This window comes from Mus musculus, chromosome 11 (genome assembly GCF_000001635.26).
Source record: "Mus musculus strain C57BL/6J chromosome 11, GRCm38.p6 C57BL/6J".
Classification (NCBI taxonomy): Eukaryota; Metazoa; Chordata; class Mammalia; order Rodentia; family Muridae; genus Mus; species Mus musculus.
Window position 1 is genome coordinate 117,514,637 of NC_000077.6, and position 63,730 is coordinate 117,578,366.

At 49.9% G+C, this 63,730-nt stretch overlaps 2 long non-coding RNA genes across 6 annotated transcripts; one reads left to right on the forward strand and one right to left on the reverse strand.

The window, feature by feature from the left end:
• The first annotated feature begins 8,543 nt into the window (after positions 1-8,543).
• Gm11734 (predicted gene 11734) lies at positions 8,544-19,786 on the forward strand. 5 transcript variants are annotated; one of them, NR_167774.1, is made up of 7 exons: positions 8,544-8,788; positions 9,319-9,412; positions 14,330-14,467; positions 17,004-17,197; positions 17,448-17,633; positions 17,876-18,099; positions 19,249-19,483. It is a non-coding gene; the product is annotated as a predicted gene 11734 (long non-coding RNA). The 5 variants fall into 5 exon arrangements; NR_167777.1 differs by lacking the exon at positions 8,544-8,788 and adding an exon at positions 12,533-12,707 and having other exon boundaries at positions 8,897-9,412; NR_167773.1 differs by lacking the exons at positions 8,544-8,788; positions 14,330-14,467; positions 19,249-19,483 and adding exons at positions 8,897-9,146; positions 19,534-19,786.
• Positions 19,787-33,594: 13,808 nt separating this feature from the next.
• Gm51933 lies at positions 33,595-54,011 on the reverse strand. The gene is made up of 3 exons (XR_003949817.1): positions 53,917-54,011; positions 34,571-34,838; positions 33,595-33,997 (listed from the first exon to the last, which is right to left on the reverse strand). It is a non-coding gene; the product is annotated as a predicted gene, 51933 (long non-coding RNA).
• Positions 54,012-63,730: the final 9,719 nt, after the last annotated feature.

Here is a 63,730-nt window from a genome sequence, read left to right on the forward strand (position 1 = left end):
AGTAAGCAGTTCCCCTCCATGGCCTCTGCTTTAGCTCCTGCCTCCAGATTCCTGCCTCGATTTCTCTTGATAACGGACTGTCCCTTGAAAGTGTAAGAATGAAAACCCATTCCTCCCCAAGTTGCTTTGAGTCAGTGTTCCACTGCAACAGAAACCAGAGTAGAAAACCCACTCATGTCTACTCAGTGGGGGCCGCTGTCTTTACCCCATTTCCCTATTGCAACTTCCCTGAGCCTTGGTCAAGTTGACACCTAGAATAATTCCAGCCAGGTACCCAAGAGCCAACAGCCGTGGATTCCATTCTCTGATGGTTCCAGAGGCAGAAGGTGAGAGCCCTATATGCATGGGGGGGGGGGGCTAGGATCCGCACCTATTTGCTCTTGGATAGGCAGGGGGGCTGTGTGGGGAGGGAGCAACCAGTGAGGGCTGTTTGTTCTGTCAGTGGTTAACCCTTGTTCAAATGTATATCCTGAATCTTTTATGCAACTATGTCAATGAAGAGTCAGCTCAGCTCTGTGCCGCTGGGGCTGGGGCACATGGTGCTCGTGTTTGGCCACAGGAGTCCTGAAGGATGCCGGAATATACTGAATCCACTCGCCAGCCAACGTGCTTGTTACCAATTAGCCTAGCCCGTCATGCTACCATCCCTTGCGTAACCAGTCAGCCTTGGGAACATTTGAGGGATTCAAGATGGAACGGATAAAGAAGCGACCGACTTCATGCATCCGGGCCTATGTTAGGGCTTACAGGGCACAGCATGAGATCAGGTCTCTGGACTTCTCTCCAAGCAAGCAAAGAGGAGAAGATATTTAGTGTGAGGTAGGCACCCTTCCCACCCTGGGACACCAGAGTGGGGCTTTTGATTCTTGAGGACGTTCTTCATTTTAAGGGAGCAGAGGGTCAGGACGAACCAGGCCACTCCAGCATGCAAAAACCTGTTTCTCATTTAAAATAAAAACCAGCCTGGGAACTCTGGCCCTTCTCCTTCTGTCTCAGGTTCACACTACCAGGAACTCTGGAAGACCCCAACTTTTAGGAAGGTTGGTCCAGGGACCCAGACTGGAGAAAACTCGGCAGAATCAGATTCCATAGCTGGCTGTGTTGCCTAGGGCTGCTGCCCGTCCACTGAGCGGGGCACACAGGCTCTGTGTGGGACCCTTGTTCTCTTCAGTGTATGCGTATTTATTTTTAAAGGGAGCTCTTGTGTTAGCCAAGAGTTGAGTCATCTCAAGCCAATGTAAAGACACCCACTGTGCCGACAGCCATGTGTGGCAGAGCAGGCTGCCCTGGGCATACTCTAGGCAACTGCATTCATCTCTCACTAAAAGGGAGTCACTATAGGACCCCGCAGTGTGACTGGTTGAGCAGACAGGTCTCTGGTGGGAGGAAAGCCTGCTTTGTAGTGCCTGCCCAGCACCGTGGCATAAATATTCCCACGGTGGCCGGTTTCCAGCTAACGACGTGAGGCCTGAAATCAGTGCAAGATGGCTAGCCAGCCCTCCTGCAACTTAACTTTCCACCTTAGCAACTGTTCTGCTGAGCTGTGGGCTGAAGAAACAGACAACCTGGGAGGGAAGGTCACCAGAAAGACAAGAGGCAACAGTAGACAGCTTTGTCCCTGGATGGGAAAGGGACTGGCCAGAAGCCATCTGCTAAGACAAGACTGGCTGGCTTTCCAAATGTCATACCCTAGGTGGCAGGGCTGAGAGTGCTGGGCAGAGCCCTGAGCCCTACACTGGTGTCAGTGCATGTATGTGCATATGCATACATGTGCACCCATGTGTGTTCCTGTGTGATCATGTTCCAGTGCAAGCGTACTCCATGCCTGTGTCGTGGTCCAGTGAGCACCTCAGTTGCTCCTCTAACTCTTCCCACTCTTGGCTTGATACAAGGTCTCTCTTTGGCCTGGAACACCAACAAATAGACCAGCCAGCCAGCCAGCCAGCAAGCACCTGGCATCTGTCTTCCTCTGTCTCCCATCTTGCTAAAGATGAAGTTGCCAGTCCATGCCACAACACTGCATTCATTCACTGTGTGTAGCGTCTGGGGCAAGAAGGACAGCAGCTGGCCTTGGAGGAGGCATAGAGGACCAATAGATCCTTCAGTCAGGCAAGGACTGGACTGGCTGGATTCATCACAGATGCTGGTACAGGAGATCCCAGTTGTCTACTTCTCGGTAAGATGTAGGGTGTAGGGCATCTGTAGATGTGGGGGTAGGGCATCAGCTCTTCCCACCCAGGGCTTTTCCGATCCACAGTGGCCTCTCCAGCTTGCTTCTAGTCTACAGCAAGCTCACTATAGGCCCCTTGTAGAGTCCAGAGCATACATCTTGCCTCAGACGCAGAGCCCAAGGGAGAAAGTACACGTTGTTTTCAATTAACCAAGGCCAAAGGACTAGCTCAAGCTCTCCTGTCCCTGTACACACAGCCTCCAGAGCTACTATCAGCTGGCCCAGTACTGTCCTGAGGCTGGCCTACAGCAGGATCAGAGTCTTCCCACCCCACCCTCATCTCGCTAACAGGATCCATCACTAGACAGTGTGATTAAATGGGCCTTTCTTCCACTCAGTTTGGAAGGAAGGTGTTCCAACAAGAAACTTGTTTTGCCTAAGACTGGGATGTTTAACCCTGGGGGAGGGAGGACCTTTACCTCCCCTGATTCATTTTCTTAGTGCCTGTGGACCAGCTAAGCTGGGAGCAATTGCAGGGGTGGCTGGAGAGAGGCAGACTTTGGAGCAGGACAGAGCATCATCACATGGCCACTGAAGAGAAAGACAACTCTGATAGAGGCAGGTGTGGTCCTCTCCTGTGGGGAAGAGTCTTCATCAGAGATGCCAACTCAAGCCGAAAGAGCAGCCTGCACGAGCCAAAGGCAGATATCCACCTGGCTCATCACCAAGCTATAGACTGAGAATTAATAGTGGCCCAGGCTAACCTCCTACCTCACAGATGTGCCCACGATGCCAGCGGTTCAGTGAGTACCATCCTTGGGGGTGGGGGGGGCGGTCCTGAGCAGCATCCAAAGAGAAGGTGGAGTTCCTATATTCATCGCTCTCTGTTCCCTTCCCTCCTCAGGTTACTTTTGTGAGACATTTGGTCCCAGCAATCACAAAAACAACTAAGATACAAGGTAGTTTGAAGCCCAGTGCACAAATCATGAACCAGAATAAACCCTTCCCTCCTCAGGTTACTTTTGAGGGGCATTTGGTCCCAGTGATGAGAAAAACAACTAAGAAACAATGTAGTTTGAAGCCCAGTGCGCAGGTCCAGTGAATGGCACCTCACGTGGCAAGGATTCGGGATGAGAGGCGCTGGGGAAAGGGGTGGGAGGGGACTCTCACTGCCTATGAGTTGCCATCTCTGTCCACCGTCCACAGCAAGGGAGTGACTTTCTCGTGTCCACAGAGATGGTTCCTTTCATACCTGTGACCCTAGCACTCAGGATCCTGAGGCTGGAGGCTTGCTGTGAGTTCCAGACTAGCCTGAGCAACAGAGTGAGCCCTTGAGAATGTTGGGTGTATCATGGTGTGTGTGAACATGCGCGCGTGTATGTGTGTGTGTGTGTGTGTGTGTGTGTGTGTGTGTGTGTGTGAGTGTGTTCAGAGTGTCTACTCACACTGTAGAGAAGGATGATCAGGTGTCTCACTCTGTCCCTCTCTCACTGAAACTGGAGTTATATAGATGGCCGGCACATAGCATAGCCCCAGCAGCCTTCTTGTCTCTGCCCACCAATGCTAGGATTACAGATACACACAACATACTCGCAAGGATGCTCAGATCTAACTCAAGTCCTTCTGTGCTTGCCCACTAAGCCATCCCTCCCTCCCTCCCAGTAACAGTTGCTTTAAAGCCTTTGGCTCAGAAATGGTTTCCTTCATGGAGACTCAGGAGTGTGTGGCAGCCACCTGTTGCTTGGGTAGGGTGTACAGAACAGCTCAGCCACTTTGGAAAACCATACCATAGTTTCTAAGACGTCTGTCCTGGATTTTTCACGCAACAAGCCTGCCTACTCCCCTCTCTTCACGCAAGAGAAAAAAAAGGAAGACTCTTGGAGAAGTGTTCATTGAAGCTTAAGTCAGAGTGGATAAAATTTGGAACTGACCCAATCCCCTAAAGGAGACAGGAAAGACAACTGTGCTTGTCCACACAATCGGATAATACCCAGCAATGCAAAAGACACAGACTTCTGAGTGACGGGGGGCTGCTCTCGGTGTGGTCCTGTTTATAGCTAGCAAAGCTATACACACAGTGATAGAAACTGCTGAGTCTGGGTCTGTGGGAGGCAGAGGGATTCCCCCACGGTGGGAAAAGGTAAGCCATCCATTTCATCTAAGTGCTGATCATAAGACAGTGTCACCTGGAATCTGTGTCCCTTGTCCAGCTCCAGGTCCTTGGGCTTCACTCCACCTGGAGACCCCAGCAGTCTAGATGGAGGATTCACTCATATGCCCCTTTCCTCTCTGTTCCAAGATACCCCAGTGGGAGGCGGTGGCTACTCCTGCCAGTCTCTGAAGTTGAAGCACCGGTGCTGGCTCCACATCTGAGCATACTGGGATCCCCCACCTGTGACCCAGATCACTTCCTGGCCAGTAAGGCTTATACTTGGAGACAGTCCTTGTCCCGGCCTCCATTCCCAAGGTGTCCTAGAGTCCCTCCATAGTGATTTTCAGGCATAACAGGTAGGTAATAGAGATGTGGCCTTCTCTGAGTCCTGCCCAGCAGCCACACCCGACTCTGCCTTCTTTCCAGAGAGGGGAGGAGTCCCACCATCTCCCCTTCCTTTGTTTTCTCATCTTTTGTTTGTTTGTTTTTGGAGACAGGGAGACAGTTGCAGGACAGCCCTGAATGTCCTCCAACTCTCTCTACAGATCTGGCTGACCTCAAACTCAGAGATCTTCCTGCCTCTGCCTCCCAAGTGCAGGGACTAAAGGTGTGCGCCACCACCACCCAGCCTTCCCTTGCCATCTCTTGCCAGGACCTCCTGGTCCCCTGCATAGCCTGGCATCTGGTTGTCCACAAGATGGCCCAGCATACAACTATCTCTTCAGTCAACCCTCTCCATCAAGCCTAGCCCCATGTCTGCCATCTTCTCCCTGACCTTGAAGGCCCTCCTGTGGCCATGCCCAACCAAGCTCATTCTCATTCTGTCTAGTGGCACTTTCTCCATCAGAGCCTGGGTAGAAGATTCTGAAATCAGACAGATGTATAGTGCTCAAAATCTGCCTGTGTCACCACTTGAGCAGCATGGGTGTCCTCCCTCTCAGAGTCTCAGTGACCAGCACCATGAGGCAGCATTATAATCCTTGTAGGATGTTGGAAACCTAACATGTCATGAAGCTAGGAGTGGGCTTCACACAAGCCTCTGATGTCAGTGATTTCAGTTACTTGAGGTCAACAGGCAGGTCTGATTACAGTACTATCTTAGTTACCTTTTAGTTGTTGTGATAAGACACCATGGTCAAGGCAACTTAGAAAACATTTAACTTGGGTACTCACAGCTGCAGAGGATTGGAGTCCATGACCATCATGGTAGAGAACATGGCAGGCAGCATGGCGCTGGAGCAGTAATTGAGAGCTCGCATACTGATCCACAAGTACAAGGCAGAGAGAGCTCACCAGGACTGTCATGGGCTTTTGAAATCTCAAACACAGCCCTCAGTGACATGCCTCCTCCAACTAGGACACGCCTCCTAATCCTTCCCAAACAGTTCCACCAACTGGGATCCAAGTATTTAAATATAAGAGCCTATAGGGGGCATTCTCCTTCAAACTACTACACAGCTATTTCCTGGGCTGGGGATATAGCTTAGATGGTGGAGTGGTTGCTAACATGCATGAGGCTCTATGTGGGTTCTCCAGCTACACTAGTTAATATTTTGTAAATTTGACACAGCTAGAGTCATCTGGAAGAGGGAACCTGAATTGAGAAAATGCCTCTGAGGTGGTTTGAATGAAAATGGCTCCCCATAGGCTCATAGGGAGTGGCATTATTAGGAGGTGTGGCCTTGTTGGAATTGGTGTGGTCTTGTTGAAGGATGTGTGTCACTGGGGGGTGGGCTCTGAAGTTCCAGATGCTCAAGCTAGGCCCAGTGTGTCTCTCTTTTGTTGCTGCTTGCTGACGATGTAGATGTAGAACTCTCCAACGCCATGTCTGCCTGTCTTCTGCCATGCTTTCTGACATGACAATAATGGACTGAACCTCTGAACTGTAAGCAAGCCCCAATTTAAAGCTTTCCATATAAGAATTGCCTTGGTCATGGTGTCTCCTCACAGCAATAAAAACCCTAACTAAGACAGCCTCCATGACCAGTAGGCAAGCCTGAGGTACATTCTCTTGATTGATGACTGCTGGGGGGGGGGGGGGGGATGACAGTTCCACTCCCAGGATAGTGGTCCTGGGGTAAGGAACCAAACAGTGAGACAGTGTCCCCGATGGTCTCTGCTTCCCTTCCTACGTTTCGGTCCCTGCCTTGAGCCCAAGCTTCCCTCACTGACAGACTGTGACTGGGCATGTAAGGCAGGAAAAGCCTCTCTCCATAGTTTCCCTTTGTTTACAGTCTTCATCACGGCTGCAGAGTGGCTTGGGACAGCAGTACTGCATAAAACCAGGTGTGGCAGTACTCGGCTGTCATCCCTGTGCCAGGGAGGGAGGTGAAGGCAGCCAGGATACAATTTCAAGGGCATCCTCAGCTACTCGTGAGTGTCCAGTCGAGACCACCTGATAACTATCTGAAAGAGTGACATCAAATAAAGATATGTACTGGCTGGGTTTGTGTGTCAACTTGACACAAGCTGGAGTTCTCACAGAGAAAGGAGCCTCCCTTGAGGAAATGCCTCCATGAGATCCAGTTGTAAGGTATTTTCTCAATTAGTGATAAGCGGGGAGGGCCCTGCCCACTATGGGTGGTGCCATCCCTGGGCTGGTAGTCCTGGGTTCTATAAGAAAGCAGGCTGAGCAAGCCAGTAAGCAGCATCCCTCCATGGCCTCTGCATTAGCTCCTGCTTCCTGACCTGCTTGAGTTCCAGTCCTGACTTCCCTTGGTGATGAACAGCGATGTGGAAGTGTAAGCTGAATAAACCCTTTCCTCCCCAACTTGCTTCTTCTTCATGATGTTTTGTGCAGGAATACAAACCCTGACTAAGACAAGGTTATTTGGAGAGGAAGTGATCGCAGCACATGGCTTCTGATATGGTTCATCAGTAAACACTTGTTTCATATTTTTGACTTGTGTTAACCTCTTATTGTGTCTAATTTAAAACGCTATTCTGGGTATGACTGGGTGAGACGCCAGATAGAGGTAGGGGCCTCATGCTCAAGCTAATTCTATCCTGACTCCCACCGCTTAGATGCAACCTGATATCCCAGCACACAAAGGCAGATCTGGTCTGGACCAGTTCCCCTGCCCCAACAGAAGCACAGCTGTCCATCATCACCTGCCTCCTGCCTGCCCTGGCACTCCATTCGGCAGTCATTTCAGCATCTGGCATCTCCATCCTTCTCATCAGTGGGAACAGCACATTTAGGCAACATGGATAGAGGAGGGGTGGGGAAGGACATGGGGTAAGGCGTGGCACAAGAGGACGTGGGCGTCAGTGGGTAGCTTAACTGTCAGCCCATCGGCTAAGAGCAAGTGTGCATGACTGCCTCTCTCTGGTGCTGCGGGCTGCCTGGTTAGCCCCCTCGCTTCCAGGAACCACACGCCAGTGATGGATGAGACTTTAATTAAAGTAATGAGACGTTCATAATGGTGGTTATCTCCAAAATTAGGCCCTTTAGCGATTATTCCTGGGGAGTGTTCCTGGGGTACATGGCGCTTCTTTTAGAACAATTATGGGGAGGGGTCTGGCTTCTCAGGGATTTTTCCCAGCATTCCCTAGGCACTAAAGCATCTATGATGAGACAGTTTCCCTGGAAAAACAAGAGCTGGCTTCTGCTCAAGGTTTCTCCCCAGGGATTGAAATTGTAATGACTGTTGGGGACTTGGTCAGCAGATGGGATGCTGGAAAACCCCAGAGGGAGGGAGAGAGAGAGAGACAGAGACAGAGACACAGAGAGAGACAGAGACAGAGACTGTGGACTCTGGGTTGAGGTCCTGCCTTGACAACACTGATCCATACTGGAAGTTCAGACAGAGTCCCCCCCTTGATGGGCCTCATCCACACCTGTTAGTGGGATGAAGCGCTCATAGCCTATAGGAACAGGTGACAGAGGTTTGCAAAAGCACTTGGTAAGTGCCCAGACACCTGACCCATGCCAAGTTCTTTGCCGAGTACTAAGTGTTCAGGAGCTGTACTGGGTACTGAGTATGGCCAAGTGCAGTGCCAAATGCTGCATATAGCAGGAGCTCTGCCTGGTGTGCCACGCTCTGTACCACAGGAGCATGAAGCTGTGAACATAGTAGGCAGGCCTGCCCTTAGGAGCTGACAGTCGCCAGCTCCAGCACAGCCTAGGACAAATGCTAGCACAGCAGCCACTGTACATTGCCATCTGGGAAGCGGGCCAGACGGCCCACTCTAGTTCAGTGAGACACACACTGGGGGAACAGTGAGACCTGGGCAGAGGAGAGGGAGCCAGGACCACAGGCAGAAGAGAGCCGGAGCAGGAGACGCCCACCCACCACAGGAACTGCTACCACGGCCTCCCTCTCTGCTCTGACCCCTCGAAGAGTGTGTGGGGTAGCTCTCCGCCTCGGGGCTGCCTTCACTGGGCGGCCTGGGTGATGATGGTTCCCGAGGGGCTGGCATTGCTCCCACTCTGCCAGGCAGAGGAACGCCGACCAATGGCAGAGGTGGGAGTGGATTTTTGCCCAGCAACAGCTGTGGAGAGACCGGAAGCTGCCCCTCCTCCACCACCACCTTCCCCCAAGGCCCTGGCTGAGCAGATACTGGGATTTGCCAGTTTTAAGACTGGAAGATCCTGAGGAAAGTCACTGCTCCCTGCCCTGGGTTCCCATCCAGGCCACTTTAGAGGCAAGGCTGTACTGCTGAGAAGAGATTCTAAATCCAGCTGGAAAATGTCCCTCAGCAGGACCCACAGAGGATAACATTGAAAAAGGCAGTTTGACCTCCAGGTGGAGAGGGACAAGGCCTACTGTGTGAAGAAGATGGTGGCCTCATTCCCCTGCAGCTACCAGCTCCACAAGACAGGTGGCCGTCGCAGGCCTCTACCCCAACCTGGCCCATCGGAGATCCTGGCTCTGTAGGCAGAGCAGAGGACCAAGCCTTGCTCTCTGGCCACTCCAGCTCCTTAGGGGAAGTAGGTGTGTGTCTCCTCGAGAGGGTCTAAGCCATATCTCACTTCTCCACTGTCTTTCTCCAGGACAGTGTCCCCAAGATGTACGTCTCAGCCAGGACCCCCAGAGCAGCCAGAAAAAGAGATTGAGAGAAGCACACAGCCCCTCCCCAAGATCCAGGTATGTTTGGGATGCTTGTTCTAGCCACAGGTACACTGAGAGACTGGGCATGGTCTCTGGGATGGCAGAGGTCCAGGATTCTCAGCCTTTCACCTGGATCGATGATATCATGGATGTGGGAGGCTCAGCCTGGGAGCCTGCCTGGTTCCAGCAAGTGGAAGGTTTGAAAGACAGCAAGAAAGCCACAGGACTGGAGTATGACTTGGTGGGCAAGTGCTTGCCCAGCATGGAAGAGCCTTGGGTTTCACCTTGGCACTTACTGACAAGAAAACAGAAGGAGAGAAAGAGGGAGGAGGGTGTCCATTCCTCTGGCCTGCAGGATAATCTAAGAGATGCCCTACTGTCACTTAGATACAGTTCCAGGAGCTGGAGACACGGTCAGCAGAGTGCTTGCTTCGTGCACGAACTGCTGGGTCTCATCCCCAGTGCAGAGTAAACTGCATGGTGGTACACATCTATGATCTCAGCGCTTGGGAGATAAAGGCAGAAGGATGGGAAATTCAAGGTCATTCTCAACTATATTGTAAGTCAGAGCTAACCTGGGCTACACGAGATTCTGTCTCAGAAAAGAGAAGAGGAGAAGAGGCACCTGGGCCAGAGATGACCACCTGAGAGCCCAGGCTGGGACTGGGAGGACAGGGGACTTTTGCCTGCAGGGCCCTGGAGCTCAGGCTAGGGATCGTCCTAACCCCACCCCCCACCCCCAACCCCTGTTGATTGTAGTCAGAGGGTTTGACCTGATGTGGGGGCATGAGGAAGACATTTTAGTTAATGGTCTCCAGTCATGTATGTACGGAAAGCTGTCAATACAATGGTAGCCACACAGCCTTGTTGCTGTAGCTTCTTGTAGTCCAAAATGTCCCGAGAGAGAGAAAGGACCCTACAACACCAATTGGATGGCCAGTAAGAGCTATCTGTAATCTCTAAACCCCACCTTCCTGACCTCATATGGCCCCTTCCTCTCATGTCCCCAGCACACACACACACACACACACACACAACCATGACAGTACATATGAGCATCACTCAAAAAGTCAGTAATTGCTGGGCGGTGGTGGTGCACACCTTTAATCCCAGTACTTGGGAGGCAGAGGCAGGAGGATTTCTGAGTTCGAGGCCAGCCTGGTCTACAGAGTGAGTTCCAGGACAGCCAAGGCTACACAGAGAAACCCTGTCTCGAAAAAACAAAAACAAAACAAAACAAAAAAATCAGTAATTACAACTGTCACGCCAGGGGAGGGCTTCGGTGGCCTTGATTTCATCAAGAGCTGAAGGCCTGCCATTCATGGCTTTGGGATCATCACCTGTGAGTCTCAGATCCCCAGGTGGTAACCTGGAAGATAACTTCCCCTTCTAGACTTGGACAGTGCTGGGACCATGAGCAGCCTTTAGACAGGCCAGTCTGGCAAGGACTTGGAGAAAGAGCTTCACTGTTACCCAAGTTATAATCTGTGGAAGGCGTGGTCCTAGCCTGGTGACAGGTGGAGCAAGGTCACACCTCTGAACAAAAAGATAAAAGAAGTCTTTGTCCAAGCAGACCGCACCTCTCCCTTCTCTTCCCTGCTTCCTTCCTTTCTCTTTTCTTGAGGAAGGGACTCAAGAGAACCCAGCCCCTTGCTCACAGTGACCCTGCTGTGCGAGGGTTCCTGTGAACCCCCAAGTCCAGCCATGTGGGGTTTAGGGGTGTGTTCCCTGACCCAGGACAGAGGGCAGGGATGAACCCTGTGTATGTGCAAGCCCAGGTCTAGATCTCTGGGACCACGCCAGAGAGCAGCATTCCTGCTCCTTTCTCGGCTTCCCCATGGGTCCAGAGGTATGCCCTACCCATCCCCCCGCCCACACCCCACCCATCCCCCGCCCACACCCCACCCACCCACAGCTTCTGCGGATCCAGCCCTGTTCTCTGCTTTCTTCTCTCACGGTGGGGCCGCACAAGAGTGAGAGCAAGCCCAGCTTCCTCCTTTCAGTCAGAATCGATGACAAAGACAGAGTTGGAAGGCAAGCCTAGCCGTGGGGAGGAAGAAGAAAGCACCTGGTGTCAGAATTGATGCAGGAGGCAGTTAAAGGAACCTATTAGGATTTCAGTCGCCTCGGGGAGTGCTGCTCACAGGCGGGGAGTGGGTGTGATGTCAGCGGAGCCCACTGGCAGGCAGGCAGCCTTCACACACCTGTCATTAGCGTGCAAGGCCCGACATCGGCGTAGCTGTTAGTCTTCAGTGGGGTGCAGAAGGTGGTGTGTGGCAGAGATGTCTCAGTCACACAAGACAGAGCTCTGTGAGGAGCCTGCTGGGGGTTCTGCTGAGACTCTGGGAGCCCTGGGTTGGTGGCTGGGTAGATTGGAAAGATAGGACTATGCACACACTTTGGGGTTGGAGAGGAGCTCAGGCGATGCTAAGCAGACCCTGTCAGTGAGGGTGGGGGGGGTCCTTGAGGCCCCCCTGTCCATGCTAGTACTTAGGGTCATGCCATTGTCTCTGAGGGGTTCCTTTGAATATTCACCCTGACGAACAGCCAGCAAACAGCAGTGTGTGCATACCCCCTTCTGTCTTCGTCAGGTTTCTATTGCAGTGGTAAGCACCATGACCAAAAACAACTTGGGGAGGAAGTGGTTTCTGTATTTCACTCACACCCCTAGATCATGGTCCACTCCTGAGGGATCTCAGGGCAGGAGGGTGGAAGCAGGTGCTGAAGCTAAGACCACATGGGATGCCGCTGCCTGGCTTGCCCTTCACAGCTTGCTTAGCCTGCTTTCTCAGAGCATCTGTCACCACTAGCCCAAGGGTGACAGGGTCCACAGTGAGAGGGGTCCACCTATACTAGTCATCAATTAAGAAAATGCCCCATAGGCCAATCTAGGGGAGGGCATTTTCTCAGTGCCGTTTTTCTCTTCCCAAATGACTCTGACTAAAACTAGCCAGTGCATGTCCCTACAGAGAGGAGCAGAGGGGTTGGGGCTCTCCTCAGTAAGGGGGCCAGTGGCAAAGAGCCCTGGGGCTTTGGGCCACCTGGTGGTCTTCAGGGGTGACTCCACCCCTCTCTGCAGAGGATGGCTTCCCAGGGCTGTTGGAGGCTGAAGGCCCCCAATCTGCAGACACAGAGCAAAGAGCTGCTTGTTGACAGGATCCTGAGAGCTTCAACAGCCAGCTGGGCTCCCTCATCCGGTGCCATTCTGGTCAGCATTGCCTTGTTGCCAAATACACCTCAGGCACCATGGAGGTGTCAGGACCGAGAGGGGCGGCGTGATCCAGGGTGGGGCCACTGCGGGGCAGGTGTCAATGGGGCTGCTAGTTTAGAGGTAAGTTATAATTCGAGGAGAGAGTGGCCCTGTCTGTCCGTCCGTCTGTCTGTCTGAATGTTCATGTGTGAACAGGGCCATGTGTGTACTCGTGGAGAAAGAAGGGTAACGTCAGCTGCCATTATTCGGGTGCCATCCATTTTGGAATTTTGAGGCAGGGTCTCTCATGGGCTTGGAACTAGACAGGAAGTTGAGGCTGACTGGGCAGCGAGCCCCAGGGATTCACCTGTTTCTGCCTCCCCAGCCCTGGGGTTATATCTTACATGCGTTCTCGACCGGCCAGGAAAGACGCAGCAAACTGGAATCTTCTGCGGCAAAAGCTTTATTGCTTACATCTTCAGGAGCAAGAGAGAGAATGGCGAAACCCCGTCCCTTTTAAGGAGAATTATCCTCCGCCTAGGACGTGTCGCTCCCTGATTGGCTGCAGCCCATTGGCTGAGTTGTCGTCACGGGGAAGGCAGAGCACATGGAGTGGAGAACTACCCTTGGCACATGCGCAGATTATTTGTTTACCACTTAGAACACAGGATGTCAGCGCCATCTTGTAACGGCGAATGTGAGGGCGGCTCCCCACAGTTATAGATGCTCAATGGCATGTTCAGATTTTTTTTTTTAGTGTGAGTTCTGGGGGTTGAACTCAGGTCCTTATGCATCCAAGGTAAGCACTTTACCTTATGAGATCTCTGCTAGGCATCTCAGAGATAATCTAGAAACTGGTTTTGCCTCTTCCCACCAGAGCACCTCAGTCTGTGGTCTGACTTATCAGAGTCTGACCCAGACATTACTGCCCACCCTCCCCCCGCCCTTCTCTAGGTCACCAGGTCACGTGGGCTAACTCGTGCTCCCTCAGTAGCTTCCAGGGTTTGTGGAATCTCTTCTTGCCGAGATGTGAGCAGAGGCAGCTGGAGCAGGGCTTGGTGTGAGAAGGCACGTGGCTAATATTTCCATTAAATAAACACATTTTGCTAATTGGATTACTGAGACACTGTGATACGCTACTGGACCTCCAACATGTTGCTAATAAATTGTGTGAAGAACTTAATCATGTTAGCATCCCAAAAGCCTGTCGGAGAGGAAATGAGAAAATCAGCCGAAGTTGACAGTCGGAGCTTCTAGAAGGTTCTCAGAGCCTGGGGACTTCCTTATAGATTCTTCCCTCCACCTCGGCCTTTGTGCTAGGTGGGAGGGATGGGGAAGTATTCGGGTACCCAGGCTGAATGGGAGTGAAACCTCTTTCCAGTCCCCGAACATCCTTCATCACCTGAAGGTGTCCTCTTGTGAGTGTCCACTTCACGGGCCAAGCAGTCTACGGCTTTTTAAATATCCATGAAAGTGTTCCCCTACCTTCTGGCCTGTTCCTCTTTCTAGCAGAGCCCTTCCCTCCTGCTCCTACCTGCTAAGATATACCCTTCTGTCTCACACCCCTTCATACAGGGTCCTCATGAGCTCGGGGCTCATGGGCTCAGGCAGTGGAGCTAGATTCTGTTAGTTGCTCATTTGTCTGTGTTTTTTCGGGGGACCAGGTCATCCAGCCCTGGCTGGCGTAGAACTCGCTATGTAGTAGGCCAAGCCAGCCTTGAACTCAATTCTTCTGTTCTCTGCCCTTCTGGATTTCAACTCAGCACCCCCATATCACAGAAGGCTGCAGCTGTGGTTCTGTGGAGGAAAAGCAGGGCCCGAGAGTCCAGTCTCTCCTGGCAGTCAGTGCCCTTCCTGGGATTCAAGAGAGAAACTTCCTTTTCCACAGTCTAATGTGTAAGGTGGGTGACATGTGCTTAATGAATATCGAGGTACAGTCTTGAGACGTGAAGGACAGAATTGAGGAGACCATTCATCCCCTCTATATTCGTGTTCACCTATCCACAAATGGATTGGAGACTGATGATAATTTACGTTGGTGTGGCCTTGAAACTCTCGTGAAGTGTTTCTTGAAACTCTCATGAGTGTCACTGCTGACAGCTCAGGGCAGCAGCGTGTAAATGCACATACATCCGCTCACACGTCAAGTGAGCCCCTAAATATGAACAGCTTTCGGCAGGCAGACCCTCATTAAAATAATGGCGAGCTTCTGAGGCACGGGCCCAGGTAAACACAGCCAGGTGTTTCTCTAACTCTCCAGGTTCAAAAGCAATGGCTTAGAAAGTCTAATTACCACAACAGAGTCCCACAAGGAGGAGGAGAAAGTACCGCTAGCTGGTGCTTCCTGGTGATTAGCAAGGACTGTTATCACAGTATCCAAACCTGCCCACCCTCCAAACACACCATGGCTGCACTCTAGCACACGGGGTGTCCACTTACAGACGGCAAAAGTAGGTCATTAGGAGAAAGGTGCAGCCTGGCATGACCTGCCGAAGTATCTGCAGGAGACTGGCCAGCCGTCATGCCTACTGTACAATCCCAGCAGTTAGGAAGTGGAGGCGTAAGTATGGGTCAAGAGTTCAAGGTCCAGGCTGGAGAGACATCTCAGCAGCTAAGAGCATTTGTTGCTCTTGCAGAGGGCCCAGCTTTGATTCCCAGTACCCACACAGTGGCCCGCAACTGTCTATAATTCTAGTTCTACAGAATCGGGTGCTGCCTTCTGACCCCCCCACCCCAAGCACGCATCTGGTACTCACATCTACATTCAGGCAAGCGCCCACTAACATAAATAAATCTAAAAGAATAATAAGTAGATTTTTAGAGAGTTCACTGTCATCTTTGATTACATAGAGTTTGCATCCAATCTGGACTCCATGAGACCCTGTCTCAAAACGACAAAAAGAAAGCCCAGTCCTACCCTCCCTGTCCTCGAACACTGCCCTTCACAGACAGCCTGCTCCTCAGTGATATAAGCCAATGTCATGCCTGGTGGCAGATGCCACACCAGGGTTCGCCCATCAGCAGAGGGGACAGAATTGAGATCAGAGGAACCCTCTAGGCCAGGTCCTATGCTTTGTACAGAGACAAGCCGGCTGCCTCTGTGTGTGCAGCTTGTGTTTAGTGTTGGCCCATGTCAAGGTAAGACACAAAAGGAAAACAAGACAGCCCCTCTTATAGAATATTGTTGGCTAGGACCTATACGGCATTGGACATACAGCATTGATATCAAAACCTGTTCACTCAGATGGGTGGGCACCTCCTTCTCTCTGGGCTAGGCTTTGTGAACAAGTAAAGACATAGCTGGGCTTAAGGACTTTAACACAGTGGCTGGACATGGGCAAGAACAGGAGGTGTGCTGCCATGACCACTTGGAAGGCAGAGACTGAGGAGTGATTAGAGTATGAGGCCAGTCTGGGATCCAGAGAGAGAGGGAGGTAAGGAGGGAGGAGGAGGAAGAAGGTGGAAAGGTTGGGGAGGGGAGGGGAGGGGAGAAGGGCGAAGTGGGGGTAACTGGGCCTGATGAAAGTAGGGCCTACCTACTTTCAGTATCTGATTATAAGATGCTCAGAAACTCTGTGAGCTGCTGTTTAACGCAGCTACATAAAAAATTAATTTATATCAAATTATAATTCAGTTAATTTTATTTGAGATTCGTAATAAAAGCTCAAAACCCTCTCTAATTATTTGACTTCATTTTGCTACTGTGTCCCGGTGGTCATTTACATTTCTTGCATCAGATTGGTGGAAATATTAGTTTAGATGGAATATTATTTATAGTAAGAGCGGCTACTATGTATCTCTTTCAAACTCTGGCACCACCATGCTGCAAATTTGGAAGGAAAGCAAACAGCCAATCCAGGCCTTATTTACCTGCTTCTGTTGATGGGCTAGACTTGAGACAATTTAGCAGAGTGGAATGATGCCATTAGCTGGTGACTGTCACAAAATAGTTATATTAAGGTTGAATGTAACCATAGCCACAAATCCAGGAGCTCCCCAATAGTCAGTCAGTCTTCTTTGTCGATTAGTTTTTGTTTTGTTTTTTTTGTTGTTGTTGTTTTTGTTTTTTGAGACAGGGTTTCTCTGTGTAGCTCTGGCTGTCCTGGAACTCACTTTGTAAACCAGGCTGGCCTCGAACTCAGAAATCCGCCTGCCTCGGCCTCCCCAGTGCTGGGATTAAAGGCGTGTGCCACCACACCTGGCTTGTCAATTAGTTATTATAGCTGTTAATGTATGTACATATATGTGTGTGTATTATATACAATATATATGTTCTATTAATTATAAGTTACAAAAAGGAAATTTTATATTTTATACTTATTTGTAAGTTTATGATCCCTATTTCTGTCTGTCTGTCTGTCTGTCTGTCTGAATCTCCTTACGTAGTTGAGGCTGGCCTCCTAATCTCAGTCGTCCTGTTGAACTCTTGTATTGCAGATGTCAGCCACCACACCTGGCCTGCCACACTTCCTTGATGCTATTGACATTTATAATAGCAAGCAGGTTTTCTCCCTTTGGGTCCGGAGATCAGAGTTCTTTGTTGGGATTGAAAGCATGAACGTGTCATTTGATGGGGCTTTGGACAGTGGTCATGACGTGAAGAATTAGGAAGCCATAGGCTGGGAGGCAAGGTGAGGGGGTCTGGCCCTGATGGTGTGTGTGTGTGTGTGTATGTGTGTGTGTGTGTGTGTGTGTGTGTGTATGTGAGTGAATGAGTCTGTGTGGGATGTGTGTGGTATATAAGTGAGTATATATGTGTGAGTGGGCATGTGATATATGTGTGTGTGGTGTGTGGGTGTGGTGTGGGAGTGTATGACAGAGATAGAGGACAGTGGGAGCAGAAGAGGAGTAGGTGAGATGCTACTCTGTCCACTCTCACAGCCCAGGGACATGACCTGCAGAGGAAGGCCCATGCACCTGCCACCAGGCATCGAAGACCTCAAGGCCATTCTCCGGTGAACCCAGGGGTGACAGACTGAACAGTGAATTGCCAAGACCGAGGGCTGATCTGCTCTACAGATGTCTCCTGCAGACTCCAAAGCATTCTATAACCTATTCTAACCACGGGTAAGTGAGTTATCCAGCTGTTGGTCTTGGGGATTCAGCAGGCAAGCATATGCCACTTTTATGTTCCCTTGAAGGCCACATGTGTCCACAGGCCTAGGTCTAGCCCAGGCAGCCAACAGCTTGAGATAGGCCTCTCCTTCCCTCTGATTAGACCTGATAGGGGAGGCCCCTCTTCAGCCTTGTGAAGGGAATCAAAGCTGGCCGGTCCCTACCAACGTTCACTGAAGTCTCTTGCCCAGCAGCTCTGTGCGGGCTGTGGTGCTTCTGTGCCCTCTGCCCCTGGCACAGCATGAGGCCGGCAGCTGATTCAGCGCATTGTCTGGAGACCCAGCATGGTGCCATCTCTGCTGACTTTCATCTCTATTGGCTAAGAATCCTTGCCAACAGGGCCTCTGAAATGAGGGAGGCACACACGGATCTGCCCGGGAACGTGTGCTACAAGGTTAAGCGTGTTTGCCCAGGCGAGGTGGGTAATGCTCTTATCATGTATGACCTTTACAATATGTGGAATACTGTCCGGGACAAAATCACCACTATTAAGATGGTTTCCACACCAGGGTACCAGCCATTAATCACCATGCATGTGAGTGGCTGTGGGCGCTGCCTGAGAAGCCTTGAGTCCCACAGTATATGCCAGCCTGCTGCTGGCTCTTCAAGTCTCACCCCCTTATGATCTTTAGGTCCTGTGGTCTCATATCATTCTGATATCCCAAAATTCCAGCATCACTAGAATTCTAGCATACCTGTACCCATATATCCTGACATCCTGGCATCCCTGAATCCGGGATTCTCATTTCTTTCTATCATAGCATCCCTATATGCCAGCATCCCCAGAGTTCTAGCATACAAACACCCACATATCCTGACACTCTGGCATCCCTGAATCCAGCATCCCCATTTCTCTTTATCACAGCATCCCTAGATCCCAGTATCCCTGTGTCCAAGTACCCCTGTGTCCCCAGCACCCTTGTGTCCTGGTATCCCAGCATCTCTGTATCCCTGCACCCGGGCATTCCTGTATGGTCATATTCCTGAATCCTGGCAGACCAGCATCCTAGGATCCCAGCCCGTCTCCCCAGTAATTCAGGGGAAGAGCTGCCTTCTCGGTGTCCTTGGCCAGAGGCTCCTTATTCTAAGGTTTCTTTGTGTCCCTGGCACTGATAAATAATATGTCCCTGATGCCTATGCTGAGCCTGCATAATTTAGCATTGACCAATGGCATCTGTGACACAGAGACCAGCCAGTCCTTCTCCTGGACGTCCTGTAGATGTTTTTCAGGGGAGTTGACTGGCACTAGGCTGACCTGCTCCTGCCTCAACATTTACCTGCTTCTCGGAGCTTAATTGAAGAAATGTCAAGCTATTGAGTTCAGAATCTGAGCACCCACCAGGGCACTGCCCGATGTCACCCAGCCTACAGCTGCCCAACCCTAGAAAGCACACCACCCAGAACTCCTGAGACCTCGAGATGGGGTGGGGGTGGGGGTGTCGGTCGAACCTCATCTCCCTGTATACACCAATTTCAAAAGCTGGATGCATAAGCACACCAGAAAATCACCTTACTGGGGCTGGTGAGATGGCTCAGTGGGTAAGAGCACCCGACTGTTCTTCCGAAGGTCCGGAGTTCAAATCCCAGCAACCACATGGTGGCTCACAACCATCTGTAATGAGATCTGACTCCCTCTTCTGGAGTGTCTGAAGACAGCTACAGTGTTCTTACATGTAATAATAAATAAATCTTTAAAAAAAAAAAAAAGAAAATTACCTTACTGGCAACCCTCGTACTAGCTACCTGACACCCATAGGCACAAATGAATAAAATAAAATATGCTTCAGATATATTGAGTAAAATTTAAAGTGGGATTACACTTAACCCCATCTCTTCTTTTATTCCATTTGAGGCTGGGAGATGGGCAGCTGACCGTGCACTTCCTGCTCTGTGGACCAGGCTGCACCTCATGCAGATGCCTGCCCTGTGTGTGGGGGAGCTGCATGGAGCACAGAAAAAGCCCACTGGTGCCCTAGCAGACAGAGTGCCCCCAACCTCGTGGGGATAAGGACACGGTTCACAGAAGCTCTGGCATGCTAGCAACCTTTGGTGACTGTTTGTGTTCTCCAGGCCTGACTCTCAGACAAGGACAGGCTGTGACATGCGCACACACCTCCTCCATTGTATTTCTTGACACTTAGCCATGTTCTTAGAGACAGTCTGACCAACTGACAGGCAGACAGACGGACAGACAAGCAGCAAGGGCACCTCCACATCACCTTTTTCAAGATTATTAGTGGCCTTAGCAGGGAGTTGGCAGTGGGCACTCCCCACAACAGATAGGCAGCAGTACCCACTGAGCCTGGTGAGCCTGGGGGTGCTCCCCTCCTCTCCCCTCCTCTCCCCTCCTCTCCCCTCCTCTCCCCTCCTCTCCCCTCCCTCTCCAGCATTTGGATACACAGATTTGTCCCAGGCTACATCTTAGAATTGCCACCAAGGACGGTCTACTCTGGATCCCAGGAGTTTCTTGGTACATACTGGGTGACCTCTGAGCCATGTGCAACAATAACCAAATGTCCCTTCCTGTCTACAAACAGAGTGGAAGCATTGGTTCCACTCTGGCCACATAATGGATTTCTCCAACCCAGCCAGCCTGGATCTATCTCACAAACACTTGAAAGTGAGAGGGACTCCAGGCTGAGATGGATGCAGAGGGTTGAGGATCACTGCTTCCGGTCGGTCGGTCGCTGCCACTCCCAGGCACTGAATGTCTCTGTCTGTTCCTGCTTGGCAGGCTCTGTGCTGGGTGCTTTGACACATGGGCACACTGCCCACTGCAGATACCTCCGTGAGGGATACGAGGCAGCCCGGGCTGTCTTCAGGCATTGTGCCCAGTGTGGAGGCTTAGGAAGGCGTTTTCAGATGGAGGCAGGAACTGGGCCGACACCCTGTGCTTGGAAGAGGTGGGAAGTGGGTGCCACTGTGTTAAAGGGTTTTAAAGCTAAGCACATGGAACAGGGGAGGACATGCCAGACCTGTGTGGCTCCGAGGTGGGTGGAGGGTGGGAGGGCTCACTGTGGCTGGTGCTTGGTAAAGTTCGAGACAGGCTGGAGAGATGGGGTTAAGGAAGGCAGGAGGCACCCTGGCCACCACACTCTGCTTGTTCTCCATAAGCAGTGGGAGCTACAGGACTCTGAATAGGGAATGAGCCACACTTAACTTCTCTACAAATTGATCTGGCAGACAGAGAGACAGGGTGTAAAATGGCTAACACCAAAGGGACAGTTGGCAGCCTGAACTAGGAGGACACTGAAAGAGTGTGTGAGATGTGCTCATTGACACATCAGACATGGGGATCTGGGAAGAGCCAGCACTCTGTCCTCCACGTGGTAGCTTCAATAGCCACAGCTGGGTCTCTGTGGATCCTGGAGACAGAGCTTCTGTCAATGAGATTAACACATCTCTGGACCAGGGCAGCCCTTCAGTATCCAAGTTCCCACTGACCTCTAGCTGGCTGTCAGGACAGCCCAGGGCAGCAAAGGGAAGCCACTGCTGACTGAGACGGCAGGTCAACCCCAGCTAACTGGCTAAATAAAGCCAGAGTGGTAATAATGATTAAATTGAAGCACCTCATTAATTTCACGGGAGAGGTGGGCAAACACAAGGTGACACGTTCCCCCCAAGACTCATTGTTTGCCTGGCCCCAAGACGTCCCCACGTGATGTCTGGTTAAGTCTAATTTAAGTACGTATATTTAATGGCTCAGTAAGTAAAATTGTGGTTATTGTTTGGAGTGGTTTGTACAATAATTTATGGGCTTGGCTGGCTCATTGATGGGTGTCTATGATGAAGTGGGTGGCAGCTGTGAAGAGGGCTTCTGAGCAGCTTGGGGAAGGAGGGAAGACTGATTCAACCCCAGTGTGCAGACCAGCGAGAGAAGACTGCCCCCAACCTGGAGACACCAGGGCCTCGTGTGTGGCCTTGGACATCCCAGAAGACCCAGAGGGTCTTAGCTCTCAATAACCACAACCTGTCCTGAGTGAGCCAGGGGAGCCAGAGTGCTGGCCTACTATGTGTGAGACCCTGGGCTCAATCCCCAGCATCCTGGTAGCTCATCCCTATAATCCCAGAACCCAGGAGGGGCAAATAGAAGGATCAGAAGTTCTAAGTCCTCTTTGGTTACAGAGTAAATTTTAGGTTAGAGACCCTGCATCATAAAGAAGGAAGTGGGGAGGAAGAGGGCCAGGGGAAGGAAGGGGGAAGGAAGGGGGAGGGGAGGGGAAGAGGAGGGGGCAAGGAGAGGGAAAGAAGGAGGGAGAGGGGACAAAGAGAGGGGAGAGGAAGGGGAGGGACCAGGGAGAGGGAAAGGGGGAAGGAGCGGAGAGGGGAGGGGGAGGGGACAGGGAGGGAGGAAGGGGAAGAGGGGAGGAGGAGGAGGAGGAGCCTCTGGGATGGAGCATCATAAGCAGGCACAATTCCAGGTACTTTCCATGCACTTGTGCCTGTAGCCAGCATGATTCATCCCCACCAGCTCTGACCAGCTCTGCACTCTGCCTTGCCCTTCCAGCAGTTTCCTAGTCTCCAGCACAATCCCTGCCCTGAACACTTTTCCTGAGAGAGTCTGAGAGAGCACGGCCAACCAGTTCTGATCCAGGACCCTGGATCAGAGGTGGGCCCTGGGGTCTGTGGAGGAGGATGACGGATATCTAGTTCATCCACCTCACAAGGATGAGGCTGAAAGTGGGGTAGAAAGAGAAGCATTGTTGGCTGCCCTTGGGCTAATGCTGTCTTGGCCAATAGTGATCTGAGTCCTGGGGCTTCCTGCAGACCAAAAGAGGTGGAGTCTGATGCTGATGGGGTGGAGTCTGATGCTGATGGGGTGGAGTCTGATGCTGATGGGGTGGAGTCTGATGCTGATGGGGTGGAGTCTGATGCTGATGGGGTGATCCCTTCCAGCCTCCATGTCTAGAAGGAGCTGCTAAGGACCCCACTGAGCCCCTCCTCGGTCTGAGTCTGGCTCAGTAATACACCATTTCCATCCCTACCCTTCTCCCCACCCCTCCCCTTCCAGTGATTGTCCCTAAGAGGGTAGCTCTAAATAAGCGTGGCTACCTCTCCATTATCCACGGTGGAAGAAGCACTTTGTAGATAATCTAAAGCTATTTCCCGCTTCCAGACCAGCATTGCTGTGCCCACAAAATCCTCCCTGCTCCCCCATCCAAACGGGGACACCCGAAGGAGATGCCGGCTTGTCTGCAACTTGGCCTCAGAAAAAAATGCATTTTGCATAGCTAAGCTCAATCAGGATTCTCTGCAAAGGCCTGTGGCTGACAGTAGATGGGGCTTGGAGCGCCAATGCATCCCCTATGCCCAAAGACTGCCTAAATCACCGTTTCAATGTTGTCTCCTGTGTCTCTGTCAAGCAATCCTGCCCCTGAGAGCTCCCCCAGAGCTCTTCATTCAAAGGATAGAGGGGATATACACACACACACACACACACACACACACAGGTCCTTCTGCTAGCCACCCCTTTTTCCTGTCTCTGTCCAGTGCCGCATGACTGGCAGCATCCTCTTGGCAGCACCCTGGATCAAAACCTAGGCAAAAGTCTCGATGCCCGTGGTGGTGCATATCTATAATCCTAGAGGTAAGGTAGGAGAATCGGAAGTTCAAGGCCATCCTCAGCTACGTGATGAGGCTAGCCTGGGCTGAAGGAGACCTTGTTTCCAAACAGAAATACAACTAATAAAAGGTAAAGGGTTAAAGATCAACTTTGAAAGGGCCACTCTTGCCACAGCCTTCTGAGCCAGAACCGAGGCTGACAAGGACTGGTATGGGCGAGGGAAGAGGATTCAAGAGAGTGCTGCAGGTGGGAATGTGAGACACAGCAGCTGAGCAAAGATAGAATAGAAAAGGATGGGGCTGGAGAGATGGCTCCACAGGTAAAGGAGCTTGCGGCCAAGCCTGTGGACCTGAGTTCAAGCCCCAGGATCTATGTGGTAGGAAGAGAGAACCAACCAACTCCTAAAATGTGTGTCTGTCTTATCTCCATGGTACATGTGCTCGCTCTCTCTCTCTCATAAACACACACACACACACACACACACATGTATATGCATGCTCACAAGAAAGTAAATAAACATGAGAACTGAAAATTTAAAAAAGCAGGGAACTCTATGTCACGTATGTTTTAGCACAATTAAAAAGTATAGCTCCCACCCCGGCCCTAGAAGAGAGAATCAACATTGGGATTATAAATGTTTACCGCCATAATTCAAGAAGGCCAGTGAAGACACATGTGAATAGTCGGACTCTTTTTCAGGCCCTCTATGGAGCCCTGGTTGGGGGAAGCCAAACTGCTACTAATAAAATAATAATATTAAACAGCTGTGGGAATAAGATCATCTCTCAGGCTCACACGTGGATAACCGAGAGTTAACTCTTAATAAAATAATAAAACGTAGGAGCTGTGGGAATACAGAGTCCCTCCGAAGACAACTGCCAGAGACCATATCCATAAAGTAATCACTCCCTTTTTTATTCCCTCATTTTACTGAACAAGACATAACTGTAGCCAGGCTGTTCCTGAATTTCTAGGGGGAAGGTAACTGTCAATCAAGATGAAGCATGTGACCATTTGTGGGTGTCCCAGCCTGACAAGCGGGTCCATATGGTCTGTGAGTGAGAGTGGGGAGGGGCAATTCACCACTGTCACTAGCCGGGCATCCATCCCGGCTGAGACCGTGAGGACCAGACTTCCACAGACAGAGCCCCTGGGTCACCCTCTCCTCCAATTCTAGACATTCAATGCACTGGGGATCCTGGAAGGGTCCTATGGCTGGAGAAAGCCCTGAGAGATGGTCACAGCAGGTGACCAGAGCCCAGGAAGGGAACTGAGTTCTGTCAGTTCTTGCATATTCTTAAAGCCACTACAACCATAAACCTCCCATCTATACAAGGATGCTTAGGCCAATGCCAAAGTGGGTGTTAAGCTGCCTTCTGCTTATATTGTATGTACATAGCTGTTTTATGTGTACATGTGCCTATGTACCATGTGTGTGCCTGTTGCTCTCAGAGACTAGGAAAGGCTATTGGATCCCCTAGAACTGTAGTTACAGATGGCGTGAGTCAAGACCACTGAACTCTCCAGTCTCCGCCTTTTTTTTTTTTAAGTAGCCCAGGCTGTCCTCAACCTCTTATGTAGCTGAAGATGACCTCTGACTGATGATCCATCCTCCTGCTTTGACCTCCTCTGAGTGCTGGGCTTTGTGGGGGTGACACAATCATCCTTCCAACTGAGTCACATGTTTATCTCTGAGGGTCTTCTGGAAACAGGAGATAAGAGATGCCCTTGAAGCCGGGCGTGGTGGTGCATGCCTTTAATCCCATCACTCGGGAGGCAGAGGCAGGTGGATCTCTGAGTTCAAGGCCAGCCTGGTCTACAAAGTGAATTCCAGGACAGCCAGGGCTATACAGAGAAACTCTGTCTTGAAAAAACCAAAAAAAAAAAAAAAACCAAAAAAAAAAAAAAAGAGATGCCCTTGAGCTGCGACCTAGATAGGGCTTGAGGGCTCTCTAACCCACCTTGTACCAGAAGGGCAGCATCTGTGGATTCTTTTAACTGCTGCCTCTGAAACCAAGGCAGCTTCGTAGGCAGCACCCAATCCCCCACCCAACGCAAACACCATCCACAAGCAGGAAACTGGAGGTCCTTGTAGCCCAGGAAACTATCAGGCCCTTGTAGCCCAGCCGCAGAAGACCCTGGAATTAGAAAGTCCTTAGTGGGCCGGCAACATGGATAAAAGGCACTTGCAGCCAAGCCTGACAACCTGAGTCTCATCTGTGTGACCCACGTAGTGGGAGGAGAAAATCGACTCCCGAAAATTGTCTTTGACCTCCACATGTGACCAGGTATCTGTGTCATCACATACATACATACATTCATACATACATACATACAAACAATAAATCAATTGAATTGTACTCAAGTTTTAAAAGGTAAAAATCCTTGAAGCAGTCTGCCCTTCCTGTTTCGCACCCGGGTCTCCCTCAAGGGAACCCACCCTGGTGCCTGGTGCTGATCCCTCCCCTCCCCAGTCAGCACGCAGCAGCTCTGCCTCCTCCTCTTTTGGAGCCGGGCAGCTGCAGACAGATGCACATGCATGGACACACATGCACATGCATGGACACACATGTACAGGGGTGCTGTTTTAAATAATCTCCCTCTGGGTGGTCTGCCAAGCACACAGTGTGGGTCACCAACTGTGGACAGCGGCCTCTCTGCCTCACACTCCCTCCCCCTTGTCCATTGAGTTGATGCCATTCATCCCTTCAGGGAATCTGGAGCCTGGGGTGCTTGAGAAATTTCTGAGGATAACAAGAGAGGAGGGAGTGAAAACCCAACACACTCATGCATACACGTACCCAATCTCTCTCTCTCTCTCTCTCTCTCTCTCTCTGTCTCACACACACACACACACACACACACACACACACACGAACACAGACATGCTCACACATGCTCATGCCTACCCTTCTCTCAGAGAGCCCTCTCCCTGCACCTGCATCTCACTTCCTTCAGAACTGATGGCTTCGCCCTCTTCCACGGCCGTGTCTGAAGCCCTCCTTTGTTTCTTCCTCCCTGTGTCCTGAGGATGTCCCTTCTGCTTTATTGTCAATACTCCTCTGAAGCATCTTCCTCACCACTTTGGAGGGTGACCTGACCCCTCTTTGTGGCAGTAGATCCATTAGTAGAAAGGAGAGAAAGGGACGGGTGGGCACAGAGGGCAAGGGAGTGGGCACCAGAATCTGGAGAGTTGGTATCTATTCCTCTCAACCCTCCCCTATTGCTGCCCAGACCCTGAGCGTCAAAGCCTCAGCTAATCAGACTTCTCAAATGTACACCTGAGCCCTCCTAACCTCTAGCCCAAATCACCTCTAAAACAATGTGACCCGCAGCAGCCACCTCCAATCTCCCCACCTTCCCTCCACTCTGGGAACAGCCCCTCTCCTTCCCAAATCAGCCTCCCTGAGGGCAAGGGCATAGCCAGGCTGGGCAAGAGATTGAGCCTAGCTCTCCCTCCTCTCCCCTCCCCGCTCTGCTTCCTGCTCTCTAGATCTGCTTGTAACTGACATTTTCCATCTGACAGGTCCTGTTTTCCCTGCCTCCGGTTGCCAGGGCAACAAGTGGAGAGGACGGCAGCCAGGGAGACTTTAACTGCCTTTTCAAGGCGCCCTGGACATAAACAGCACTTTCCATAATGGAAGCCCAGCATCAAGGTTTTAAAGAGCCAGGCAATACAGCTGAGGGGGAAAAAAACAAAACATAGGGATTGGGCAAGCCACCCCTGCTGGTCACTGTGAGAGACAGAGAGACAGACACAAAAGAGTGCTCTCCCTGAGAGGTCTGATCCTCTGCCTGACCCATAGCTCCAGACCCTGCTGCCCCAATGCCTTCTGTGACACCAGAGATCTCCACAGCCATGCTTCTGCCTGTGACACGGGGTGTCATCTCACTGAGGCACAGGGAGCTCTAGCATGACCTCACCTTCTGGGAATAATACCAGGGAAATGGCTCACTGAATAGAGAGCCTGCCTTGCATGAGAGAGGATCAGAGTTCCAGACTCAGCACTAAGGTTTGACAATCCACAACTCTAGACAGCGGAGACCAGAGGGCCCTTGGGGCTCACTGATGACCAGCCAGTCTAGCCAATCAGGGAGCTCCGGCTCAGTAAGAGACCCTGTCTCACAAAATAAGGTGCAGGCTAATTATTCAGAACTCTATCTCGTGGTGGCACACGCCTTTAATCCCAGCACTCGGGAGGCAGAGGCAGGTGGATTTCTGAGTTTGAGGCCAGCCTGGTCTACAAAGTGAGTTCCAGGACAGCCAGGGCTATACAGAGAAACCCTGTCTTGAAAAAAACCAAAAAACCAAAAATTCTCTATCATGAACTCTCAAGAAACAGCAGATGTAAGCTTGGAGGAGGCTCATGGCCCCCGTGGCCCAGATAACCTTTGCTGATAGCTTTTAAAAAGCAAAGCCATACAAGGCTGCAGTGCTGGCTCATTGGCTGAGAGCATGCCTTGTTCTTTCTTTTTTTAAGATTTATTTGTTATTGTACATAAGTACACTGTACCTGACTTCAGACACCCCCAGAACCACCATGTGGTTGCTGAGATTTGAACTCAGAACCTTCGGAGGAGCAGTCAGTGCTCTTACCTGCTGAGCCATCTCACCAGCCCCCGCATGCCTTGTTCTTACACAGGACCTGAATACCATTCCTAGTACCTACATAAGGTGGCACACAACTGCCTGTATCTCCAGCTCCAGAGACTCTGTCATCACCTTCTGGACTTCACAAGCACCTGTCCTTAAATGCACAGACACACACATCATACATACATACATACACATACACAAATATATATATATGTGTGTATATATATATATATGCACACACACATACATACACATATACATATATAAACACACACAAATACTCATATACTTATGTACATATATACACACACATACATACACATATACACATACATATATATATACACATACTTGCAAACATATACACAAATATACATATAAACACACATTTATACACATATACACATGTACATATATACACACATACATACACACATACATATATATACAAACATATACATGTACACATATACATATATAGACACACATGTACACATACATATACACACACACATAATTAAAAATGAAATACATGTATTTTCAAAAGCTATGCAGCCCAGCACCCCACACCCTTTCCTCCTAGTACTGAGCATTGAACTCAGAGGCTCACATACTCTGGGCAAGAGAGCTCTGCCCCAGCAAAGTCCTCTGCTCTTTTATGCTTTGATTCAGAGATTACATGCACCCTGCCAAGCAGAGCTTCACAGGCAGCTAATTCACCACTGCGGGTGGAAAGAGACTTTCTGTCTCCTGTCCCAAGGCGATTCATGAGGACTTGTCTAAAGAGTAGGCAACCGTGGAGCTGGCCAGCCAGGGCTGGGTGACACCAGAGGTGGGGGAGGTGAGACAGGGAGCAGCAGGGTTCTGGCTGGAGGAAGGCCTGGTCCCAGAACAGCAGGCTAGGTAGGTCATGAGTGGGCAGCAGAAGTCTAAATAGGGAGGGAGGGAGGAGGCAACCTCAGAGCCAGTCAGAAGGGCCAGGCCAGGGCTTGTCTAGCATCCCAGGCAGTGACAGCTGAGAAGGTCACACTGGTTTCCATCACAGAAGCTGGAGAAGGCCCCAGGCGGCTCCCGAGAGAGAGACAGGTGAGGCTAACAAGGGTGAACGGGTTCAGGGTACTGCAGTTAGGACTTGGCAAAAAATAAATCAATTGAAATTTAAAAATTTTTTTAAATCCTGCTTTTGGGTTTCTTCCTCCATTCACTGGCCTGCTTCCCTTCCCTTCTTAGGAGTATTTCCTCATCTCTTGCTTTTAAAAATCTGTGTTAGTATTTTTACCTGCATGCATGTATGTATGTGCATTGTGTGAAGGCCAGAAGAAAGCGATAGATCCCCTGGACCTGGAGTGATTAATGGAAGGTTGTGAGCCCCTATGTAGGTTCTAGGTGCTGAGCTTAGGTCCTCTGCAAGAGCAGCCAATACTCTTGACCACTGAGCCTTCTTTTTTCCCTTTCTTAATAAGCTATTTCTTGTCTGTGTCTAACTTAAAAGACACAACTTTTTCTCTAACTCTCCTGGTGGCCGCTAGGATTTTTGCCTACCCTATATTTTCTCTTAAACGCTAATAACACAGTTCTTGGGCTTAGAATGAAAATGAAGACACCCCTGCCCCAGACCAGCTGTTGCATGACTGTGGAGAGATGCTGAGCGATGGACAGGAGATGGGAGAAGGGCAGGGGTAAATATGGCCACTGGATGGAAGCCAGGGGCTTTGTAAGGAATGGATCAAGGCAAAGCTCTGGGCAGATGCAGGACAGGTCACTGTCCACCCAACTCAGGTCCCAGAGTCTACCCAGAGTCTCCCATCTTGCCTGTGGGACAGATTAGATAGGACAAGGCCTTAAAGCTCAGCCATCATCTCTATCTCTTGTTCTATGGAGATGCAGGCCGTGGCTTCAGAGATGCTGGTACCATGCACTAAGACAGTCTGTGGATTTTTAACTCATGGAACTCATGGTTTAGGAGTCATCGTAGAGGCAACCTGTCCCAGGTAAAGGGACAGCCAACCAGCACTGACATCTATGAAGGGTCGACTCACATGAAGCTTGTTCCTTTGAGCATGTACTGGGGGATTTGAGGTGTCCTCCAGGCACCCCAGGAGGACCAGAGCAGCCCAGGAAGTGAGGAACAGCTGGAAGCTGAAAGGGCGGGGCTCTGGGAAACACAAAATCTTGCCAGAAGCAAAGGAGGCTGAGGAATTAGCATTGGGAATACCAAGTTCATCTAAGGAGACAATGTTGGGGTGGGGGGAGGGGCGGGCGGGACGTTTCATTATCCAGGTGGCCAAAGCCCAAGGGAGAATACTGACTGTGCTCCTCATTTGCATTGAGTGTTCGCATTTCCAGAGTGTGTCCCCTTCCATTTCTTTCACTACAGCCCTGCAAAAGGAGCAAGGAGGGAGGGAGGGAGGAGAGGGGGAGGGAGGGAGGGAGGAGAGGGGGAGGGAGGAGAGGGGGAGGGAGGGACAGAGAAAGGGAGGGAGCCTGAAAGAAGGAAGGCAGGGAAGGGAGGGAGGGAGGGAGGGAGGGAGGGAGGGAGAAGAAAGGGAGGGAGGGAGAAAGGGCGGGAAGGCATGGACCACCTGTCTTTACACACACAAAGCACAGCTCACTGAATGCATCATCAAATGATTACAACAGGAAACTGAGGCCCTGGGCACTGGAACAGCTGCCCCATGGGACAGCCAGAGGAAGGAGAGGCTCACAAGGGTGTCTGTACCATCTGAGTCACGGCTCCAATTAGTTCCCCCCTAGAAGTCTCCTCAACAGTGATGATGCTCAACATGGAGTAGCACAGATGAAGGCTCCTATCAGGCTCATGCTCTACTTTACAGCAGAACGAAAGCTGAAGTGGGAATCAAGGGTCAGGCTGAGGGGCTGGAGAAGTGACTCAGCCATTGAGAGCACTTGTTCTTGCAGAGGACCCATGTTCAGTTCCCAGCACCCACATGGAAGCTCACTACCACCCATAACTCCAGCTCCTGGGGGCTTTCCACCTTCTTCCTGACTCCAAAGGCACCAGTCATACACAAGCTGTGCAGACATACGTGTAAGGAAAACACTAGTACACATGAAAGAAAGAGAAAATAAAATAATATTTTTTTCAACCATGTTTAAGAGCCTGTGAAGGTAGCTAGGTTGGTAGCATGCTTGTCTAGCAGGTACAAGGTCCCCCAGTGCCTCATAAAGCAGGTATGTGGCACACACCTGTAATCACAACACTGGAGAGGCATAGGGAGGAGGAAGAGGAGGAGGAGGAGGAAGAGGAGGAGGAGGAGTTACACAGCAGCTTAGAGACCAGGCTAGCTATAGGAAATACTATCTACACTGACAACAACTCCAGCTAAGGAGGATCCCAAGATCAGAAGTTTCAACTTTTCCCAGGACTAGTGGGGACAAAGCACGGGCGTGTGGTAGACTAAATGCTGACATCTTAACTCCCTAAGCCTGTGAATAGGGCTGGCTTGGAAGCAGTCTGCAGGTGCAGTTGCTCTGCAGAGCATAAAATGAGAGCAGTTGGTGGATCCTAAACTCCATCTCGAGGGTCCTTGTGAGTCACAGGCAGATGGTGATGGGCAGACAGACATGTGGCCATAGAGGCAGAAATTGGAGGGATGCAGTCACCAGCCAAGGAACACAGCAACCATCACAGTAGGAAGAAGCAAGGAGGGTTCCTCTCTTGGACCCCCCAAAAGGAACATCTGCCTGCCAGGTTTCAGACGTTGGCAGATACCAGAGCTGTGCTGCTCTGTCATTATGGCAGCAGTAGAACATAGATGCAGAGCTGTAGGGCTGCAAGGGTGCAGGGGTACAGGGGTGCAAGAATGCAGGTGTACAGAGGTGCAGGGATAAAAAGGTGCAGGGATACAGAGATACAGGGGTGTAGGGGTGCCTAGGTGCAGGGATGCAGGGGTACAGTGGTACAGGGGTACAGAGGTGCAGGGATGCAGGGGTGGGGTGCCCGGGTGCAGAGATGCAGGGGTACAGAGGTGCAGGGGTGCAGGGTTTCAGGGATGCAGGAGTGTGAGGGTGCAGGGATGCAGGGATGAGCCATGTGATACTGCTGGGCAGGCTTTGACTCCTCAGCCCTTCTCCATTCTTGCTCACCTTCATGGCCCAGGGATCCAACCTCAGTCTTGCTGAAGTCACACTGTTAGTGAGCATGAAGGACCAGAGCCCAGGTGTCCTTTCCCCAACCAGGATCTCCTTCCACACACTATGGAGAATCAGAAACTGTGTCCAACTCTCCATTCCAGTCCCTCCCTGCCTTCTTTTTCTTTCATAGACTCTACTCCTGAGTCTACAGATATTTTGACCTCATTTTCACCAGTCAGCTAAAGACCCAGGAGAAACCTCTGAGTTGGTTTAAACAGAATCTATTTTAGGTCTGGGGAATTAATTTAGGCAACGAGGTGCTTGCGCCTTGAGGGTAAGGACCTGAGTTTGATCCCCAGTTCCATCCACAGACACCTGCTGCTGCTGGGAATGCTAAGGGGGAAATGGGGAGCGGGAGGCAGAGAGTGTCGTGGAAGGGGAGGAGGGTGATGGTGAGGACAAGGATAGAAACTGAGGCCATCGGAGGGAGGCCACTACAGATGATGTTAAAGCCAGAAACTGGTGAGGATGAGCAGACAGCCACAAAGCAAAGGTAAACTCAAGGCCACTCGCTGTGACCTGTTCACCCTCTACTTTCCATCTCTGACAATCACCTTCAAGTAGAGAAGCCTATTGGTTAGCCCACCCTTAGCTGGCAGTGCCACCCAAGATGACACACACTACCACCCAGGGGAGGGAAAAGACCCTGTTTTTATTCTTTAAAGTATGTTAAAAGGAAATGTCCTTTGTATTTTTATTTACATTTTGTAAATACTGCTAGAAGTCAGCCTTGTTTGTTTGTTTGTTTGTTTGTTTGTGACAGGGTTTCTCTGTGTAGCCCTGGCTGTCCTAGAACTCAATCTGTAGACCAGGCTGGCCTCAGATTCACAGAAATCCACCTGCCTCTGCCTCCCAAGTGCTGAGACTGAAAGTGTGCCTGCCACAGCTGGCTGAGGTCAGCCATTCTGGTTTTTGTTTTTTGTTCTGTTTTGTTTTTCTGGGTTGTTTTTTGTTTTTTGTTTTTTGTTTTTTTTGAGACGAGGTTAGCCATTCTTAATGGTGACAGCAACTACTACACTACCCCACCTTCAGAGTGTTCTCTGTCCTTTCCTGCAACTTGACTGTGCTCATTATAATCTCAAAAGAGAGATTTTAAAAAAAAGCAGGTTAAAAACAACCACACACACACACACACACACACATACACACACACAAAACCTTATTTTGAGCTCTCCAGTACCATTTTTGCATATCTAGCTGTACTGTAATGGTTAGTTTGTGTGCGATGGTCTAAAAACCAAAGATAACATTTTCTCTTTTTTTGCCTATGAAGGGGCTGGGGTTTTCTTTGTTTTGAAGGCTGTTTGGTGTGCGAAACAATGTACAACAATAAACTGGGATTGTATTTTGTTGAGTTGTTTTTGAAAGAAAAGAAAGAAAGAAAGAAAGAAAGAAAGAAAGAAAGAAAGGAAGGAAGGAAGGAAGGAAGGAAGGAAGGAAGGAAGGAAGGAAGGAAGAGGGAAAGAAAGGGTTGCTGGGGAGGGATCTGAGTCTCTTTTCAGGATGACTCATCTTTGGAGATGAGGACCAAACTCTTTTGGGATCATTTTTTGTAGTGGTTTCTTCCTTGGCATGCCCTGAAGGAAAAAAAAAACAAACAAACAAACAATAAAATAAAATAAAGTAAGTAATCCATTGATCAGGCTGTCAGGGTCTCATCCAGCTGCCAGTGGATGAGGATAGTGATGGTGATGGTAACCGTGGCAATCGTGACCATGACAGTGATACTGATGGTGATCATGGCGATGCTGAGGAGAGTAAGATGCTGGCATCTGTGATGATGCTGATAACAATGATGACTAAAGATCTTGGTGATAATGGTGGCAGTGGTGGTGATACTGATGATGGAGGTGGTGATGGCTGTGGTTGAGATGATGTTGGGGGGTGATGGTGATGAACATGGTGGTAATTGTATCATCTTGAAGAAGCGTGATTACACTGGGCAGGACTCAAGAAGCATGGGACGTCTTTGGGGTATTGAGGAAGAGCCCACGCTCTGACCTGATCAGGTGAAGCAGATTTAGAGATCTCATCAGGACAACACTTACAATGTCCTCTGTCAGCCACATGATCCCCAGAGGCACCTTTCTCCACTGGGGTACAGCCAGCCTCCTACCCATTGATCAGCCCTTTCTCTTTCTTCTTCCTGTCTAGCCAACTCACCCTTGGGATCAGATCCAAATAATTTGCCACCGTTCTGGTGATTGCACACCTGTCCCTTTATAAGTCTCTGTCCTACAGCAAGTTCCCAAGAGTTGCTAAAAAATACAACCACATGACACACTCGACTTCTGACACCAGCAAAGGCAAGAACACATACACAGTACGGCCTTTCTGCTGCTTGGAGTCAAGTTAGGGCACACCTATGATCTGGGAGTGAGCTTGGCCTGGGGACACGGGATGATTGGAGAGTGAACAAGCATGCACCCAGCAGGAAGGCGTTGGGATCCACAGGGCACATGACACAGCATGTAAGAGGCCATTCACACCACTGCACGGGCTCCATCAGCTTCACCCTCTGGGCACCTCAGGGAAGGTAGAGATCAGCTCTGATGTGGGTCTTTTATCACCCACCTCTGCCCGCTCACTGGAGCCTCCAGGCCAGATGTCCACCAGTAGCCCTGGCTCTCTTCAGCTTGGTACCAGCAGATGCTGGACTGCAGGATAGACCCCAGGCTCTGTGAGAGGGAACAGCACAGGCCTCGAGGCAGCATCTCCTGACGGTGAAGAGATAAGCTTCAGCCTCCTGAGCGTCCAAACAGCATCAGCAGCCACCCCAGCGTGATGTGAGGATGAAGGAAGGGCAGATGTACCCCACCATCAGCCAATCAGCAGCGTAGAACTGTTTGGAAAAAAATTAGGAGGTATGGCCTTGTTGGAAAGGGTGTATCACTGGAGATGAACTTTGAGGGTTTTTTTTTTTTAAGATTTATTTATTCATTTTATGTATGTGAAGACATACCATACGTCAGATCCCAATATAGATGACTGGGAGCCACCATGTGGTTGCTGGGAATTGAACTCTTTCTTTGTAGCAAGTCACTAGTATATTTACTTCATCCTAGAACCCTGCTGGTCTCCTCTCACCCTCCAGCTGCTGAAGGGTTAACACGTGTGAGGAAGGAGACTGGGGACAGATCTGTGTCCAAGTATAAGATGTCGATGAGCCTTCAGAGGTTCCGTGGGAAATCTGCTTTGCTTCAGCTGGAGCCAAGGTTGGAGACCCATAAAAAACACTGCTTTCTCATGAGGCGTCTGCTCCCCAGATTCACAGCCTCCCCATTCATTACCCTGTCCAGCTTCCATGAGCTTACAGGGCAGGTGTGTGTGTGTGTGTGTGTGTGTGTGTGTAGAAAGGCTGGATACCAATTGAGGCCCAGTGACTCACAAGAGCAGTGAAATCCCTAGACCCGGCATGGTCCACAGGGTATTGTTCATCTCTTCTGTGTTTAAGTGACTGTCTTAGTCAGAGTTTGTATTCCTGCACAAAACGTCATAACCAAGAAGCAAATTGGGGAGGAAAGGGTTTATTCAGCTTACACTTCCACATCGCTGTTCATCACCAAAGGAAGTCAGGACTGGAACTCAAGCAGGTCAGGAAGCAGGAGCTGATGCAGAGGCCATGGAGGGATGCGGCTTACTGGCTTGCTTCCCCTGGCTTGCTCAGCCTGCTTTCTTATAGAACCTAGGACCACCAGCCCAGGGATGGCTCCACCTACAAAGGGCCCTCCCACCCTTGATCACTAATTGAGAAAAAGCCTTACAGCTGGATCTCATGGAGGCATTTCCTCAAGGGAGGCTCCTTTCTCTGTAATAACTCCAGCTTGTATCAAGTTGACACACAAAACCAGAAAATACAGTGACACACTTGGTGTCAGGCTGGATAAGACAACATGGTCCAGGGGGTCAAGGAAAAGACAAAAGGCCACAAAAGTCACCTCACCCCTGACTTGAGCAATGGCAGAAAGTAGCAAGACAATGATGTCATCACACTCTCTGAAGGTGCGGCTGCAAAGAGTGCTGGGTTCTCTGTCTACAACAACATAGACTCGACCAATGACAAAGACGGCAGAAGAGACGGGTGACAGCATGGCCGTGGTCATGCCAGAGTCTCAGCAGGTGCAGCTCCCTCACTGAAAAACTTGAGGCCTAGAGGTTGTGAAAACCTGATTATTGGATAAAGACCTACCCAGAAGCAATAGAATGGGGACAGAGATGACCCCATCCATAGCTGGGCTCATGACACCTGTAGGGAGCTTGTTGTGCCCCATGGCCATCCTGCAGGCTGAGAAGTCACAAGGAGCAGAGAGGGTCCTCTCAGCTGAGAGGCCCAGACCACCCAGCCTGCCCCCTGCCTAAATCTGGATGAGGCTAGCTCAGTGACTCACCCCAGTATCGCCACCAATGCACCTGCTGACCAGGAAAGCAGCTCTAGAAGGTAGCAGCCCAGCTGACCCACAGAGAGCTGTACCTCTGACTGAAGCTGTAAGCAATTGCATTTGAGGGACTGCTTACTGACACTCTCCCTACCCTCTGCCTGCGTCACTGGAGGGCAGAAACAACTTGATTTGAATTTGTCTTTTCATGCCTGAAACAGGACAGCTGTGGAACAAAGGCAGCACAAACACATGTGTGTACATATTACCTACATATGAGTTTAAATGAGCACATAGGCTGATGTGCATGCATACATCTCTCACAACCAAGCACCTACTCAATGTATGGAGGCTCGATACTCCCAAGCCTCTCTCCCTGAAGAGATCCTGGGTGGAATTTTCACAGCCCCACTGTGTTATAGCCGTCTATGATCACTGACATACACGTGCTGTGATTTTCAGTCTTCCAAAAGCCACAAACATGACAACCAAGATATACCAGCCCCTTGACGACCTTCAACAGTCAGAGGTGGAGGCAAAGAATTCCCAATGTGTTCTTGGCCAGCTGTGTGCACTAGTCACAAGAGATTCCCTGGGAGTGACAGTAGAGAGGTCTTATAGGATAACAGAGACTAGGCCACCCTTGATGCTTCATCAATGCACGGGGCCTCACACGATCTGTGAAGAATACCTGTTCCCACCCATCAGAGAGCACACCTGCAGGGGCTCTCGTGAGCTCAGGTGTGATCAGAGTCTGTTGCTGCAGCCTGAGCCCGTTAGTCCAGGAAAGCCACTCCCAACCTGTCAACACATGTACTGTAGAGTCCTACATCGAGCAGGTTTCTGCTGATTGGGGTGGGGGTGGCAGGTTCTGGGAACAGTGGGGATGCCCAAGAGCCAGGCCAGACGCTATGGACATGATTTCTGAGGCTCAGTGAGGCAGGAAGAGGGCAACAGAAAGGAAGCCTGAGTAAGGGAGTTGCAGAGAAGACTGAACTGGGTGGCACCACCATTTCCTCCTGGCTGGACCCCAGGGTCTGAAGTGCCCAGGGCAGCCAGAGCAGGCCATCTCCTGCCTCCCACCAATGGTTTCCAGGAAAGGCTCAGTTGTCATGGCAACATCCATCCAATTACTCCACTTTTGCAGAAATCACCTACCAGCCAAGTTGGCTGGAACTCACCCCTTCTAAAGAACAAGTCCTCCGCTTGAAGTTTGGCCTCGCTGTGGCCAAGCGTGTGAAGCGAGAAGTGGAGAGGCGGGTTGGGCACATGGGCCACAAGAGAGATGGTCACAGAGGCAGAGGCTATAACCAAGGGACAATGGCTAGCCTTCACAAACCAGAGACAGGCGGAGAGCTGGATCCTGCCAAGGTGCTAAAGGATAGGCAAGTTAGGAAAGGGATTCTATGTGAAATAGCTTTGCTGAGGACAGGGCTGGTCACTGAGAAGGCTGAGGTGCCCGTGAAGTCTTCCTAGAGGGTGCGGAGTCCAGAAGGAAGTGGCTGGCCAATTGGTCATTTACTGAAAGTAACAAAAGTGGAGAATGGCTGTATTGTGATATACACATAGGAGGTTGGCAAGCCAACCAAGGAGGGCGGGTGCTCTGGGCAGAGGTGTCCTGAGTGACAGGTGGCCAGTAGAAGATCGGTTGATTGAGTACAGTCAACAGCCAGGGCAGGCTGGGAGGCCGGAGGCCAAATTCGCTCACTCGTTCCTTTGGCACAGGCTGGCTTTGGGCCTGGTGCCTTGGGAGGAACTCAGAGTGCCACAGAGTAAAGGCAGGGAGTCCAAGAGCAGGATGGAAGCCAGAAGGCCAGAGAGGAGGCTGGGTTCTTGCAGGCAGAGGGGAGGAACCTGAACACTGCCAGCAAAGGATAGAGGTAGAACGGGCTGTGAGGGAGAGGCTGTGACTAAGAAGAGGGACAAAACTCTCTGCCCAGCTCTGAGCTTCAGGGAGGATAGGAGCAGAGAAGGCCAGGTCGGACCACTCTGAAGAGGAGAACCAATTTTGTACTGTGGAATGTTTCTGGAGTCAGACACCAAGATTTTGAGTGCCAATGCTTCTGATTCTTAGCTGTGTGACCTTCACCGTGTCTCTGAACCTCTCTGAGATGCTCTCGTCTACAAATAGCCTCCTCCTCACTAGGCCCTCATGGGGATCTGGGATTCTTGGTAGTTGGTATGCAAGGCATAACCCTCAAGATGAACTGAGATGAGCTTTAGCTACCAAGTCCCAGGCCTCAGTCTTTCAGCAGCCAACCCAGCATATGGTCCTGCTTGGCTCTATAAGGTGTGCTGTGTGCAGGACCCTCTCCTTTTGCCGGGTCATTGAGACTCCAGGGCAGACTCCAGAGTGAAGCCCCTCTCATCCCTCCATAGAATAACCCACGGCCTTGCTCCACAGAGCTCGGCAAAGACAGGAGTCAGCACCTGTGGGCACTCACTGCTCTTACAGCCGGCCCAGGTTTGGTTCCCAGCACCCACATAATAACTCATGACTGTCTATAACTCTAGTTCAGGGGTTCTTCTGGCCTCTGAGGGCACCAAGCATGCATGTGACACATGTACATGCACTCAGGAAAATACACACATAAAATAATAAATAAAATATTTTTAAAAATATAGGCAACCCCCCAGGGCACTGAGATTTTATTTTCTTTAAAGATTTATTTTATGTATATGAGTACACTGTCACTCTCTTCAGACGCACCAGAAGAGGGCATCGGATTCCATTACAGATGGTTGTGAACCACCACGTGGTTGCTGGGACGCCGATCTCTGGAAGAGCTGGAAGAGCTGTCCGTGCTCTTAATCGCTGAGCCATCTCACCAGTCCTAAAATCTTTTTAAAATGTGTGTTTTTCGGGCTGGTGAGATGGCTCAGCAGGTAAGAGCACCCGACTGCTCTTCCGAAGGTCTGGAGTTCAAATCCCAGCAACCACATGGTGGCTCACAACCATCCGTAATGAGATCTGACACCCTCTTCTGGAGTGTCTGAAGACAGCTACAGTGTACTTACATATAATGAATAATAAATAAATCTTTAAAAAATGTGTTTAAAAAAATGTGTGTTTTTCATGAGTAAGCATTGCCGCTCAGAACCAGCAGCGTCTACTCACTTCTCCCTGCCCCCACTGAGCAAGGGCACACCGTCTGGAAGGCTGCAAGACTAGTGAGGGGTGAGGAGGCAGAAAGAGAGGGTACCTAGGACACGGGAGTGGAGACGGTCAGCTTCCATGACAAATTGTTTTCGCCCGTAGGAAGTGGTGGACGCTGGGCTTGGTCAGGAAATCCTCCACCTCCAAGCCTGGAACAAAATGTGCCAGGCTCCATTTTTCACCAAGAGTCTCTGCTGCTGCAGGACCTACCGTGACATCCGGGCCCAAGCAGAAGCTTCCCAGGCCAGGAAGTTAGAAAACTGACTGGAGCCCTAACTCTCCAAATCACTGTCCAGCAGGGGCCTGAATAGCCCACGTTCTCCAGCCCCTCATGGTTCCACCCATGCACTGTGAGCACTGGACTTTGTAGAGCCCCACAAGTCAAAGTCACAAAGCCCTCAAAATCTGCAGGTGACTGACTGGGAAGGCAAGGCTGACTGCCGCCCAGACTGACGCACAGCGTGTGGTCTGACCCCACTGCTGTTCTCTCTCTCTCTTCAGTCATCACCCAGGCAGCCAGCTTCAGGTACCTACCCTGTCTGGGAACTCTGACATCCATCCACCTCAGCATCTATGACAAGCGGCCACACCCACACCAAGCAAAAAAAAAAAAAAAAAAAAAACAAGAGAGGAAAAAGCATCAGAGCTCCTCCAAGTTGAACCACAATCCTGAGGGCAGGAGGTTGGGGGGAGTGGGCAAGGCGTGGGGGGGTGGGGTGGGAGGGACGGGGAGGGCGGCAAGACATTACAAAAATCCTAAGGGAAAGTCCCTTCATAGCCCAAAGCCCCGAAGATTGTTTGTTTGTTTGTTTGTTTGTTTAGCTCCCAACTCCACAGAACCATCTAACCCCCCAGTGACTTGATTAAAAGGTTGCTGCTGTGCCCGTGGCTGGCCCACTGTGCAGTGTGTGGCACCATCTTCCGGGTAAGGACTCCCTTCCTTTTCAAAACAATGGGAATGTGGTAATTAGTGAGATGCTAATAGAGGTTTGGGAGGGGTGAGAGTTCACCTGGGCTCTCTTGAGTATGTGCAACACACTTAACGCGCCCCCACCTTTCCTCTGTCTTCTGCATTTTTTTTCAACTGTAATTATTTTAATTGAGATCTTCCCCTAATAAAAACAAAGCGCACAGCCTGGAGGCTTTGGGGGCATCCAGAAGCTGCCAGAGCCTCCTTCTGGGCTCTGGAGACCCAAAGATTCTGGAAGTTTCCACCTCTATCTCAAGCACTGTGTCAGGAATGGGTATGCGAGTGTGTGTGTGTGTGTGTGTGTGTGTGTGAGAGAGAGAGAGAGAGAGAGAGAGAGAGAGAGAATGTATGTGAGTGTGGTATGCCTGTGTATGAACGTAAATGTGGTATTCATGAGTGAGTGTGGTGCCCATGTGTGTGAGTGTATGTGAGTGTGGTGCCCATGTGTGTGAGTGTATGTGTGATGTGCATGTGTGTGTGCACACATATGTACATGAGTACATTGTGGTGTGTACATGTGTGAGTGTGGTATATATGGGTTTGTGTTGTCATCTCCCTCACTGAGCCACAGTGGTGTATGGGGAAATATGACATGTGAGCCTTGTGCCCTGAATTACCACTCTGTCCTCCATCTTGAACGGGGTGAGATTTGAGGGGGGCGCGTGACCATGGCTGACCATCCTTCTTGGGCCTTAGTTTTCTGTCCTTTAAAAGGCTGGGTTTCCCCTCCATCTCAGTGGGACACTGAACTCTCCCAGCTCCTCTCAGTGACTCTGTCACAGTAGGGAGCAGGTGGGAGAGAAACAGACCCCAGGACTTCATATATACCAAGGGCCTTGTGCTAGAACCTCTGCTGCTCAAGGACCAACGAAACTGTTCACAGAAGTGAGAAACGCAAAGAGAGTACAGCAGGCCAGACGTCAGGCCCTGAGCTTCGGGGCAGTGGAGTCATAGAGAATAGAAAGGGAGGGGTCATGCCCGGCATTATGCCTAGGGTTCAAGTGTCCTCTGGGATGCACCCCCTCCCAGGCAGCAGCCCTGGGCTTTTGACCCATGAACTCTGACTCCCAACCTTCAGTGCCTCTATTCTTAACTGTACATTTCCTATTGCTGGTCTCAATCTGTTCCCAGTAAGGCCCCAGGGAGGGGTTTGCACACACACAAACACACTCTTATACACACATGCACACTCACACATGCGTGCACATACGCAAAGGAATACACAGGCAAACACACATATATACACTCACACAAACACACATGGGCACACACTGAGCACATACTCACATAGGCACTCAGGCACACAGGCTCACTCTCTCTTTCATACACACACACCACCACCACCACTACCACCACCACCACCAACAAGCTGATCTTTACCTTGTCTGTGGAAGGGTTTTGTTGTTGTTGTTGTTGTTGTTGTTGTTGTTGTTGTTGTTGTTGTTGTTCAGAGTCTCAGGTAGCCCAGGGTGGTAAAGAGCCTGCTCTGCTGGAGCCCAGTCCTCTGGCAGACCGAAGACAATCAGACTGAGTTTGGAGACACATCTATAATCCCAGTTCTCAGGAAGTTGGGGCTAGCCTGGGCTACACAGCAAGACCCTGAGCCAAAATGAAAGGCAGAAAACAGGATCATTAAGAGCTATGCTTTGCATAAGTTATGTACAGTATGGCCCAGACAACCACAGAAGAACCATGTAATAAGCATAGCAAAACAATGCCTTTTAGACATGTAAAAATAGCTTAGTCAGGAACCCACTGTACCCAGGGCTGCACCCAATCACCCAATAACCAGAACCCAGTAACATCACTCACTCAAGACAACCAGACACAATCCTAGAACCCCACTGGACAGTACATAAGCAGAGACCAAGAACAATGGTCTGCTCTGCACATCTGGTGAGACAACACTTTGATTTGCCCTGCAGCTGGAGAGTCTGCCCCAGGATCCTGACCCTCGCTCTGTTAGGGGCTGGGTCTGACCTTCGCCCAGGTGAGCAGTCTTGGAGAGAGAGGCTTAGGACCATAGTTATGAATTTCGAGTGTGATCCTTGTGTGATGGCCCTCAGCACAAATAAAATAGAACTTCTGTTATAGCAACTCCATGTATCTACCTGTTTCCTCGTGAGAAACGGGCTGTCTACGGGAGCATTAGCCAAAAGCCAGCTTTACGATGGCCACAGGGCATCAGCCATCTAGATTCAGTTCCCAGAAGTACTTGGCACAAGGACTCCAATGAACTAGGTTAGCTCAGAAAGACTCTCCTGTCTCAAGCCCAGCCTGCCAGTCTCAGGTCTCAAGACCTGAGACTCATCATAGCCCAGGTCCACGAGAGACAGAAACGTCCACACACTGAACACCACACTCTAGGCTACACGGGGCCATCTGGACAGCCAGGCAGTGAGTGCGCAGGCCACAAGGCCTGGAGCCAGGTACACTACCCTATCCAGCCTGAGCAGGCTCCTCCTTCCAGAACCAGCCCTGTCCACTCTCCTCAGCCACAACCCTCCCACTTCAGGGCTACCAAGCAGCTGGAGGAGGAAACTCCACCCTGAGTTTCCATTGTTTTTACAAAAAAGCCAAAAAGGAAAGATTGAAATGGGAACAGTGGCCTCTGGAGACTCGTGACTTGTTCTTTAACCCTTCTGATTCGATTGGCCAGGCGGACTCCTGGGGTGGGGTCCTGGCCATCGGCCCTCAGCTCTTCATTAGCCTCCTACTCTGAAGGCTCGGGAGCAGGACCAGTAGGGACTGGATGGGACATCCGAGAACCAAAAGGAGAAAGAAACCCCCAGACTTCAGAGGTAGGACCATCCCCAGATACCCTGACCCAGGATTCCTGGCCTGCAACTCCCGTGACACATAGCCAAGGTTCTGATTAGAAAATCTGCCCTGTCATCTCCATAGCTGTGAGGGTCCTGTTGGTCACACTTCCTCTCTCCACAAGTGAAGCCCTCCTTCTTGAAGAAACCTGAACCCTCAAGCCAGCCAGCTGGGATCATCATGAATTCCCTGAGCTGAATGGTCAGTGCCTTTCCAGCTTCCTATGAGTCACTACTAGGCCGGGTAGGAAGCAGTTCTGGGAGTGGGGCTGATCCTCCGCCCTCCTCCGATGGCCCAGGAGAGCTGGCGTCTGAGGCCTGTGAACTTTGGCAATGTACTGCTCCTTCGCCAGTCCAGCCCGGCATCTCCTGGTTCTCTGTCTGCCTGTGCTCAGCATGTGGAGTCTTTCAGCTTCTGTCCCTGTTATTGGGGAGGCCAAGTGACTGGTAGTGTTGGCTCAAAGCGGTGTCTCCCTGCCAATACCTCTGGAGAAGTTCAAAGAAGAGGAAAGACAAACGCCATCGTGGCTCATTAGGCATCCACTGCAAAGTGTGTGTGTGTGTGTGTGTGTGTGTGATGGTTTATATATACTTGGCCCAGGGAATGGCACTATTAGAAAGTGTAGCCTTGTTGGAGTAGGTGTGTCACTGTGGGTGTGGGCTTTAAGACCCTCATCCTAGCTGCCTGGAAGTCAATATTCTGCTAGAGGCCTTCAGATGAAGACGTAGAACTCTCAGCTCCTCCTGTACCATGCCTGACTGGATGCTGCCATGTTCCTGCCTTGATGATAATGGACTGAACCTCTGAACCTGTAAGAGTTGCTTTGGTCATGGTGTCTGCTCATAGCAGTAAAACCCTAACTAAGACAAGTGGGTGATGCCAATGGTAACTTGTTCACAGGCCCTGGATTCTTGCTTGTTGTAGCATCTATTTAATCTCAAATTGGGGGTTTCTACTCTGCCTTTGATCATTCAGTCCCCAGATAAAAGACACATTACTTTTATTTACCACGGGCCTTTAATGCACTAGTGCTGGGCAGATATCTATCTTCTAAGCTATTATCCTACCTCCCTATCTACAACCGGGAGGTATAACTTGCCATGTGCCACCCGAGCTGCTCTTAACTCCAATTGTCCAGCCTTCATGGCCCTGTTTTCATAGCTCACCAGCCTAATGGTGACTTCTCCTCTCTCCACCTTCTTTTCTTCTTCCTCTCATGGTCTCTCCTCAGATACCAAGCCTGGGAACCAGAAACTCCACCTATGTCTCTTCCGCCTAGCTGTAGGCATCTTTATTTGTCAATCGAGGACAACTTGGGGGTCAAAGTTACATGGGTCACTTGGGTCACCGTGTGGACTCTCATCCCTGGGCATGACCAGGCCTTGTGGGCCAGCACTTAGCATAACAATAATAGCAAAAGACCAAAACAAGCATCAGCAAGCATCAGCAAACAAGCCTCAACAACTGCTTTTCATTTTCATCCACAGTATCCTGACTGCGCTCCCATGCATTAGGGTTTAGCTGTAGAACACCTTGGCAGATCCAGGCCAAGGAAAGCTGCAAAGATCACACCGTGTAACAGAACTCACTCCAGATTTACTGGGAGAAGAAAGGTGGCCTCTGAGAGAGAGACCCAGAGAGAGGAACAGAGACAGAAAGCGAGAGGCAGACAGAGAGACAGAAAGTGACCATAACTATGCCCCAGGATCCATGTCTTCCCCTGCCGTCAGAACACAGGCCTGTACCTTGAGGCCAGGTCCCACTGTCTGAGTCCAGCTCTCTCAGGGACAGAGTTAAGAGGTTTGTGGTACCTGGTTCCTCCATGTCCTGTGTCCAAATGCTATGCTGAACTAAATCATGCAGTGTGACTACTAGCTGCCAGCCCTAAAAGGTTATTTAAAGTCAGCTCTTGCCTTTGTTCTTGGATTTAGGTTCAGAGACTTGTGGTGGTGGCAGGGGTTGGGAGGGGTGCTGGGAAAGATGTTCTGAAGGCTGCTCCCTGAAGAGATTCTGCCTCTCCATCCCACTCACAGCAGCTATCTCTATCTTCTCTCAGTTTCTCTCTGTGTGATTCTCACACTTTAAGTTCTTCTCAGCTCTAAATGGAGCCTCCCCCTTGCTGTTAGCACCCCCATTTGTTTAGCTCTCATCTATTGTACTGTTTCTGTCTAAGGCTCCCCTCCCACCTCAAGCATCATGCCTGGGAGGTTCTTTCACTCTAACAAACATCACAGAGGGAATTGTGTCAACTTCCATTCCAGACCTATATCTGCTGCTCATCTCTTATCCTGTTTAACCATGGCCATGTTTGAACATAGCCAAAGCAGGCAAAGCCACAACCATCACTTGAAATACAACCCAGAGGCCTTTCTCCTGGAGGCAACTCCTGGTTTTCCAGGGACATTTTGGCCAGGTTTCCCATACAATGGCAATGATGCTTGCACTCTGAGCTGTGACATCACGTCTGGATTCCTTATCAGTCGGAGCACAATGAAGATGCTGTGCAAATAAATCCTTGTGCTATGCTGGGTTTCTATCTGTATTTTGTTGTTGTTGTTGGTGGTGGTGGTGGTGGTGTGTGTGTGTGCTTCTTCCAAACACCTTTCTTCCACTGTAGCTTGTCTTTGGCTACTTTGTGAATTCTTTCTTCCACCCTTTTCTTGCATCCTTTCAACCTCCTAACATAAGATAAGAAAAAAATTAAGAAAAAAAACAAGGATAGTGAAGAGAGGAAAGAGATCCTGAATAAAGTCAGGAGTCAAAAGGGAGGTGGGTGACAGAATTGTCAAACTACTTCTTGCTGATTAGGAGCATCAAGTTCCTTGGGACAAGTTTTGATCTTCACAGTCAGGATATCAGATTTCTTTTTTTGTTATTGTTCCAACAACCCACCAGAAAAGTCCCCAGAGTTCTAATCATCATACAATTGCAGAAACCAGCTTCAGCTGGCAAAATCATGTCCCTAATAGTGCATGAGGCAGGCCGGGCGGTGGTGCCCCAGCACTTGGGAGGCAGAGGCAGGCTGATTTCTGAGTTCAAGGCCAGCCTGGTCTACAGAGTGAGTTCCAGGACAGCCAGGGCTATACAGAGAAACCCTGTCTCGAAAAACCAAACCAAAACAAAACAAAACACCCCCCCCCAAAAAAAGAGCATGAGGCAAATCATAATCAGCTGTTATGAAAGATCTGAAGTCCCATATCTGGGATTAAAATGAGAACATTCCTGTTTTTTTGTTTTTGCTTTTGTTTTTGTTTTTGTTTTTTGTTTTTTTAAAGAAACCCAAATTCCAAAATTCTCACTACATTTCCCCCATGTCTATTTTAAGCCATCAACTATGCTATGTGTAGCAGGAAATTATAAAGAGACATTCTCAATAAACTAAGAGCTTTTCAGATCAGTGGCCAAGGTTTTCAGGAGATCTCTTCTGCTCAATTCTAATTTTTGTCAGTTTTGATGGTATTCACAGCTGTTCATTTCCTGTGGAAATATGTACAAACCTATGTCCCCAATGCAAAACTTTTTCAGGCTTCCATTCTGATACTAGCATATCCTCATAGTATCTAGGTTGATTTTAAAAATTATTTATTTTATTTATTTGTATATAGGCAAATTTAATTCCAAAGTTTTTTCTATAACCCAGTGTCTCTTGGCTATTATTGTTCCTTGAATGAAATGGCTCATCATTTTTGCTGAAGAGCTCTGGGCCAGGCTTCAAAGGCTGTTTCCCAATGGTAAGAGATTACTGTTGGTTATCTCTTTTGGATCTACACTCACTGGTCCTATATCAACACTTGCCCTGCACAACCCTGAACACCAAGGCCCTCTTTCTGGTTTACATTTAGAAAAACCATTGCCCTTAGAAATGTCTTATTCACAATTTTGTTACAAAAGATCAAATTTTCCACAACTAAAGCATTGAGCATTTTGAGACCTTTAGTGGCTTGGTCACAGTCTCTTTGCAAATGTCTATATTTCCTAAAACTAAAGCACCAGGTATTTTGATATTGGAGACTTCTAGCTATAGCTTTACATATGATATTAGCATGTACACATTAGAACTGATATTGGCTGTATCCTTTATCCACTCATCCATAGGAACAGCTCTTGCCTTTGATGGTCTAATAACCTTCTTAAATTCGGGATTCCTATTTTTGAATGCCAAGGTCTCTATCAATACCTTCCTTTCCTCAGGGTCTGATACGGCTTTGTTCACAGCTGAGACTAATCTTTGTTTTAAAAAAAAAAATAAGAAAAGCTTCTTGAGAGCCTTGTATAACCTTTGTAAAAAGATAGGTTGACTTTTTCCCAAACTCCGTTTTTTGTCCCAAGCTCTTAAAGCCATTAAGTTCTATAGTAACATCATCAAATTGAATCTGTTCTTGTATGTCAGAGCACCACCCTTCACCCAGCAACTGATCTTTGACTATATTCATTCCCCTCATTCTATTTCCCTGTTTAATATTCTCAGCTTTTTCCTCTCCACCATGTTCACCATTGCAACTGCGGGCCAGCCTCTAGTACAGCTGTTACCGATCACTTTCTGTCTTGAGGAATAATTCTACTTTGTGTAGCCCAGTTATTTAGAATTTATTTCACATAAGGTGAGTGCATCCCATATGAAATTATGGCCCTTTTAAAAGAAAAAAAATATGCCTTAGATCTAGCTTTTTTTTTTTTTTTTCTTTCTTTTTGGTTTTTCAAGATAGGGTTTCTCTGTATAGCCCTGGCTGTCCTGGAACTCACCCTGTAGACCAGGCTGGACTTGAATTTAGCAATCTGCCCGCCTCTGCCTCTCAAATGCTGGGATTAAAGGCGTGTACCACCATTGCCCGGCAGATCTAACATTTCTACAGGACACCATCCTATCTCGTCATAAGATTGCTCCTCACCATTAGCAGGCATATGCTGTATGACTCCTGGGAAAGCTGGTGTGATCTCATAAGCTTGGGCTGCCCCTTCTCCCATTCTGGTGACACAGTTGGCTCGAGATTAACCCTTTGTTTTGAAACACTCTTTCAATAGCCTGTCCTCCCACCCTTTCAGCCTTCCTCTGATCCAACTACCCTCTGGCATGATTTCCTTCCCTCTTTCCTTCTGAGGGAAACTCCTACTCTTTTCCTCAGTCACCAGGATTGAGCCTTCTTGTTCCTTCTTTTCTGGGGTTCCTTGCCTCCTAAGGGCTTCCACATCCACCTGTAATTTTTCCAACTGCTCAGCCATTCTTCAAACCTTTTTGAAACAGAATATATGAAAAAGAAATAGAAAGAGCAGAAAACCCCCCTGTGAGAGCAAAGCAGAGCACATCCCAGCAGTAGCAGTCACAATAAGTTTTTTGCTGGTGTTTTGAAAATAAAAAATCTATCCCTTCATCCCCTGCTGGTTTTTCTATAGCATTTTAAATGAAATTTCCCACTCTGGCTAGCCCCATGACTGGGGCCACTTATAGCTGTTTTTTGGCTACTTTATGGATTCTTTTTTCTTTCATCCTTCTCTACCCTTTTTCCATCCTTTCAATCCTTTAACACTAGATAGGAAAAAAGAAAGGATAGAGAGGAAAGGAAAGAGATCCTGAATAAAGTGAGGGGTTAGAAAGGGGGTGATGCTATCATTACACTGCTTCCTGATGATTAGAGGTCTCCAATTCCTTGGGGCAAGTTAGATCTTCACTGTCAGAATATCAAATTTCTTTTTGTTTCTTCTTAGAGCATGACTGCTTAACAAATCACGGCCAACAACAACTACCAATGACCAACAATCAACAGCTCACCAACAACCCACCACCTCTCTCAGGGCTCTAGTATTTACATACCCTCTGAAAAAAACATCCCCAGAATTCTAAACATCACACAATTGCAGAAATCATCTGCAGCTGGCAAAATCAAGACTCTCTGGAGCACAAGGCTAATCATAGTCAGTTGCTGTGGACAATCTGAAGCAGCCCCATATTCCCACACCTGGGATTAAAATGAAAACACCGTCTTATTATATTTCTTTTTTAAAATGGAAATTCCAAAATTCTCTCTATATTTTACCATTGGACAAATCTGGGAAGAGGGAACTCACAGATACAGAAAGCCTTGGGACTCAAGTCTGCTCTGGAAGAAATGCAGAAGAAGATCTAGGGGAATAGGGCATGGGAGAACACACATACAGGCACAGGCACACACACATGCATGCACATGCCATTCCCTATCCCAACTCACAGAAATGTAGGGAGTGGTTCTGATGTTGGGGGTCCTGTTCCCCAATTAGTTCTTGATCCATCAATATAAGCTGGGCAAAATAGGCAGGACTTCCAGGTCCCTACAGACAAGTTAGCAGACACAGGGGAGAGAGGACCAACAGAACTGAGGAAGAAAAAGGAGGGAGTAGCAGAGGAGATAAAGCCAACCAGCCATGTGAGTTTTTCGGTTGGAGTGGCCAATGGCCATTCTATCTGATTGTGCCTTTTATGTGACATAAGAGTGCACAATCATTGAGCTAGCAAAGGCATTCTAAGATTAACTGGTGTGTGTGTGTGTGTGTGTGTGTGTGTGTGTGTGTGTGTGTGTGTGTTGTTTTTCTATCTGTGGATCTAAGGGAATCTGGGTGTGGGCTGGTCGAAAGGTCCATTTGGAGCTTAAAGCAGGGTAGCAAAAACTGCACTCTACACAGAGATACATCTTGCATCTCTTCTGGTAACCTGCCCGGGGAAACTGGGGGGGGACATCCAGTCAGAAGCTTGGAGGTTTCCTTGTGTTGAAAGCCAGTGAGCCACCCTCTTCTCACAGTGAAAGCCAGAGATCCACTCTCTGCCACATGTGGTTCAGGTCTGAGGGAATCACATGCTCTTAGTTACCAGCACCATGCACCTTTGAGGCTGCTGGTACTGTGGCATGTCCTGGTTAGTGCTGCATCCCCTTGATAGGAGCTAGAAGCTACTAGGGTATGGGTTTGAATGAGAAATGCCCCCTATAGTCCTGGGTCCCAGTTGGTAGCACTGTCTGGGAAGGGTTATGTCATGATTGGATCACCAGCTGAAGCACTCTTGGGGGACAGTTGGGAAACTGTCAGGGAGATGGAGTTAATCAGAGGACACAGGCCAGCAGGTGTGCATCACTGAAGGCTGTATCTGCTTTCTGTCTTCCAAGAGGTAAAAGCCATCTTTCTCTACTCACTCCCTCTGCCATGACGCTCTGCCTAGGCAGGCGGGGCCAAACAACTGTGGACTAAACCCCCCGAAACCATGAGCCAAAATGAAACTTTCCTTCCTTAAGTTTTTATGTCAGGTATTTCGGTAGCAGTGATACACCTCCAATACCTGACTAAAACATGGGGTGCCTGCGCTGCTTTTAATTTGACACCATGAGTAACTAATCATTAATGGATTAAGTAGGTCTCTGGCATGTATTCAGCTTGTATTCTATGATGGCCATGTTTTATGTATATATTACATGTGTTGCATGTGTATGTATATATGTATGTGTATGTGCAGACATATGCACCTAGGCATAGGCAGATACCAGAAGAGGACAGTAGCTGCCTTGTTTTGTCACACTCCAACTTATTGTCTTGAAACAGGGTCTCAGCCGGGCATGGTGGCGCACGCCTTTAATCCTAGCACGTGGGAGGCAGAGGCAGGAAGATTTCTGAGTTCGAGGCCAGCCTGGTCTACAGAGTGAGTTTCAGGACAGCCAGGGCTACACAGAGAAACCCTGTCTCAAAACACACACAGAAAGAAAGAAAGAAAGAAAGAAAGAAAGAAAGAGAGAGAGAGAGAGAGAGAGAGAAAGAAAGAAAGAAAGAAAGAAAGAAACAAAGAAAGAAACAAAGAAAGAGAGAAAGAAAGCCCTTCCCAAAGTGGGTTGGGGACTTATTTCTTACCAGATGGCCACAGTTTAACTTCCTAAATATCCCAGCTGTCCCTATACCCTCAAGATAGGTAGATAAGACCTCTGGAAGGAGCGATGGACCACAGGTGCAGCAAGGTTCCTGTATCCATCTGACCTTCTGTAATCCAGCCCTGCTGCAGGACACAGGAGAGAAGCAGACATCTATTGCAGGTCCCCACCCGCTATGCAGCATCCTTCTGGGGCATTGCCAGCATGGGACTCAGACAGCTCCAAGTCTAGAAACCCTGGCCCAGACACTGTAGGAAGTGGGAACCTTAGGCCTGAGCATGAATGTGGAGTCCTGAGAAGGAAGGGACTCTCTCCTGAGCTCACCCCAACCCATCTCCAGGACTTTGCAGACACAGCAGAATGTATACAGGAATTCGTGGAGGGCGGGAGGGAATCTGTCTGCTCTGGGAATGTACTGCAAGCCCCAGGGGCGCAGCTCCATTTCTATTGGTCCTTCACCCATCTAGTGCATGCGTGGGAGCCTGTAACTGGACTGGACAATGCCTGGGAGATTGGGCCCTCTCTATCCTGTGTGCTGAGCTCAGTACCATGGATGGTCGCCTTCCAAGGCTTGGTGGATATTCGCTAATTAGTGTAATTACAGTCGTGTAGAGATCACCTGGTGGGCGTTGTAGCTGCTGTTGGATCATTAGAGGTGATGAAATCTGCTGCACTCCTGCGGGACTCCACCCCAGCTCCCCAGCTTCTATGCAAGTCCACATCATAGCCAGGGGAAGCAGAACTAGGGTGGTCTAGGGGAGGAGGAGCAGTCAGTCCCTCCCTGCCTGTGACCTAAGGGCTCTATAGCAGTGGCTGGTCTGGAGGAGATCTTGGCCTGGACTCTGGGTGGTCAGGAGATAAAAGAGAACTCATTTGACATTGGCTCTGGAAGCCAGGGGCCTGGGACCCCAGAGTATCTCCGGGCCTGTGAGAGGACTTTTGAAACAGCTATGGGCAGGGTGATTCAGGAACTGCTCTGGGATCTCTGGAAAGTTATTTCATTAGTTCTTCCGCTCATTCATTCATTCATTCATTGACCACCGCTTTTTTCCTGCTGCTGTGACAAACGGCTGACAGTTGAAGAAAGGGAAGGCTTATTGTAATGAGTGCTTTAAGAAAAGAAACAGTCCATCATTGTGAAGAAGGCACAGTAGCAGGACCATGAAACACCCAGTCACAGTGCTTCCTCAGTCAGGAGGCACAGTGACAGCGAGTGGGACCCGGGCTATAAGGCTTGAGGCTCTCCCAGAGTGACCCACTTTCTCCAGCAATCCTCCACCTCCTGAAGGTTCCACAGTTTTTCCAACCAGCACACAAGCCTGGAGAAGACATTTCACATTCAAATAGCATCACTGCGTATGACATTTAAACTAGAGAAAGCCATTTCCCATCTCAAGGGGGAGGCCCAGCACTCTCAGCTTCCAGGTTTGTCTAGATTTAGTCATACATCTCAGGCAATCGCTGGATGATAGACAACTAGATTTTCTCAGGGCCCTCTCTCTTGTTTATCCTCAGCAGCCAACACACACACACATTGCAACCCCTGTCACAGTTCCTCCCTGAACTGTGTGGACAACTGTCTGCTGTCCTCCTGGATTCTCTGACACTGCTAAGTCCCCTAAAAGTCGTGGGAGCATCAATTCAGAAGCAGAAAGGAGCACTGATGGCCTTTAAACTGTGTGTGTGTTTGTGTATGTGTGTGTGTATCTGTGTGTATCTATGTGTGTGTGTATCTGTGTGTGTATGTCTCTCTCTGTGTCTCTGTGTGTGTATGTCTGTGTGTGTGTGTCTATGTGTGTGTCTGTGTGTTTGTGTATGTGTGTGTGTGTATCTGTGTGTATCTATGTGTGTGTATCTGTGTGTGTATGTCTCTCTCTGTGTCTCTTTGTATGTCTCTGTGTGTGTGTGTCTGTGTGTGTGTCTGTGTGTTTGTGATGTGTGTATGTGTGTGTGTGTGTGTGTGCATGTGTCTGTGTGTATCTTGTGTGTCTCTGTATGTATGTCTCTCTCTGTGTCTATGCATGTCTTCGTGTGTGTCTATGTCTGTGTGTGTCTGTGTGACTATGTCTGTGTGTGTGTCTGTGTGTCTATGTCTGTGTGTCTGTGTGGGGCAGAGGTTGTTGCTGGTTGTCTTGCTTTTGCTCACTCTCTCTCTCCATTTATTCATTTACTTGTCTGTTTTGCCAGGTCTCTCTTTGGCCTGTAGCTCTCCAATAGGCTAGGCTGGCTGGCCAGTGAGCCCCAGGAATGACTCTGTCTCCACCCCGCAGCAATGGGGATACGGAATGCCACCATGCCAGGTTTTTATGTAAGTTCTGGGACCCAGTTCAGGTCCTCATGCTAGCATGGCAAGCACTTCACTGACTGAGCCATCTCCCAGTCCTGACCTTTAACCTTCCTGAAGCAGATGAGCCACAGATGTTGAATCTCGGGTTTTGATACTCATGGAGCAAGTTGGGGCTGGGGTTGCTGGTAGGTGGGGGAGAGTTAGCCTACAGTGTGGGGCCCCCGGAGGGCGGAGAATAAATGGGAGATGTTCTTCAGACACTGTTGAAGAACCTGCTAGTCTCTCCGTGACCCTCCTCAGCACCTCCCTCCACCACAGACTCAGAGAGCATTGCTGTCCTCTCCACGCCTATGCAGGCAGCTCCCAGGACTTCAGGGCTGTCTGGGACTGAGGCCGAGCCCAGAGCAAGCACTGCGGGGGGAAGACCCACCTTGGGTGTTGATGAGGCTCAGGCTCTACACTGGCATCCATTCAGGATGGGTTTCTCTATGGAGAAGGTAGGCCAGCATGGTCTGGAGTCTGGAGACTTTGGACTCAAACAAAAAGCTCCATGGAGCCTTATTTGGAAGGGAAACTCGCCAACTCTCAGAGTCTCGTGAGTCAGCCATCAGGAATGCCGTGGCATTTCATAACGAACAATAAAGCCGCAATATTAGCTTTGTTAGCTCGTCTGGCCTGCACAAACCTGCGAGTGGGCAGGTCCCATGTTTTATCGGTGAGATGCACACACAGCCCCAGCAGCCTATTCAAGATCACGGTGGGAGAAGGCAGTGGGAGCAAGCCAGACCAAGGCTTTGGCTTCCTCCCCAGGATGGCTCAGACACAGCCACCTTGTAACCCTCTGGCACTTCCAGTGCATGAACCAGTGCCCACAGTCCATGTAAGAACCTGAATCAAGCACGGCTTGGGAGATAAGCCTGAGGAAGATGCCGGGTAAAAAAAGCTAATCTACTGCCAGACATGGGTGCACGCCTTCGACTACACAACTCCGGAATAGAAGCAGACAGATCTCTACAAATTGAAGGCTAGCCTGATCTATATGGTGAGCACTGGGCCAGCCAAGGCTACATAATGAGACCCTGTGTCAACACACAAAACACACAACAAACACACAAAATAGGAAGAGGAAGAGAAGGCGGAGAAAGAGGAAGAGGAGGAGGACGACGAGAGGGCAGCAAGAAGAAAAGCCAGTCTAAGGCAAGCTCTACAGTCAGGACATAGTCAATCAGAGCTCCTTAGAGAAGATGGGCCCCCAGGCCATACTGTGTCTCGCAGTGTTGGGTAGCTTGTGGCCCACCTTGCTAAGTACCTCTGTGTCTTCATGGCTGTTGGCAAAGGGCTGCTTTTTATTCATTGAAATATAAGCCTCCCTCAGGGGTGGTCCTTAGTTCCATCAAAACCAGAAAGAGGGGGGAGGTGGAGGGAGGAAGAGAAACACAGAAAGAGAGAGAAAGAGAAAAGGAGGGGAGAGAGAGTGCAAAGGGGACACTTAGCATAGAGACAGCCTGACTCTGCCCTAGCTATCAGAGAGGAGACCTCATAGCATGGACCAAACACCTCTGCTCACAAGGGAGAGAGAGGGACACAGTGTCCCCAGAAAGGAGGCATGTGACCCACGTTTGCAGGCACGAGTCTAAATTATGCATGGCATAGCCAGGTGTTATCCGGGAAGCTCTTGACCAGGTTGCTAGTAGCTCAGTATCAGAGGGGGGGGTGGGGCAGAGGAAGGAACTGTGTTGACATCACATGGAAATGCATGTGGCCAAGGCCTACCTGTATGTGACAGAAATACATATCCTGTCTTGCGCTGGAGCGATGGCTCAGCGATTAAGAGCACCAACTGCGGTTCCATATCCTGCCTCAAAGATGTGTTGGGGAAGACAGTCTAGGAAGCCCCACCCCCAGTATTCTCCCTGGGGAAACCAGCTTGCTGGGACGACCTTCAACACCCACCCCTGGAAGGGGCCTCTGTCTATAAACATTTTCAGTCGGGTCACACCTGGGAAACACGCATCAGTTTCTGACAGTTCCTCAAAGACAACACAGCGGAGGCGCTGAGCTTAGAATCAGGCTGAGCCCTGGCCTTTACACATGATTAACCCCACAACTATCTGAAAGAGACAGGCTCCCACTAGGGGACAAGGGCCACCTCAGGTAGGTGGAGGGGTGTGGATGAGACAGGGGTGCACCTCTGGAAACTGGGCTGCAAGGGTATGTAGCATCCTCTACAGTCCAGGGAAGGACTTCAGGGGGCTGCCCCAAGCCAGGCTGGCCAGACTCTTCAAAGTCTTACCTATCATTACGCTTGAGCGGTAATCCTGATCTCGGCCTCCCTAGAGACCTTGGGGAGTTGCTGGTGCCCATCTGAGGTAACTTAGACTGAGAAATTCCCCAAGCTACAGGCTACTGGGAAATACCTGTGAGAACAGACCCGTGAGCACAGGTGGGCGCCTATTTTGGAGTGCCTCTCATGACAAAAACAAGAAAGAACCAGACTACAAAAGAAAGTGGATTCCCTGAAGATAGTGGATCACCTGGGCGCTGGGGTAGCATGCCCGCTGTCCTGAATTGGAGGCCCAGCGCTGCATAGACTTGACACTGATATCACCTGTAGTCTCAGCCTCATCAGGAGATGGAGGCAGGAGAATCAGTCCCTCTTTGGATACATAGCCAGTTTGAAGCCAGGCAGGATACAGGAGACTCTTTCTAAAGGGGCACATGCCTGCTGTGAAAGGAAGCAGTGTGTGCCATCCAGTGATGGTCAGTCCAGCTATACTCATCTCCACAGATCAAGAAAAGCATCGATGAGCGTCGATGGTCCCGGTGCTAGGAGTGAGAGCAGCCACAGCAGCTCTGAAGAGGAGCTGGCACTAAATCCTTCAGAGGTGAGCTCTATTGGGAGAGAGAACCAGAGGATCATGGGAGCCATGATCAGGCCCTGAAGTGGGAGACCGCTAGAAAGGGACAGGCTGTTATGTCAGAGACAATGTGGTGGGGCCTTAAAGGGGAAGGCCTCTCTTTAACCTGGAGGGAGATTTATTAAGAACAATAGCTTCAAGTTAAGAGAAAACCCGAGTCATGACAAGATGCCTAGCAAAGGCTCAGAGGAACGCCTACAGAGGAATCCTCTGTACAAAAGGAAGTGTCAGACTCTTGCATCCTTCCAGAGTGTCTTAGTCAGGGTTCGTATTCCTGCACAAAACATCATGACCAAGAAGCAAGTTGGGGAGGAAAGGGTTTATTCAGCTTACACTTCCACATCACTGTTCATCACCAAAGGAAGTCAGGACAGGAACTCATACAGGGCGGTGGGAACTTGAAGGCAGGAGCTGATACAGAGGCCATGGAGGGATGTTACTTACTGGCTTGCTTGCCCTGCCTTGCTCAGCCTGCTCTCTTATAGAACCCAGGACTACCAGCCCAGGGATAACTCCACCCACAATAGGTCCCTCCCCCATCACTAATTGAGAAAAAGCTTTACAGCTGGATCTCATGAAGGCATTTCCTCAAGGGAGGCTCCTTTCTCTGTGATAACTCCTACTTGTGTCAAGTTGACACAAAACCAGCTAGTACAAGAGGGTGCCTGAGAGTCCCCCACCACATGACTGTGACAAGAAGTATAGAGGAGCCAAGCCCTGGAAAGGATCCTAAATTAGAATTAGCTCTATGTCCCAGACAATGAACTGTGGGACATGGGGAGGGCCCATGTCCTGATTGCTTCAGACAGTGGGCTCTGACCAGCCTACAGTGACCAATACCTTAAAGGGGCAGGCCTATGATGTACTACCAGACCATGCAGCTAACCACCAAGGTGGTGCAGAACTGTGGACAGTGTGTAAGGGTTCCAGCCAAGGCCTTCCAGGGATGGTAGCCGGAAGATAACCCACACACTGCACAGACAGACAACCCACACACTGCAGACAGTGAGGACAGACACATTTGCACAACCAGTCTGTAAACACTGCTGTGACTCACGGACTCCCAAAGGCTTGGAAGAGTAAAGGCATGCAATTTACAGAACACAATTTGCGTGATGGGACTCACATGTCATTTGCATAATTTTAGTGCATTGACCTATGAAGGAAGAGATTTCTTCTGAAGGTCTGAACTTCAATGTCCAATAGGCTCCCAAGAATTCTGGTTTTCAATCTAACATAGACAAACAGCTACTTGGTATGAGAGACTAAAACCAGATTCTAATTCTTGGATAACTCAGTCAATGTGCACTGCCCCCCAGGACAGGGGTCCAGATAGAAGGTACAGACAAGTGTGTGTATGCATGTGAATGTGTGTATTTGTATGTGCATGTGTGTGTCTTAGCCCCAGAAGTTCCCAGACATCACCTATGCCATTTTCTCTCAGCATGTCTCCTCTAACACTGGCCACCAGGATGAATCCCAGACCCCAGACAGTCCTCGAAATCAGGGACAACAACTGGGCTGAGACCATCCATGGCTTCTCCTCTGTTCACATCCTAAACAAGACTGTCTAAAATTGCTTCTAGAAGCCTTCAGGAGCACAGGGTCATCGGCCCTGAAGATCCCAGCTTCCCTGTTGTTATTTGGGGTGTAGACACTGGGTGTTTGGGTTTGGCTTTAGTAATATTTAGACACATACCTTTCAGAGCTGTTTCAAACATACACTTTTTTCTCAGGGTGTCTGTATCACCCACTGGACTTGGGGCCTTGCTCCTTTGATCACTAATGAGAAACCCATTCAAGTGAAAACCTGAGGTTATTTCTCTGTATGTTTACCGTCACTGAGCCCATGATGAGAGAAGCTCACTTAACAATCTACCTCCCATCCAACAAGCACCTAGAGAGTCAGCCATTTACCATTCACTCACTTATCATTCCATCCATCCATTTATCCACCCCCACCCACCCATCAGTCCATCCATCCACCCTCCCACTAACTCATTTATTCATTCCTAACTATCCATCAGTCCATCCATCTATCCATCCATTCATCCATCAGTCCATCCATCCATCCACCCACCCACTAACTCACCCATTCCTATCCATCCATCCAACTACTCACCCACTCTTCAACCAATCTCCCATTTACTTATGCATTCAGACAACCATCTATCCATCCACTCAGACATCCAACCATTCATCTTTCAACCCACCCTCTCATCCACCTATTCACTCACTAATCCACTATCCACTCCTCTTCATCAATCAATCCATCTTCTCTTTCCTCTTTCGACCTGCCCTCTCATCTACCCACTCACCCATCTATCCATCCATCTACCCGCATGTCCTCCCACTTAGCCACCCACAAATTCATCCATTCACCCACCAAAACATTCAACAAATCCCCTCCCATGCTTTCATTCACACACACACACACACACACACACACACGCAACCAATCAACTCTGACCTTGACAATACAACTCCTTCCCTCATCTCGTGGAGAAAGTAATGTTCGAACCCAGGACAAACAACTATGAAGGTGAGGTGTGCATGGAGACAAAGAACCAGGAACCCCAAGGGGTCTCTTAGGCTTATCTTAGGCTGAATTTTCCCACCCCCAAAGGCTGGCTGATGCTTAACACCCCTGCCCAAACTCACAATCTATTATAAAGATCCAGAATCTGCAGCTATGAAACTTCCAGAAAGCAGGAGCCACCAGCACAAGCTGGCCTCTCTCCCCAGGCAAAGAGCAATGCTGTAGACCAAGAAGGCCCTACAGACTCCCCTAGACCAGCAGCTGAGCACCCCACCCCACACCCCCAAGGCTTCCTTCAGGCCTCTGCACTAGAGCTGGGAGGAGCCTTCTGTGCCTCAGGGAGACAGAGTGGAGGAGGGGTAGGGCATCTCTGTACTCCATTCCCCCAAGAGGCCAGAAAACACTGCCATGCACAGCCAACCCAAGTCTGCTCTCAGGAATGATTTAAAAACACACACAAGGTCTGACCTGTTTCTAGCCTGCATATCCTGCTTGGGAATCTGTAAGGCTCACTCAGGGAAGCCCACCGCCCCTCAGTGTGTCCTCTGAAGTTCCTGGGAAAGGGCTCCCAACGAGTCTCAATAGCATAGCCTGTGGGGCCTGTGGGAGAGACAGAGAGGGGGAGGACAGACAAGACAAGGTTGATGGAACTGTTGACAGGAAGAAGTAAGGATGAGGGGGAGAAGAAGGGGGGTCCTTGCTCAGAGCACTTCCGGCAGCTAGAGAAAGAGGGGTCTCTGTTGGAGAGGAAGGAAATCAGTCAATACTTTAGGTCAGTGGTTCTCCACCTTCCTGATGCTGTGACCCTTCAATACAGTCCCTCATGATGTGGTGAGCCCCCCGACCATAAAGCTATTTCATTGCTACTTCTGTAACATAACTGTAATTTTGCTACTGCTATGAATCATAATGTAAGTATCTGATATGCAGAATATCTGATATGTGACCCCCAAGGGAGTCATGACCCACAAGTGGAGAACCCCTGCTTTAGATAAACTCCAGGTTCCTTTCCTAGAGGCAAGTACGTTATTACATGGTTCTCCCAGGCTCTCTACCCTTCCTACTAAGTTGGTACCATCTAAGGATAGGGGTAGCTCTGGAGTGGTGTGGGAAAGACAGAAACCTCAGATCTTCCCTGGGTACAGGCCACCTTCTGACTTGAGTACTGGGAAGTGACCATGACCAGAAGACACCTGTTGGGACAGGAAGCCATGGTGGAACTGAGGCTAGACAAAGCAGCTAGAGAAAGAGCTTCAGGGAGGACCACTAAGCCCTGGTACTGGGCACAGATAGAAAGCCACTCCTCTCCAGGTTCCAGCCAAGCTCGGCCTCTGGGTTTCAGACCCACGCTGTGGCTGCTGTCTCACTAGGAGCAGGAGCTGGCCCTATCCTAGGGTTGCTGGGCTGCCAGGCTGTCAGGCTGCAGAACCGCCTCTATTTTTAGCCTGGCCTGCTTGTTTTATTTATTTGTGTTTTTGGCTCCTGTGCAAGAGATCTCTGAAGCTTTGCTCTGCCAGAGTGAGGCTTCACTCACACTCTCCCATGCAGGAGACCACACACTCCAGCACACACATGTGCATACACACACACACACACACACACACACACACACACACACGGACCAACATGCATAGATGCCCTCCTGTCTTCTTCCCCCTCCCCAGTCCCCAAGACCCTGCTGCTCCCCCCCACTGCCCTTCTTTACATAAAACACCCCTACTCCTGGTCTGATTTTGAAAATTAAAATGTTACAATGACCTAAAGTCCAAGGAAACCCGAGTGAATCCTCATATAAAGCCAGAAGTGGTTTCTGAAAGCACAGAATCCCTTGTTGTTGCCACCTGGGAGAGAGTGGTGGATGACATCTGTCTCATAGTGAGGTTACTGTGTGTCCCCACCACCTGGTAAGAGGAGCCCTTTGTGAGACATGGTTCCCTGGCCTGATTTTTTTGCCGCCACAATGTTGTGGTCCATGAAGAAGCCATGGGGATGCCAGGAAGCCAGACAGCCATGTCTGTACTTCCCCAAACCTTCAGTTTGCCTGTCCCAGCTGTGGGCTTTCAAAATGGGTGTCCCATCCTAGGCTGAACATCTTCTGTTAGCAGAGAGTGATTGACTAACATGGATTGGGGCCCCTGCCAGTTAGGTCTGTGTCTGGCCCCAGAGGGGTGTTGTGTGTGCATGCAGGGTGTATGTGTGTGGTGTGTGTATGTGTATGTGTGTGGTGTCTGTGTGTGTGTGACTTTTTCTTTTTTTGTTGTTGTTTTGAAACAGGCCTTTGCTGTGTGCATTCTATCCAGGCTGGTCTTGAACTCACAGTGATCCTCCTGCCTCAGTCTTCTGAATCCTGAAATTCCAGCCTGTGACACCATACATAGCTTCTGTTTGATTGAGACAGCATTACTCTGTAGCAAAGCTGAACAGGAGCTCTCAATCCTCCTTCCTCAGCCTCCCAAGTGCTATGGTTACTGAACAATAACAGCAAGCCTGGACTTACTTAGTTTTTTCCAATCCATCCATCCATCCACCCATCTTTACTTCCTTCCTCCTTTCCTTCTTCCCTTTCTCCTTGTCTCTTTATCTGTTCTTTTTTTCTGGTGCTGAGGTAGGCGCCTGGATTCCCTGCATTTGAGAGCACTCATCTGCCATGGATCCATCCCTTTTGAAGCTCCCTTTGGTCACTTTCTCCTAAGAAGAAGAAGAAGAAGAAGAAGAAGAAGAAGAAGAAGAAGAAGAAGAAGAAGAAGAAGAAGAAGAAACAAAAACAAGCAAAAATAAGTGGTCACCAAAGCCCAGCCCCTCCTCTGGCTGCTGTGCCCCCTCCATCACCCACCAGCCCTCCTCTGACACTATGTTAACCTGTGTGAGGTATGTGGGGTGTGTGTGTGTGTGTGTGTGTGTGTGTGTGTGTGTGTGTGTGTGTGTGTAGAGAGAGAGAGAGAGAGTGTGTGTGTAGTGTGTGTGTGTGTGTGTGGAGAGAGAGAGAGAGTGTGTGTGTGTGTGTGTATGTGTAGAGAGAGAGTGTGTGTGTGTGTGTGTGTAGAGAGAGAGAGAGAGAGAGAGAGAGAGAGTGTGTGTGTGTGTGTGTGTAGAGAGAGAGTGTGTGTGTGTGTGGAGAGAGAGAGAGAGAGAGAGAGAGAGAGAGAGAGAGTGTGTTTGTGTGTGTGTGTGTGTGTGTGTGTGTGTGTGTGTGTGTGTGTCCGTCCACTGGGCCAGGGCTCAGCAGGGTGAGTGGGCTACATGGACAGACTTGTAGGTGAGAAGCTTGACGTGGCTCTTTGGAAGAACTGACAGTTCAGGCCATAGAGCTCACAAGCTCTGCCCCCAGCAGCACACCCTGAGCAGAGCTGTCTGGCTTCGTCTCTCCAGGTCATTTACTGTTATTGTCAAAAGAGAGACTGGCCTTCAAGAGGCTTTGGACCTGAGAGTCTAGCACAAGATTTCTGTTCTTTCAGCCTGAGAGTGTAGCTCAGTTGGTAGAGCCCTTGCCTAGCATGTTTTAAGCCCTGATTCTATTCCGAGTACTACTCCTGTAATCCTACCACATGGGAGCTAGAGACAGGCAGCCCAGCAGTTCAAGGTCATCCTCAGCTACATAGCAAGTTCAAGACCAACCTGGATTATATTAAGCCTAGGACCAGACTCCAAACTTACTCCCTAAGCTGGGGCTCAGCCTGCACCTCAAGGCCCTGAAGGACTCAGGCTCTGCTTTACTGGGTCCAGTGCTCACTTTCTCTACCTTCTCCTGGGGTGGAGGATGTTCCCTCCTCAACCTGGTCTCCAGAGTTTGGGGAGCTCAGAATAGGCACCCAGGTTAGAGGCATGGGGTAGGGGAGGGTGCTTCCCTGGGAAGGACTAAAGGAACGGTTGCCCTTCTATCTGTGTTTATAGAGAGAAGAGGTTTTTACTCTTATTCAACAACAAGGGTTGGCTTCATGCCCCCACCACCTGGAGGTAAGAGAAACCTGGAAGATACGAAAGGACCCCTCCTTGCTCCTGAAAGGCCCCTGTCAGCCTGTGGAAGCTGTCTCCTGCTGTCTTCTCCTGACTCCTGAGCTGAGGAGGAATGGGTGGTTGTGGAAGTCAGTGGGGCAGCCCCCTGCCCTTCTGGGCCCTCAGCCAAAATTGCTTCTCCAGTGGCTGACACTCAGCTCAAGTGCCAGCTGCCTCAGCTGCCTCCTCACCAGAGCAGAGGGCATTCTTTGGGGTGCATCATCAGGATCTATCACTTCACTAGACACAATAGACTGGAGCTGATGCTCTGTCCACTGTGGGGTTAATCCAGGTCCCCTAGGGGTTCGCACTTCCCCTAGGGGTTCTGGGTAAAGTGCTTCACTGGGCTTTATTCCACCTGCTGGTGGAAGAGTAGGGCCTGTGTGTATTGGGGACCCTCTTGCCCTTCAGTATCGAGACCCCACATGCAGATTTCAGACCTTCCTGGACTTCACAGCCAGGATTCTGGGGACACCAAGGCCAGCTGAGGCCTGGATGAGAGGATGGGACCTGGAGGGTGGGGAGGAGGGACACTGGACTGTCCGCTGTGTTCAGATGTTGCGGAGGCCCCCAGAGATGACCATGGGGCCCTGAGTCCTGAGCTCACTGTGGACACGGGGGGGGGGGGCTGGAGTCATTTAGGTGATGGCTCTATTCCCGTCTTCACATAGCTGTTCTTTATCACAGGCCTGCAGGCAGCAAACTCCAGGCACCTGGTGGGCAGGAGGCTTCCTGGTCATTAGGCAGCAGAGTGGACTACTGAGCCTCCTCAGTCCTCAAGGGTAGCCTGCTGC